Raw genomic sequence first — 65,669 nt, 5'->3', positions numbered from 1 at the left:
GAAAGGAGCACGTTGTCAGGGAGTTGTGCTATGTGAATGGAAATTGGATTGACTATCGTATGTTCTTGTTACAGGAAATGACTAAATAGTTTTATTAATAAGACTTACTTCATCCAAATCAAAATGTGAACAACATCTAAATTGTCAAGGTCGACAAATTCCATCAGTTGCTTCGGGTCCAGTATGGCTATATCAACTGCACCCATAATTTTCTCTTCAATGTTAATCATGACTACATCCCCTCTACGTGACCTATTTACAGCCAGGTTGTGCAAAGCCTTCAGCGAAGTAGTTTTCATATTTTTCTTATATTCACACGATTCATAATAAGAATCATAAGGAGGCTTGACTGCAACAACTTTCGTAGCTGGCTTATATTGTATGTCCTGTGGTTTTGTTTTTGGGGAAGACGAAGTCCTTTCGGTGACCTTGTCCGTTGACGTAGTAGTAATTGCTTTAGCTGCCATCATGGCTTTGCTTAACTTCTGCAAATATAAAGATTAAAGTACTTAAGATATGTTAATATTCGTACTCTAATATATTTAAAGAACAAGTAATAATTAACATCTGTATATAGCTGCCTCGGGGATGACAACATTGATGAGGTTGTCAGGCCATTGCACATAAGAGCTTATGGCTACTTTCAAATAAGAGACCTCCTCATTAGGAAATGGTACTTTTACTTCCCCATAATCGTCTTTATATAATTGGGACACTTCCACTTTCCTGCATTTGTCACGAAGGGGTATACCATGAACCTTAACTTGATGAAGCCGGTCGTAATTGAACACGTATCCCCTGGCAACAACAACTTTCTGTTTCCCCTGTAAATAGAACAGACGACAAACCACCTTGCAATCGCCCTTCACGTTAGCTTTAATCAATTAGTACACATACATTCACTACCTTTAATAAATTTCATAAGTAAAAAACGTGTATGATATGAAAAATTATAAACTAGCAGCTATTACCTTTTTCGGTGTTGAGAAGAACATCTGATCATCAACTACCTCCACCTCATTCTGTGTCACGGCCTTCCTGGCTTCCTCTTCCTCTTCAACTGCCTGATATCGATCCTCGACTCCCACCTCAGTCTCCTTTGCCATTTCCTTCTCCCATGCCATGTCATCCTTGGCTTCCTTCTGTACATTAACACTTGTGCATATAACACGTATTGATTTTCCAAATCATATAACATACTGTATATAAGACATAAATATTATTTCCTCTTTTTCCTCCTCCTCCTCCCCCTCCTCCTCCTCCTCCTCCTCCTCCTCCTCCTCCTCCTCCTCCTCCTCCTCCTCCTCCTCCTCCTCCTCCTCCTCTGCTTCCTTTATGACTTATTGAACCATATCCAACTCTTTTTCTGATGGCTTTTCTCCAGTTTCCAACATTCTCAGCATCAACCTGGCTATTTTCTATAGCTGTGTAGTACAAATTAATGTCAGCATATTGTTGGAGTATGTGTCCTCAACAATAGTGCGATCACATATTTAAATCTCATATAAAAGAATACACAAGGGATGATTCAATATATTGTCAACTGATCAACATTAATCGGTAACGATTGGCTGAATGGAGTTTGACGTTACTGTCGTTTGACGGTGGTGATCAGTTGATCCCTTAAGGTCACACCTATAGGACAATTCCTTTAACTGATAAGTTAATTAATTGTATGTCGATACAGATTAATTAAATCCTTAAATTGAACAAGTTTTTATCAATGAGTGAGAGTAATATATCTTATTGTAATTTGATTAAATAAGATTAAATTTAGTAATTAATATGTTATATTACTAGAATTGGTTAATATTTATGAAATATTTGAGATAAGAGTAATTAATTAGTTATAATTACAGAATGTTGTAGATTATATTAACTAGATTTAATGTGACCCATTTTATATACATGTAATTGTGAATTACTTGTTAATTTGTTAAATGTAAGTTATTTAATATATAATGATATTTAATTTGTTAAATATGCATTATTATGCCTAATGACATGTTACATGTCACATGTCACACAAATTACAAAGATAAAATGGAGGTCCATTTTATGTGTAAAAACCGGTTTTATGGGGCATTGAGGGTAATGATTGTTGTTCTATTTCATGCAAATAAACACCATAATTCCCCTACATGTGTAGACCCTAGACTATTGTTTTGAGAAGACAAAAACCAATTGCATGACCCTATTTTAATATGAAAAACCGCCCACTCCCATATAATTAGAAGATGTTCTCATTTTATAAAATGATGATCTTTTATGCTTATCTCTCATTCATCTTTTTTCTCTCTTCCTTCTTTGATAAAATTAGTTTTATGCTTAGAATTTGTTCAAGAATACTATTGTAATATTAATATTTATATTAGATCTAAAATTTAAGGTTACTAATATACATTATCTAGTTAATAAGTATATTAGTGTTTCGGGTAAGTATTGGGTGCAATCAAGAGGAGGATTTCTACTTTGAAATCATGGAGGATCATCCATTATTATGAGATCAAGATCAAGTGTAAGAAGGAGTCCTACACTTGTGCCCATTTTCGTCCCACATATAATGTAAGAAACATGTTTTTCTTCTTATTTTGTATAAAATCTTCTTGCATGCAACTAGATCCACATGACATAAATTATGAGTAATTTATAAAATGAATTAGATGAGTCTAATAGGGGTATATGAACCTTTCACATATATAGTTATAAATTACGTTGGTTCAAATACAGTATGTATACGGTTACCTTCTTGGAATCATCACCACTCATCATCCTTCGAGTAGATTTCCCAAAATACTTAGTGATACCTACATGCGTCAATACCTCTCTCACATGACCTGGATGCTCTGCTTTGCCGATTGCCCTAGCAAGAATGTCATCACGTCCTTGAAGCTTCCATTTTCCTTCCCGTATCTCCTTCTCACAGATCCTCTACATACACATAAAACCATTAAGTAACTCACAATTATATAACTCCGACGACCAGTGGTAGGAGTGACATATTTATTCAAACTTACAATTTTCTCTTTGATATCATTATCATATTCAGTTTCTGTCTTTCCATTCTTAGGAGTGTGACCTTCCACCCAAGCGTCGTGACGACTGAATTTTCCAAGCTTTGCCTACAATTCTTTAATCATATTGATATCCTCTCAAAATATATATGATTACTATGAACATATATAACATCCGACTAAAACACCTAATAGTCTAATACTATAAGAATTATGTACTTATAAGTTTCGTCTTAATCAATCTATAACCACCCCGGGAGCCGTAAAAGATGGTCTTTTTCTTTGAAATGTTCGCCTTGTTCCTCTCACTCATAGCCTTCATCAAATAAATTATATCAAGAAACTTAAGCATGACCAAACACTAAACTAAGTATAATTCTTTACTTATTATTATTATGTTACCTTATGCTTATCAGACTGCCTATAAGCGATATAGCTATCCCAATGGTCCTGACTGACATACGAATACTTCTTTTTTGGTGGTTTCTTGTTCATCTCCCCGGTTTCCTTGTTGAACAAGTGGTTCTCAGTAATCTTTAACTTCCAAGATCTGAGAGCTTCCCCTGTCTTTTTTTTAGGTACTTATCATACTTTTTGGGGACACCGTAAGCTAACTGCATATATGATGAGCATAGTTGGTACAAGTGTTTCGGCTAATACACATATCAAGTAGTAACTTAATTTCAGCTAAAGCATTTATTATTGTATATCACTACGCCAAATAAGACCTTCAATAACGGTCAAATAATGCAATTACAGTTATTAAATAGAAACACGGAACCGTTATTGCAACGACTGTTGTTAAATATATACCACGGTTGTATACAAACATATGACCGTTATATAACATCAATAAAGGATCTATAATAACATTATCACAACTCAAGAACCGTTATAAAACTGTTGTTAAATATGTTTATGGCAACAGGTATACTTTTAAGAAACCGTTATTAAAAATTAATAACGGTTTCAAACCCATTATCCTAGTTTACTATTGACAATGGTTTAGTGGTTCCAAAACCGTTGTTAAATATTATATATGATAATGGTTCATTTCGTTATCTTATTTAATTAAATGTAAAAATTTAACAACGGTTTTATTGCGTGCAAAACCGTTGTTATATTTATCAATTGACAACGGTATTTAACCGTTATCTGTTTTTATTGATGAAACTTTGACAACGGTTCTTCTTAAATGAATTATTGTAAAAGTTTTGAACTCGACAACGGTTATCGTTCGTTATCTTATATTTTTGGCGGTTTGAATGAGAGGGATAAGATGTCAACGGTTATTTTTCTAAGTAAAACCGTTGTCAAATAATTGTTTGCAACAGGTTGTTTTTAACCGTTATCGTTTTTATTATTTATTTTTTGTTTTTAAAATGATTTTAGCTTATTCTAGCAGCTGCGGAAATGCTATTTTTTCAGCAGCGTTTGTAGCAGCTGCTGGAATGCTATTTTTCATTTGCTGCTGAAAAAAACATTTCAACAGCTGTGCACTGCAAAAATTCAATCTTGCATCAAAATATTACACCCCGTGATCAATTGAACCGAGTTTCAAAACAGTACAAACAGGATGATCAAAAGCCAAAACACAACTTCCTCAAAAAAACAAAAGAAGCCAATACACAATGGCTCTATATATACACACACGTACATAAACCCTGAGTAAACTATTGAGACTCCGCTAATGAAACAACATAACTGGCCCACATATTTCTCATCTGATTGATGTCCTCTGGCGAATATTCTGGGGCTTTGTTGAGTATTAGTGGAAACTATAATTCAAAATATACATAATTAAAATAGATATAATACATAAAAGTATACAGAATTGAACTCAATTTACGAATGAAATAGTTTTTAAATCACACTAACCCGTATCAGAATGGTAGAAAGTTTTCCGTTGATAACCTCCCACATGGACTGACAAACGTAAAAGGCGTATTGTTTGTCGTCTGGTACTTTAGGAGAACTATTATATAAATCATACAAATCAGCTGAATTAGATAATCAACCTCTCGCATAAACATTAATTAAATGATACGAATTATTCTTAAGAATACACTTACTAGTGGTGTGATGAAATTGGGAATAGTGTTCCTTTCATATTTCCCCAAGTGGACATAATCTTTTTTTTGCTTCAAAAAACCTAATTCATAAATATACACACATGCCATTATTATTTGCACACACACACACACACACACACACACATATATATATATATATATATATATATATATATATATATATATATATATATATATATATATATATATATATATATAATTGTAAACTTACTCAGTTATCATCCTTACACAACTGTCAGAGGGTTTGCCTTCACGAGAGTCAATCCAGTACACTGTTTTTGTTTCCACTTGGATTGCCAGTAGCACCCAATACTTCCTATTCAATTTTGGACATTGAACTGTTAGTTCATTTACACGAATTTAAGTATGTTAATAATAAATTTATAGAACCGTGATTCACTATAATAATCACATACTATTTATACATATTCTCATTGTAGGGGGCAAGCCATAGTTTTTTGGTTGACATCAACCGACCAGCGATACTATTGATTTCTTCTTCGTATGAAATTCTGTGCATAGAGAACGCCTTAGGACTCAAGAATCCGTAGGTGTGAATTGGGACCTTCCACTCAGCGAACTGATTATTGAGGTACCTATTACGCCACATGGAACGAAGAATGTTATTGTAATTGATAATTTAAACTAACATCATTATTCGTAAATGAATATGACTAAATAGTTTTATTAATAAAACTTACTTCATCCAAATCAAAAGGTGAACAACATCTAAATTGTCAAGGTCGACAAATTCCATCAGTTGCTTCGGGTCCAGTACGGCTATATCAACTGCGCCCATAATTTCCTCTTCAATGTTAATCATGACTACATCACCTCTAGGTGACCTCTTTACAGCGAGGTTGTGCAAAGCTTTTAACGAAGTAGTTTTCATTTTTTTTCTTATATTCACACGATTCATAATAAGAATCATAAGCAGGCTTGACTGCAACAACTTTCGTTGACGTAGTAGTAATTGCTTTAGCTGCCATTATGGCTTTGCTTAACTTCTGCAAATGTAAAGATTAAAGTACTTACGATATGTTAATATTCGTACCCTAATATATTAAGAGAACTAATAATAATTAACGTCTGCATATAGGTACCTCGGGGATGACAACATTGATGAGGTTGTCAGGACATTGCACATAAGAGTTTAGGTCTTCTTTCAAATAAGTGACTTCCTCATTAAGAAATGGTACTTTCACTTCCCCATACTCGTCTTTATATAATTGGGACACTTCCACTTTCATGCATTTCTCACGAAGGGGTATACCATGAACCGTAACTTGTTAAACCGGTCGTAATTGAACACGTATCCCCTGGCAACATCAACTTTCTATTTCCCCTGTAAATAAAACAGACGACAAGCCACCTAGCAATCGCCCTTCACATCAGCTTTAATCAATTAGCACACATACATTCACTACCTTTAATAAATTTCATAAGTAAAAAACGTGTATGATATGAATAATTATAAACTAGCAGCTATTACCTTTTTCGGTGTTGAGAAGAACAACTGATCATCAACTACCTCCACCTCATCCTGTGTCACGGCCTTCCTGGCTTCCTCTTCCTCTTCAACTGCCTGATATCGATCCTCGGCTCCCACCTCAGTCTCATTTGCCATTTCCTTTTCCTTGCCATGTCATCCTCGGTTTCCTTCTAGACATTAACATTTGTCCATATAACACGTACTGATTTTCTAAATCATATAACACACTGTATATAAGACATAAATATTATTACCTCTTTTTCCTCCTCCTCCTCTGCTTCCTTTATGACTTCTTGACTGATGGCTTTCCCCAATTTCCAACATTCTCAGCATCAACCTGGCTATTTTCTGTAGCTGTGTAGTAGAAATTAATATCAGCATATATAGTTATAAATTACGTTAGTTCAAATACAGTATTTATACGGTTACCTTCTTAGAATCATCACCACTAATCATCCTTCGAGTAGTTTTCCTAAAATACTTAGTGATACCAACATGTGTCGATACCCCTCTCACACGACCTGGATGCTCTGCTTTACCGATTGCCCTAGCAAGAATGTCATCACGTCCTTGAGGCTTACATTTTCCTTCTTGTACCTCTTTCTCACATATCCTCTACATACACTTAAAACCATTAAGCAACTCACAATTATATAACTCCGACCACTGATACGTGCATTTTACATAGTCCTTTCTGGCCTCTTATGCACGCATTTCTATGTATTTCTCGTAGTTTTATATTGCGAAATGCCCCGAATAGTCTACTTTGCTTTGCTTTACTTTAATTTGCAGGAATGGACCTAAAAGTAGCGGAATTGAGCCTGGAACTGTCCTTCTAGCTTGCATTTAGGAGATGAGCAAATTTGGAGCGGAATGCTACTGTCTTGAGACGCGTGAAGTCATTTCGGAAGCTAAATCAATGAGTCATGGCTGACTTTAGTGGCATTTCCTTCGATCGAGATGTTTTCCTCACCATAGTCCTCGATCGAAAGCATTTGGAGGATGAAAAGGCTCGATCGAATAGATTCTTTGTTCGATCGAGAGGGGTTATTTAGGAGTTCCTTGATCGAGTTGTTTGTTCACTTGATCGAGTGGTTTTTGCTGGATTTTGTTCGATCATGTACTTCCAAATCGCTCGATCGAATAGCTTGCTTTTAGACGCGTGATTTTATTTCGTGTTTTATTATCTTTGGTCGAATAAATATCTCCCCTATATAAGGAGAGACATAATTAGGTTTTGAAAAAACTTATTCATGGAGTATGAGACGTTACTTCCTCTTTTCCGGATCTAATTCTTTGTAACCTTTCTTCTCTCTTTTATTTAATTCTCTTTTGCTCATTTCTTCATCATGCTTGTTCCTGCCTTATTTCTCGTTCTTGTTTTATTTACTATTATGCTTAGCTAATCCCTTAATGCTAGGATTAAGGGAGCCATGGTAGTATAGCAACGTTGCGATAGTTGGTTTAGGAGATTTAATATGAGAATTGTTTCATTAACAATATAATTATAATCGTTTGGTTGAATGCATGCAACTTAATTAGTTAATCTGGTTATGTTCAGACCTAGATCGAGAGATTGGAATGAATAGACCTGTTATGAGCAATAGACTACACTAGTGAGGGTGAAAGCTAAGATAATTGTATTTTAGGGCGGATAGCAGACCGAAAGGACCTTTCCTTTACCCTTCTCACGTCAGACCGACTAACCTCATCTTTAGCTAATTTGTGCAATACCGTGGTGAACCGACATCCTAGCATACTTCTCTCTATCTGACTTCCCTCTTATTTCATCCCTTGCTTTTATTAGTTTAGTTTAAACAACTAATTAAACCCCCCACCTTGTGACCTTAGACAGACTGAAATTCGAGTAGATAGTGACTGCCTCCCTGTGGATACGATACCCGACTTACCTTTGCTGCATTATTAGAGCCAGTTGGTTTTATTTTTGATAAGGGTGCGACAGCCGTGTCAAATTTTGGCGTCATTGCCGGGGAGGCAACTAATTTATTTACTTGTTTATTTTTGTCTGTCTTTAGCCTTAAGGGATTTATTCCTTGAGGCAGTTCTTATCGTTTTCCTTAGTACTGTTTTGATCGGTCCTAAGGTCCTTCCTAGGCAGATCTAGGTAAAAGATCATCAAAGGGAAGGCTTGAGTACCTTTGATCTTCCACCTATGTTCCATCCTATGGCGCAAAAGGTGATGCACTGTGAGAGATGTGGTGCAACTGGGCACGATGCTGTTATTTTCTTGGCAGGGAACGACGAAGTCTATGCGTTTAGGCAGCGTAGACAAGCTAGTCATTCTTTTGCATATGTGCCACCACATCCGCTTCAGCAACGAGGCTATCAAAAGCCTCCATTCGTTGGGGCACCGCAATAACAAGCTCCTCCTGATAAACAGACAGAAGAGATTGCTGAATTGAAGTCTTTGGTGAAGGCACTTTCACTTCAATTGCAAGAAGATGATAGATTTATAGACACTCAAATCAATGAACTTGAGTCTCAAATAGCTCAGTTAGTTGCTGAGACGAACTTTAGGCACGCAGAGAAGGTATACGTTACCTACACCGAAAGCGGTCCTTCCTATGAAGGACTCGAGCTGCCTATCGACAATAATGATTTGTATGACTCGGAGTACGAAGATCTATCTAAAAACGAAGCATCATACGAAGACTTCTGCACTGAACAGCAACAATCACTCGATCGAACTAGTATGTGGAAGTGATCGATCGAATGGATTATACTGCTCGGTCGAACACTTTTCGCGTGGAAGATCTCGATCGAGCAGATTTGTTTGTTCAATCGAGTAATATTCAGGAGGAGAGTTCTCGATCGAGTCCTATCTTTGCTCGATCGACCATATTGGCCACGGAAAGCATTGCTATGTCATCTGGGTCTATTTTGGATGATGATTTTGAAGAAGACAATGGTTATGGTGAATCCCCCATTTGGAAAGCCGGGCTGGATGCTCTGGAGGCTTCAATATACGGGATAGAACCCACAAAGAAGGGGAATGAGAAGGTAGATGAGTCCGAGAATGTTCATAGCACGGTAGAGGTAATATATTCTTTTATCAATGATTCCGACGTTAGGAGCGACCGACCTGAGGTAATTAACGATAACTTTACGATCATTGCTATAACTAATAGTAAATTACCTGATATGACTTATGCTTTATATTTTAATACTCCACCCCCTCCGAGTTGGGCAAATCAGTTAATAATGTTTCACCATATTTGTCATCGAAAATCTGTTAGGCTGAGACGGAACTTTAGATTGCTCTTATATGCTCCTTTTCTATTTTGGTGCTACTTATGCTTTTATGTAGCACATGCGCAGATTTATGATCAGTTACTAAGAGCTTTGAGTTGCTTTGATTGTGCCTAACTCGAGCAACTGGATGAAGAAAAGAAGGTCGAGCTGGGACCTGTCTGAAACTAGCGTTGTCCGGGAGGCAACCCGGAGTTTAAATTTTTAGTTGATTTACATTTCAGTTTCTGTTGTGTGTGTAATAATTGGTTTTTAAACCATAGACTGTGAACGATTTAGGTTTGGTTTTTGGTCGTATTTGTGGTTGCTATTCGCGTCTTTTGCAGGTGTTTTACTAATGCCTAGGAGTTTGCGCAATAGGAAGCTCTCGATCAAACACTCCTCTTCTTCGATCGAGCAATCACAGAAGGAGATCATTCGATCGAGCTATTCCCCTTTCCTCGATCGACCACTTTTGCAGCCCATTGTACTCGATCGAGTACTAATTCTTCTCGATCGAGTACCATCGAGTACGCTTGTTTTGATTTACTTCTAATGACGTTGTAATGGAGCTGTTTACGACCTCCCATGTTGCGGGCTGGTTTGGGGAGGTCCCTACTGAGCACATTCTTGTGAGTTTTCCGCAGCTTCACTCTCTTCTTTTCTATTTGCATTCCCTTTCCCTATTTTTGGGTACAATGAGGGCATTGTACGGTTTGGTTTGGGGAGGTATGCATCCATATCCATGTCTGCATGATGCTGTTTTATTGTGTTTCAGTTTGCACTTTAATTATTTTCGCATGCATTGTTGTTTTTTATTCCTTATAAAATCTTATAAATTCAAAAACTTTTCATTTCACATTTGTTTTTCATTTAGGTTGAGTCGGAACGTTGAACTTTTATGCTACTTTGAGTCTTTTACCCTTGCCTTGCATAATCTTAACATTTTGTTGGCATGGTAATGTGCATAATCTACGAGTTTTCTGTTTAAACTTATCTGAACGAATATACTTGACTCTAATATTGGCAAATTACATATAAATTATAAGGTTTAGAGCTTGATAAACTGGTGACATTCATGACCATTTTCACATAGGATGTGAGTAGTACTCTCTATAAGGCATGTAACATCAATTTGCATATGTATGACACTCTTTTTTTAGTACCTGTATGCATTCAGTTTGCGGTGGTGACACCCGTGGAGAGGTAACTTACAACCCTTCCTTCATTATTACCCATTAACTTCACATTAGCCAAATTTGCTTTTTGACCCCTTCAACTACATCCAAATATAGCCTGCCCTATCAAGCTAGATGCATGGTTACTGTGGGTATGCTGTTATCCTTGTCAGATTTGGTTCACTTCAAAAGATTTGAAGTTGGTAGTGAATGAAGAAGAAGAAAAATGAAATGAAAAAGAAAAAAAAAAGAATCCGAAAGAACGAAAAAAAAGAGATGAAAAAAAATGAAAAATATGAAAAAATCGTTGGATTTACTCCCATGCTTATCATTACCTTTTATGGGGAGTTCTTTGTTGATGAGAGTGATGATTTGCCACAATGGCACTGTTCTATGTTTCGTATTGAGTAGTGGAGCGGAATATGTTGATTATTTGGTTATGGTTGTACTAGCTTGGCTTTACCTCCACTTATCCAAATATATTTTGCCCCTTCTTACCCAATTACCTCACCTCACATTTTTGTAAGTCTTCGGTGTCTGTCTCGAGTCCTGATTGGTTGGAATACATATGTACGGTTGGTAGAAATTGGTTTCTTGTTACCTCCATGCATGTTCTTATAGGTCGAATTAGGTGAGTGTCTTTACTTCTTTCTATCTCATACATTTATTCTCACTTTGTGCTTAATTTTGTGTGACGAACGACCCGTGAGAGTCCGATATACATGAGTTTTGCAAGATTGACAGTTCGGTAGTTTAAAATATTGATTTAACTCGTTTGCACTTACCCTTTGCTACTTTGTTAGTTGTTGCATTAAATTGGCTTGGGTGGACAATTTGTAGCTGATGAGTTGGTCCCGTTTTATTAGTTGTCCTTAGTTACATTTATAGTTTGCTTGGAGACAAGCAAAGGCTTGAGTTGGGAAGATTTGATACATGCATTTTACATAGTCCTTTATGGCCTCTTATGCACGCATTTCAATGTATTTCTCGTAGTTTTATATTGCGAAATGCCCCGAATAGTCTACTTTGGTTTGCTTTACTTTAATTTGCAGGAATGGACTTGAAAGTAGCGGAATTGAGCCTGGAACTGTCCTTTTAGCTTGCATTTAGGAGATGAGCGGATTTGAAGCGGAATGCTACTGTCTTGGAACGCGTGAAGTCATTTCAGAAGCTAAATCAACGAGTCATGGCTGACTTCAGTGGCATTTCCTTCGATCGAGACGTTTTGCTGACCATAGTCCTTGATCGAAAGCACTTGGAGGATGAAAAGGCTCACTCGAATATATTCTTTGTTCGATCAAGAGGGGCTATTTAGGAGTTCCTCGATAGAGTTGTTTGTTCACTCGATCGAGTGGTTTTTGCTGGATTTTGTTCGATCATGTACTTCCAAATCGCTCGATCGAATAGCTTGATTTTAGACGCTTGATTTTAATTCGTGTTTTATTATCTTAGGTCAAATAAATATCTCCTCTATATAAGGAGAGACAAAATTAGGTTTTGAAAAAACTTATTCATGGAGTATGAGACGTTACCTCCTCTTTTCCGGATCTAATTCTTTGTAACCTTTCTTCTCTCTTTTATTTTAATTCTCTTTTGCTCATTTCTTCATCATGCTTGTTCCTGCCTTATTTCTCGTTCTTGTTTTATTTACTATTATGCTTAGCTAATCCCTTAATGCTAGGATTAGGGGAGCCATGGTAGTATAGCAACGTTGCGATAGTTGGTTTAGGAGATTTAATGTGAGAATTGTTTCATTAACAATATAATTATAATCGTTTGGTTGAATGCATGCAACTTAATTAGTTAATCTGGTTAAGTTCAGACCTAGATCGAAAGATTGGAATGAATAGACCTGTTATGAGAAATAGACTACACTAGTGAGGGTGAAAGCTAAGCTAGTTGTATTTTAGGGCGGATAGCGGACCGAAAGGACCTTTCCTTTACCCTTCTCACATCAGACCGACTGATTCATCTTTAGCTAATTTGCGCAATACCGTGGTGAACCGACATCCTGGCATACTTCTCTTTATCTGACTTCCCTCTTATTTCATCCTTTGCTTTTATTAGTTTAGTTTAAACAATTCAAACCCCCTATCTTGTGACCTTAGACAGACTAAAATACGAGTAGATAGTGACTGCCTCCCTGTGAATACGATACCTGACTTACCTCTGCTGCATTAGTAGAGCCAGTTGGTTTTATTTTTGATAGGTTGCGACAGCCGTGTCAACCACCAGTGGTAAGAGTGACATATTTATTCAAACTTACAATTTTCTCTTTGATGTCCTTATCATATTCAGTTTCCGTCTTTTCATTCTTAGGAGTGTGACCTTCCACCCAAGCGTCGTGACGACTGAATTTTTTAATCTTTGCCTACAATTCATTCATCACATTGATATCCTCTCAAAATATGTTTGATTACTATGAACATATATAACATCCGACTAAAACACCTAATAGTCTAATACTATAAGAATAATGTACTTACAAGTTTCGTTTTAATCAATCTATAACCACCTCGGGAGCCGTAAAAGATGGTCTTTTTCTTTGAAAAGTTTGCCTTGTTCCTCTCACTCATAGCCTTCATCAAATAAATTGTATCAAGAAATGTAAGCATGACCAAACACTAAACTAAGTATACTTCTTTACTTATTATTATTAAGTTACCTCAAACTTGTCAGTTTGCCTATAAGCGATATAGCTATCCCAATGGTCCTGACTGACATACAGATACTTCTTTTTGTAGATCTATATACATACTAACATACTCATATATGTTAAAATTAATTTGTCATAAAATTAAAAGTGGATTTTATGCATGCAAACTTTAATAAAAGAAGATAAGAAAACATTTTCTCACCATAATAATTTCGGTCATATTGGGCACCAACAAGATCTCCTTCTTGTTAGTTCTTGAGCTTTCCAATAATGGATGAACATACAAAAATCCCAAAGTAGAGATTCTCCAATTAGTAGCACCAAAGACAATCCCTTAATCCCACAAACTAACATGTACTAGATGTTTATATTGTGGTTTACCTTAAATTTGATTACTAATACTCATATATTACTTTGATAAAATTAGTAATCTTACATGAACAATTTGGATTAAAATCTCATCTTTTTGATGAAGATTAAAGAGAGAGAAGAGAGAATATTCATGAACACTTGCATGTTAATTGAATGGTAGTGTAAGAATAAAAGAAAAAGAACCAACAACCCATAAAGAGAGGGAGTGTCACGGTTGGAATAGCCAACATTGGCATCAATTCTTTTCCTTTTACTCTTCTCAAAAATAGTAGGTGTGTAAGAGGTGTAAGACTAGTTGTAGGTAGGCATCATTATGTTTATTTTATCAATTAAAATAAAACAACCAAAACCCACTAACACACCCTCCATTTTCGGTCCATTACTTAAAATGGACTACCATTTTATTTTGTAAATTTGTCATTTGTCACACAATATGTCACATGTAGTATGATACATGTTATTAATTAATTTAATGCATATTTATCACATAAATATCATTTCATGAATTAATTAAATTACATACAACAAATTGACAAGTGATACTTGATCACATAAATAAAATGGGTCATATAGTTATAATTCACAAATTCTTGTAATTATAATTAACCATTCATTCTTATCTTTATTGTTTCTCAAACAATAAATAATTTTAGCAACAAAGCATTTTATTACTAAAATAAATCTTATTTAATCCCATTACAATAAGATATCAATATTCTCTCTCACGAATCGAATTGTTCAATTTTAAGGAATTAATTAATCTGTATCGGTATACAACTAATTAACCTTTTCAATTAAGGGAATCGTCCTTTAGGTGTGACCTCAAGGGATCAACTGATCACCACCGTCGCACGACAGTAATGTCAAACTCTAGCCGGCCAATCATTACTGATATGTGTGGACCAGTTGACTATATATGTAATGTATCATCCCTTTCGTATTCTTGAAATGAGATTTAATAATGATATTTAAATCATGTGATCGCATTATTGTTGAGGACACATTTCCCAACACTTTTTTGGTGGTTTCTTGTTCATCTCCCCGGTTTCCTTGTTGAACAAGTGATTCTCAGCAATCTTTAACTTCCAAGATCTAAGGACTTCCCCTGTCTTGTTTTTAGGTACTTATCATACTTTTTGGGGACAACGTAAGCTAACTGCATGTAACACCCTGGCCCAAACCGGGTCGGGAGAGGTTACTTATGATAGCTCACCAGGTTGTGTACATGGCCCACAGATCAACACAGGTCCTTTATAGCACATTTTGTCCTCACTTATGCGCATCCCGGAAACCTTCCCAGGAGGTCACCCATCCTAAGACTACTCCGAGCCAAGCACGCTTAACTTTGGAGTTCTTTCGCATGGATGACCATAAAAGAAAGTGCACTTTGTTGATATGAGTAGTACTTGCAATCCCTTTAAGCACTAATCATTAAAGCCTATCACTGGACCTCTTCAATTAACATGGGGTGTTACAATCACCCCGACTTGAAGAACGCAACGTCCTCGTTGCGCCTGTGAGCATAACCGCTAACCCAGAATCCTCCCCCGCTAGGTGGGTGATCACAATGGAGCGTATAACAACTGCCTCCAGGAGCGTATAACAACCGCCTCCCATCACCACACGGTCACAGGGTTGCTCTGATACCACTTGTAACACCCCGACCCAAACCGGGTCGGGAGCGGTTACTTATGATAGCTCACCAGTTGTGCACATGGCCCACAGATCAACACATGTCCTTTATAGTGGATTTTGTCCTCACTCATGCGCATCTCGGAAACCTTCCCAGGAGGTCACCCATCCTAAGACTACTCCCAGCCAAGCACGCTTAACTTTGGAGTTCTTTCGCATGGATGGCCATAAAAGAAAGTGCAATTTGTTGATATGAGTAGTACTTCCAATCCCTTTAAGCACTAATCATTTAAGCCTATCACTGGACCTCTTCAATTAACACAGGGTGTTACACTGCATATATGATGAGCATAGTTGGTACAAGTGTTTCGGCTAATACACATATCAAGTAGTAACTTAATTTCAGCTAAAGCATTTATTATTGTATATACATACCTTTATTATGTTTATTAGCATGGTGTTTCATATTTTACTCAGTTCACTGATACGCGGCGTACCGAGAGACACATACTGTCTTACACAACAACCAATCCCACTCGCAAAATACCCGACATTCTCACCATATGGCAGCCCCGTATCTTTATCCCATTGTAAAGGATTAGGTATCTTTGAATTTGTTGCTTCTAAGGAAACCCTGTGGCGCATTCGACCCGCAGTGTGTTGCAAATTATTCTTATCACCTGAGTCGCCGCCTGACGCATTTCCAACGTTTCTTTTCCGCTTTTCGACCATATCTAAAGCAGAAATTAATAAAAATAATAATAACAATGCATACTTATAATAACAAACAAATCTCTAAAGATGAGGTTTTATTACTTCTTTAAAGAGTAGAATCCGGATTGATCTGGCGGCGGCAATGGCGATGATGACGATGATTGCGACGGCGATGGGGTAGGCTGGTGGTTGAGGGGAAGCTCAGTGTTTGAGGATATTATGTGAGGGAGGGGAAGCTCAGAGTATATATGTTTGAATAATACAACACTTGCAAGACCTTGTTTAATGGAAAGTAATAAACACAGTATAAGAAAAACCGTTATATTTTGTTTTCAAACAGACAACGGTTTTGTTTGAAACCGTAATTGATTAGTACTATCTACAACGGATTAGAAATAACTGTTGTCTTAAATAATTTCATTTGTTTGATTTTCCCGCCAATAAATAAAGCATCATTTTTATATACATAACAACGGCCTGAACCGTTATAACTGTTCACGTCCAGAACAACGGTTTAGGTATAACCGTTTTATTTTATATTTCATTTTGTTTGATTTTACCGCCAAGAAATAAATCATCATTTTTATATAGATAACAACGGCCTGAACCGCTATAACTGTACACGTCCTGAACAACGGTTTAGGTATAACCGTTGTATTTAATAATTCATTTTGTTTGATTTTACCGCCAAGAAGTAAAGCATCATTTGGTACGATTTTTCCCTAACCCGCCTGCTGCAACAGCAGAAAAATTTACAACAACAATTTTATATATAACAGCAAGACAATAATTATACATGACGTAAGATATCTTGATTGGATTGCTGATATTTTCACGGCTGTCGGAAATGTTTTTTGGATTTGCTAATCTCTTAATTAACGCAAATACCTTCATCATGATCATCTCGTGTATATATGTTTGGAATGTTAACATTTTCAACATCATTACCAAATTGCGATATAGCATTGTGATCAAGTCCTTCAAATTTGACGTCTTCATCATCTGGAATTCGGCGAAGGCAATATAGAACAACTCCACTTCTTATCCATTGGATCGGTAACATAAAACACTTGTTTTTCTTGTGACGCTAATATAAAAGGATCGTCCTTGTTTCCAACCTTGTCAAAATTTACTAATGTGAATCCTAAATCGTCCTTTCTAACACCATTGTTATTGTCAACCCACTTGCACCGAAATAGAGGTATCTCAAAATCATGTAGTCTAAAACTAATATCTCTTGAATAACTCCATAATATTACACTGTACCCAAAATAGGATTTTTATCCTTTAAACTAGCAAAATATATTGCCTCAAAATCTACGCAAACTCCACTATTTTGTATTGTGCTCGCCTCATCTTGAATGCGGGTGTAGAAAGTGTACCCATTGGTCGCATATGTTAGTTATTTAGAACAAATAAGACTATATTAGTGATAATAAAATTACATACTAATTTTATTATGAGGTCTAAATCTACATGCATGCAAAGATAAATAACAAAAAATGGTATAAAACCATCTTAAGAGAAAATTTTCTTACATTGATTAAGGCAAATATGGGCACTACAAAGGTCTCCTACCTTTATAGTTCTTGAGCAATAAAATGTTAAGGAAGATCCTCCAAGAACAAGTACCCAAAGTTGAGTACCTCCTTTGATTAGCACCCAAGAATCAACCCAAAACACTACTAAAACTACTAACTAGGTAATTGAAGTAATAACCTTGTATTATGTAATATTATTACACTAATAATATTAGATAATGTATATTATTATTCGTGATTTTTATTTGAATATATGATCAACAAATTGATCAAGTTGTATGAAGAAAAGAAGTAAAAAAATGATCTTGTTTTTCCTCTTCTTCAAACCGGTCAAGGAGCTCTCTTTAGAGGGTTTTTTTTTCTCAAAAATCTTACCCATGCAAGCGTGTAATTAGGGGTATTTATAGAGCTCTCAAATGTAAACAATTGAGAGAAACATCACATGTGATCTTACCATGAAATCTTGAAAAAAAGTGGTCTTTAAAGACCTTAAGAAACCGGTCCAAATGGACCCTATTTGGTCCATTTTGATTTCCGAAATTTGTCCCACAAATGCTTATAAGTCTCATATTTAAATATCCTTTATAATATTAATTTGATTATTTAACACTTAAATAATACAAATTAATAATTATTGACCACTTAACATTTGGGTAATTATTAGACCATTTTATCAACATAAAATGTGTTTCATGATCCCTTATTAGCTAATTTTACAACCTCTTATAAATTAAAATAGCTAATTACCTTTACGTCAAAACTTATAAACATATCGTATAAATTAAATTAGTTAACTATTAGTTATTAAATTTCAATTAACATTTATTAATTAATTATCGAATAATTAAATAATAAATCCCCTTGGCCCGAGTTCATAACTCGTCTCAAATAATATATTCACTTGACTTATTAAAAGTCAATTAATACAAGGATTAATTTGTATCTCATACAAATAATTAGTTTTTTCCATTTGGGCATCAAGCCGCATTTTAGTCGAAAGAAACCAAGTACAGAGGGCTGGGCTACTAAAAATGTACCAAGCAACCTGCTGCCTTTTCCGGCTCTGCTTCCACTCCGCCCACTCCTATAGGTGTGACCTAAAGGGATCAGCTGATCACCGCCTTCACACGATAGTAATGTAAAACTCTAGTCAGCCAATCATTATCGATTAACGATGACCAGCTGACAAAATAAATAAATAAATCCCTAATATTCCTTTAACGAGATTTAATATATAAACGCGCTTATTTTGGAGGACACTTGTAACACCCCCATACTCCAAGTGCCTTACCAGGACCACTCAGGTATAAGGATGTCACCATCTCGGTTACCCGAGGCATGATATTCATAAGACAATAACGAAACAACTTTAAAAGTAAATAAAGTTTAAAGTGATTACATAGCAATTCCCAACTGATAAAAAGAAATACAAGATTTTCAGACGGTCTACTGCTAAAACTATCAAAGCTACAAAACACCGTCGACACGGAAAGACTTCTAATCGCCACGTGATGACTCATCCCGCTATCCCATACGCGTCATATCATACCTGCTCAATAACTGCTCACCACCCCCGAATGGATCACCACAGTTTTTAAAACATTTAAACGGGGTCAGTACTAATCACACAACTCAACATATATATCAACAATAAGATAAACAGACAGCTTAACCGTCACACACACTACCACACCAATTCCAACAATCTCAATCACCGATCGTCCACCGGACCACCACGCCGATGGGGGACCGCACGTACCCACCAAATCCCCGCTCCTCATAATGAGCGATAACCCTGTCCATTAATGTGCACATCCCTTCTGTGGCGGGTTCCACAGAAGGCGAAACTAGGGCGTGAAGCCACTCCCGCAAGTGACCCCACTCAGCCGAGGCCATGCCTCGCGAACCATCAACAACGATCACAACCACAATCACGATACAATTACTATATCAAACAACCAAACACAATACATCAACCAATATCCCATTATGGGACTAATACTGAGTAGGAAATCCTACCTGGAACAGCAACACAATCAGACGGTCTCAACAGCTGTATAAAAAAGCTTCTTCTACAAATCCTTCTCCTATCATACATACACATAATCACTACCAATCATTATCTACAACAAAAACCCCCAATCCCAAAATTAGGGTTTAACGAAACTTGACAAAATACTATAAAATTGGTATGTAGATCTTACCCTCGACGCAAGGATCACAAAGGTATAAAGAACGATGAAATCCGACCTCTCAAGCTCCGGGATTTGTCAACAACACGGATGAATGCGAAGAACGTAACTTGAATCTCCTTTTTAATGTTATTAGGTTTGTAAAAGTGTATTATGAAAGTGACGGAAAGATTTATATATTAATCCGTGTTATTAACAAAACCCGTCGAATTATCACCCGCTAACCGAGCTACTCGATCGAGTAGCTAAGGTACTCGATCGAGTGCCCCATTACTCGATCGAGTATCCTAGTTACTCGATCGAGTACCCAACAGGTCAGAAACTATTCTAAAACGCAACTCACCCTTACTCGACAGAGTAAGGCCTACTCGATAGAGTACCCAAAGACTCATAAATACGGACTATTACAGTCTTCCCTCATTAAAAAGAACTTCGTCCCCGAAGTTCAACCCATACTCAAAACAAACATACTAACTCGGTCAAGACGCAACAAAGCTACTAAGAACTCAAAACAAAACCCCAACTTACAGAACATGAAACCATGAACTCTTAACACCAACTCTACCAACTATTCCTACCTCCACACCTCGCTCACGATGTCGTATCAACTACATCATAAACTCTCCCGACACTAACTCCATACATAACCAACTACATAAACATCAAACGGAATGTTACATTCTACCACCCTTAAAAGGAACTTCGTCCTCGAAGTTTACTCACACTCATAACCTCATCATCCAACTGTCAACACTATCGAAGTATTCTCGCATTCCTAACATTGAGCTACTACAAGCACGTCCATGACCTTTTAACACTATCAACCACAACATATACAAATCCATACCTTATGCCACACCAACACTCTACTTCCAAATATACTACCATATGTACAACCATCAAAATCTCTTTTATCGCATCCTACTCCTCTTAAGATAAATGTTACGTCCTCGTAACTCACTGATACTAAATCCTAGATATATCTTTTCATTATCCTCATCACCACCGCATGTCAAAGATAACCACCTAGAACCTAAACACTCGCCATGCACATATCCAAGGCTCTCTTACTTAAACAACTCTCATACTTCACTTCACTCGTCACACCACCTAACCTATACCACAAAATCCTTAATTTAATCCAAAACTTCACTTGTTCCCTATTACCACAACATGACACACCTCTCTATATAAACTACATAAAACTCTTATCGTCAAAAGCATAACTCACGATCCACACTTGTTACGTACACTCACACTAGATCCTCAAGTTCCTTTCTTTCATTACCGCAAGACTCATACATAACTTAACACGACACTAATTACTCAACACCCTACACTCACTGTCTCAACCAAGGATTATGAACCACCTGCATATATCAGATCATGACTATGACTACTGATGCCTCAACTTAAAACAAGATCAAAAGTACTGTAACAACTTCTGACGACTGTGTCCCATCAACAGAATGTCACTATACCATGACAACAACGAAAACATATACAACTCTCTTCATATCATACTCTACTCTCATACCAAAACTGAACTGGTAAGAAACATCAATAAACAAGACAACTATCTATCTGCACCAACTGAAACTCGCAGGGAGCAACATCAAACAAAACAACAATCTATGTATAACTGGTATGTACTTTCGAAACTCGAATCATAAACATCCTACCTACTCCACCACATCCGGTGACGGCATCACAACACCGCCACCAACAGCCACACCGCAGTGCGAAAATACCCGCATCACAACACTAAATATCGTGCCCGGATCACCACCCGAGGCACCACAACCACATCGATAGTCATCACAACTTACACAATCCCATAAGTACTGGCTCAACATAACTTCTCGAACAAGAAAAACTTACTCAAATCATCTTTACTAAATCACAAGCAACATATTATATGAATTAAACAGATAATAACCTCGTGAATGTCATCCTCTTACCATATCACAGTTTGACATGTATCATGAATACATACAAGTATAGCCAGTCATGCCAGATCACTCAAATTATTACCTTTTTGAATATCATTAAATTAGATTAGCGTACTCAACATGCATTACAGAACATTCAAATAACAACTTTATGATAATCACACCATACCACGTCTTGTGAGGTCAAAACCTCACACAACCATTTATATATCACAGACCCGTAATCACATCCAACCAGTCAATCCTGATCACGTAAGTTACCACTGAACAAAGGTTACCTGTTGTCCGAGCTTAACTCGCATGCCCCTCATCACATTCTTCCATTCACATCACCAGCACCTTCTGCCATACATAACCATACAGCTAACACTCATTATGAGAAACCACCTCCTAAGACTATGTCTTATACTTCCTGACAACCATACTTTTATCAATTCAGTCTTTACAAAATCAGCCTCTTTAGAATTGTCACTTTTCTAATATACCCTCACCCTTAACTGTAACACCCCCATACCCCAAGTGCCTTACCAGGACCACTCAGGTATAAGGATGCTACCATCTCGGTTACCCGAGGCATGATAATCATAAGACAATGAAGAAACATACTTTATTAAACAAGTTAAGTGATTACATAACAAAACCAACTGTAAGCAAAATACAACTGCTCTCAAACTATAAACCAACTGAAAGGAACTGTCCTAACAAACACAGCGGAAGACTAAAGACTCTGATATGTGATGACTCCATCCCCAGCTAGATCCCACGCGTATCCAAGATATACCTGCCAAGCACTGCTCACCACCCCCGAATGGATCACCACAGTTTTTAAAACATTTAAACGGGGTCAGTACTAATCACACAATTCACCATATATATATACAATAAGATAAACAGACAGCTTAACCGTCACACACACACAACCAACCAACTCCAATCATCTCAATCACTGACTGTCCACTGGACCAGCCCTGCAAGTGGGGGACCGCAGCCGTACCCACCAAATCCCCGCTCCACATAGTGAGCGATAACCCTGTCCATTAATGTGCACATCCCCTTCCGTGGCGGGTTCCACGAAGGGCGAAACTAGGGCGTGAAGCCACTCCCGCAAGCGACCCCACTCAGCCGAGGACACGCCTCGAGAACCACAGACATCAATCACAATCACAATCACAACCGTCATAATACAATTACTATATCAAACAATCAATCTCAACACATCAACAACCATCCCGTTATGGGATTAATACTGAGTAGGAAATCCTACCTGGAAAGCAACACAATCATCAGACGATCTAGCAGCTGTCTCAAAACCTCTCCTTTACAAATCCTTCTCCTATCACATAATCACATAATCACAATCTAACCTTAACAAATCATAAAAACCCCCAATCCCAAAATTAGGGTTTAACGAAACTTGACGAAATACTATAAAATTGGTATGCAGATCTTACCCTCGACGCAAGGCTCACAAAGGTATAAAGAACGATGGAATCCGACCTCTCAAGCTCCGGGATTTGTCAACAGTGCGATTAGGATTAAGAACGTACTTGCCTTCTCTCTTAAACAGTAAATTAGGTTTTGCAAAAGTGATTTAGAAACAATGACGGAAGGTTATATATCTTAATCGCATAATTAACAAAACCCGAGAAAAATTCCCCGTAAACCGGCTACTCGATCGAGTACCCAAGGCTACTCGATCGAGTACCCCCTTACTCGATCGAGTACCCTAGTTACTCGATCGAGTACCCAACAGTCGAAACTATTTTATTTCGCAAAACTCCCTTACTCGACAGAGTAAGGCCTACTCGATAGAGTACCCCAAGACTCATAAATACGGAGTATTACAGTCTTCCCTCCTTAAAAAGAACTTCGTCCCCGAAGTTCAACCCATACATAAAAACAAACATACTAACTCGATCAAGACGCAACAACGTGACTAAGAACTCAAACAAAACTCCAACCCAAACATGAACTCGTAACACCAACTCCACTAACTATTCCTACCTCCACAACATGGCTCACAATATCGTATCAACTCCATTATATCTCTCTCAACACTAACTCCATACCCTACCAAAATACTCATAACATCAAACAGAATGTTACATTCTACCACCCTTAAAAGGAACTTCGTCCTCGAAGTTTACTCACACTCATAAACATCCTCATCCAACTGCCAAGACTATCGAACTCATAACCATCATCATCCAACTGTCAACACTATCCAAATATTCTCACACTCCTAAACATCGAACTACTACCAGTACGGTCATGACCTTTAACAAAATTAACCACAACACGAATCAACCTTTTATTCGACATCAAGACTCAAACTTCCAAATATATTACCATATGCACACCCATCAAAATCTCTTTTATCACATCCTACTCCTCTTAAGATAAATGTTACGTCCTCGTAACTCACTAATACTAAATCCTAGATACATCTCATTACCCTCTTTACCACCACATGTGCAAGATAACCGTTTATAAACCAAACACTCACCATTCTTATATTCAAGGCTCCCATACATAAACATTTCTCATTCCTCAACTCATTTGGCATAGCACCTAACCTATACCATAAACTCGTAGCAAAGTCACCATACTAACTCTCCATTATTACTGCAAAACAACATACCCCTCTATGTAAAGCACCTACCTCCCAAACGCATAACTCGCGATCCCCACTCGTTACGTACACTCACACTAGATCCTCAAGTTCTTTCATTCATTACCGCAAGACTCATACATAACTTAACACGACACTTATTATTCAACACCCTACACTCACTGTCTCAACAAAGGATTATGAACCACCTGCATATATCAGATCATTACCACACATGTTCTACGAATCACTTGCCATTATCATGTCCACTAAAGCCTTATTTAGAACAAGATCAAAATTACTGTAACAACCTCTCACAACCGTGTTCCATTAACAGAATATCACTATACCATGACAACAACGAAGACATATACAACTCTATTCCATATCATACTCTACCCTCATTCTCAAACTTAACCTGATAAAGAAAACACCAATGATCAAGACGACTGTCTATCTGTCCAAACTGAAACTCACAGGAAACAACAACAAACGAAACAACAATCTATGTATAATTGGTATGTACTTTCGAAACTCGAATCATAATCATCCCGCCTACTCCATCACAACCGGTGACGGCATCACAACACCGCCACCAACAGCCACACCGCAGTGCGAAAATACCCGCATCACAACACTAAATATCGTGCTCGGATCACCACCCGAGGCACCACAACCGCATCGATAGACATCACAACATACACAATCCCATAAGTACTGACTCAACATAACTTCTTGAACAAGAAAAACTTACTCAAATCAACTTTGCTAAATCACAAAGCAACATATTATATGAATTAAACAGATAATAACCTCATGAATATCATCCCCTTACCGCATCATCACTAATCAACATATATCATGAATACATACAAGTATAACCAAATCATGCCGATCAATCAAATTATTACCCTTTTGAATATCATTCAATTAAATTACCGTGTTCAACATATATTGCGAACATTCGAGATAACAACATTATAACTATCACACCATACCACTTCGGTGAGGTCGAACCTCACACAAACATTTATATATAACATAGACCCATAATCACATCCAACCAATCAATCCTGATCACGTAAGTTACCACTCAACAAAGGTTACCTGTCACCCGAGCTTAACTCACATGCCCCTCATCACATTCTTCCATTCGCATACCCAACACCTTCTCGCCATACATAACCATACAAATAACACTCATTATGAGAAATGACCTCCCAAGACTATGTCTTATACTTCCTCACAACCATACTTATCAATGCAGTCTCTACCAAAATCAGCCTCTTTAGAATTACCATCTATCTAACATACCGTCACCCTTAACCACTAGTCATAAACCATAACACTACCACTTTGTCCTGGACATCAAACCTCTTCACTCATCTCTAAACATCACGATTTCTTTCCTATCTTTGGTTAACATCCCAAACAACGAACATCAAACCCATCAACAAAATTACCTCAACATTATTCCCAATACTATCTTATTTGTATTGTCATCCAACTCTCCACCAAATATCTCGTATCGTTCCAATACTCCACCAACTTCTTACTCCCTTAGTTCCTCGAAACTCATTATCAATCATGTTGTCCTGAAACTCCTATATAACCATTAGCTAACATCCTCGTGATACTATCACCCATTTCGATGATTCCTTACTTTTATATCACATAACTCCGGTGAACATTTTCCTCAGCTCACTTTTATCCTTCCTTTCTCTTTACACTCAATAATACCAATTAATAGTTCAACTCCTTATTCCTTCTACCTAACTCTTTAGTAAACCAGTTACCCCCTTTTTTTTTTGTTGCTCCAAAACTCAATTTCCCTCATTTCATATTAATACCATCTCACTCTTTCTTACCATCAATCTTTTCTTATCCTGCTCTTTCTCACACTTAACATAAATCAGTCCAGACCACCTCATGCTATTACTCACCCTGATCTCTCATGACTTACTTGCTCAAGGAAGTCACACATTAGTTTCGTTTCTTAATGAACCAAATCTCCCAAACTCACTCACTATCTGCAAATCTACGTCGCGACATGCCTCTATTAAGTTCGCTATATACCACTCTTCTCAATTCCTCTAAAACGACCTTTCATTACATATATTCTTACTCAACTCTATTTCTAACCATCTCCCTCCATAATTCGTTATACATCTCCGGTTGCTACTATCCACATCCTTTCTTTCAATCTTTTCATTCTCACGTTCCTTAAACTTGCATCACTCTTTGCCCACATTCACTTATTCTTACATTACTCAACACACAATCATATCACTCATCCCGTCTCACAAAACATGCTCTATGCCTCAATTAATCCATACCAATCTCCCTTTTCTTTTTCCACTATCTATCACAACACATAGAACTCATGTCCTCCCACCGAACTCCTACTCACCACAGGTGCCACTCACTACACCATAAGATTGGGTAACTTACGCATCAGGATCAATATACATATAAAACGGTGCATAAAGAAGCAAAATATTACCTTTGAATTAAACATAATATGCAACAAATGTCAAAAGATAAGCATATGACCCAAAACAGGGGTCACTAGATCGAGTACAGGCCACTCGATCGAGTAAGGGACTTACTCGATCGAGTAGGTGAAGATCAGAAGCACGCAAAACAAATTACCAGGGACACTCGATCGAGTAACTGACGTACTCGATCGAGTACCCCCCTACTCGATCGAGTACCAAGGCTAATCGATCGAGTACCTACGCATTTCTCAGCACTGTCCAGTTTTCGTAAAACAGTCATAACTCACTCATTACTTGGTCGTTTTGGGCGTGTGACCTATCGTTAGAATCGTAAAAGGACAAGCTATCACCTCCAATTGGAATCACATCAAAATCATTTATGCATCTCAAGTTATAACAGTTTAAAGACAACTTTTCTGTAATCAAACGACATAACTATTTGATTTTTACTTCCAAATAGCTTAAACAACAACCAAGCAAACAAAACCAGTCCAAAACTCATAAAACCAGTATTCATAATCATATGTTACTATTTTCAAAAGCCAAGCAACAACATTCATCATGCGCATAATTTATCTAACTTGCCAATTATGACTTACCCACATGTTTTTATTCTATCACTTTTCCGTAAACAAAATCACAAATACATGACATCAAGTCCCCTATTCACATGTTACTAGCATAACAACATTATAAAATAACTTTCATTATATAACATGCTTAATCGGAACCATGTTACCATACCACGATGATTCATCTTTTTCCACTAATTCATCCATCATACCACATATTTATCCACCATATTCGTTCAACATATTCACCCAGCACATGTTCAATTCACACTCCCAACCTTCTGTACTTTTACTCAACACAACAACAACAACATGTATACTTACACATCGCTTTATATATATATATATATAGACAAAACACTTTTCCTTACATAATTATAACATGTCAAATTACATGTATCAATAATTATACTTTCATGCTTTACAATCAACCAACATACAATTCACGTCATTATCATCTTTCATCCATCAATTCATACAATATACTACTACATAGATACACACAGCACACAATAAGCACATAACGATCCCGACACATATCCCATGGTGACCGGTTCAAAATTGTAGGGCGAGTTCGCGACTTTAGGACGTCTCCCAAGTCTTTGCATTAGCTCCTACAACCTTTACCCCGGGTTCATTTTAATTGACTCCCTAGATTCATTAGATTCATTGGTTACAGGTTTCAGGATCGTCGCTCTGATACCATTTGTAACACCCCCATACTCCAAGTGCCTTACCAGGACCACTCAGGTATAAGGATGCTACCATCTCGGTTACCCGAGGCATGATAATCATAAGACAATGAAGAAACATACTTTATTAAACAAGTTAAGTGATTACATAACAAAACCAACTGTAAGCAAAATACAACTGCTCTCAAACTATAAACCAACTGAAAGGAACTGTCCTAACAAACACAAATGGAAGACTAAAGACTCGATATGTGATGACTCCATCCCCAGACTAGATCCCACGCGTATCCAAGATATACCGCCAAGCACTCTCACCACCCCGAATGGATCACCACAGTTTTAAAACATTTAAACGGGGTCAGTACTAATCACACAATTCACCATATATATATACAATAAGATAAACAGACAGCTTAACCGTCACACACACACAACCAACCAACTCCAATCATCTCAATCACTGACTGTCCACTGAACCAGCTCTGCCAGTGGGGGACCGCAGCCGTACCCACCAAATCCCCGCTCCACATAGTGAGCGATAACCCTGTCCATTAATGTGCACATCCCCTTCCGTGGCGGGTTCCACGAAGGGCGAAACTAGGGCGTGAAGCCACTCCCGCAAGCGACCCCACTCAGCCGAGGACACGCCTCGAGAACCACAGACATCAATCACAATCACAATCACAACCGTCATAATACAATTACTATATCAAACAATCAATCTCAACACATCAATAACCATCCCGTTATGGGACTAATACTGAGTAGGAAATCCTACCTGGAAAGCAACACAATCATCAGACGATCTAGCAGCTGTCTCAAAACCTCTCCTTTACAAATCCTTCTCCTATCACATAATCACATAATCACAATCTAACCTTAACAAATCATAAAAACCCCCAATCCCAAAATTAGGGTTTAACGAAACTTGACGAAATACTATAAAATTGGTATGCAGATCTTACCCTCGACGCAAGGATCACAAAGGTATAAAGAACGATGGAATCCGACCTCTCAAGCTCCGAGATTTGTCAACAATGCGATTAGGATTAAGAACGTACTTGCCTTCTCTCTTAAACAGTAAATTAGGTTTTGCAAAAGTGATTTAGAAACAATGCCGGAAGGTTATATATCTTAATCGCATAATTAACAAAACCCGAGAAAAACTCCCCGTAAACCGGCTACTCGATCGAGTACCCAAGGCTACTCGATCGAGTACCCCCTTACTCGATCGAGTACCCTAGTTACTCGATCGAGTACCCAACAGGTCAGAAACTATTTTATTTCGCAAAACTCCCTTACTCGACAGAGTAAGGCCTACTCGATAGAGTACCCCAAGACTCATAAATACGGAGTATTACATTAACCACTAGTCAAAGACCATAACACTACCACTGTCCGGACATCAAACCTCTTCACTCATCTCTAAACATCATGATTTCTTTTCTATCTTTGGTTAACATCCCAAACAACGAACATCGAATCCATGAACAAAATTACCTCAACATTCTTCCCAATATTTTCCTTAATTGAATCATCATCCATTTCTCCACCAAAATCTCATATCATGCAGATATTCTACTAACTTCTTACTTTCCTTAATTTCTCGAAACTCATTATTAATCATGTTGTCCTGAAGCTCCCATATAACCATTAACTAACATCCTCATGATAATATCACACATTTCGATGATTCCTTACCTTTATATCACATAACTCCGGTGAAAATTTTCCTTAGCTTACTTTTTACTCTCCTCATGCTTTTCTTTTTACACTCGACTAAAGCAATGGACCATTCAACTCCTTATTACTTCTTCCTAACTTTTTAGTGCTCCGATCACCTTCTCATTGCTCCAAAATTCCAATCCCATTATTTCTTATCGATATTATCTCACTCTTCCTTACCATGTGTCCCCTCTCATCACTCCACTCACTCACACTTGTCGTTAATTTGTCCATAAAAATCAACATTTAAAGTTTAAACAATTACATCTCTAGAAATCATTTTTTTTTTTTACCGTTAATTGCCCAAGGAAATCACACATTAGTTTTGTCTCTCGATAACACAAATTTCCAAACTCAGTCACTACCTGCAAATCCACGTCGCGACATGTCTCCATTAAGTTCACTATAAACCACGCTTCTCAATTCCTCTAAAACGACCTTTCATTACATATATTCTTACTCAACACTATTTCTAACCATCTCCTTCCATAATTCGTTATACATCTCAGGTTGCTACTATCCACATCCTTTCTTTCAATCCTTTCATTCTCACGTTCCTTAGACTCACATCATCCCTTGTCCATATTCACTTACTTTTACATTACTCAACATACAAACATATCACTCATCTCATCTCACAAAACATGCTCTATGTCTCTATAAACCATATCAATCTTCCTTTTCTTTTTCCACTATCTATCACAACACATATAACTCATGTCCTCCAACCGAACTCCTACTCACTACAGGTGCCACTCACTACACCATAAGATTGGGTAACTTACGCATCAGGATCAACATACATGTAAAACGGTGCATAAAGAAGCAAATTAATACCTTTAAATTAAACATAATATGCAACGAATGTTAAAAGATAAGCATATGACCCAAAACAGGGGTCACTAGATCGAGTACAGGCCACTCGATCGAGTAAGGGACTTACTCGATCGAGTAGGTGAAGATCAGAAGCACGTAAAACAAATCACCAGGGCTACTCGATCGAGTAACTAACGTACTCGATCGAGTTCCCCTTACTCGATCGAGTACCAAGGCTACTCGATCGAGTACCCCAATTCTCAAGATCATCCGAGTTTTTCGTAAAACAGTCATAACTCACTCATTACTTGGTCGTTTTGGGCGTGTGACCTATCGTTAGAATCGTAAAAGGACACGCTATCACCTCCAATTAGAATCACATCAAAATCATTTATGCATCTCAAGTTATAACAGTTTAAAGACAACTTTGCTGTAATCAAACGACATAACTATTTGATTTTTACTTCCAAATAGCTTAAACAACAACCAAGCAAACAAAACCAGTCCAAAACTCATAAAACCAGTATTCATAATCATATGTTACTATTTTCAAAAGCCAAGCAACAACATTCATCATGCGCATAATTTATCTAACTTGCCAATTATGACTTACCCACATGTTTTTATTCTATCACTTTTCCGTAAACAAAATCACAAATACATGACATCAAGTCCCCTATTCACATGTTACTAGCATAACAACATTATAAAATAACTTTCATTATATAACATGCTTAATCGGAACCATGTTACCATACCACGATGATTCATCTTTTTCCACTAATTCATCCATCATACCACATATTTATCCACCATATTCGTTCAACATATTCACCCAGCACATGTTCAATTCACACTCCCAACCTTCTGTACTTTTACTCAACACAACAACAACAACATGTATACTTACACATCGCTTTATATATATATATATAGACAAAACACTTTTCCTTACATAATTATAACATGTCAAATTACATGTATCAATAATTATACTTTCATGCTTTACAATCAACCAACATACAATTCACGTCATTATCATCTTTCATCCATCAATTCATACAACATACTACTACATAGATACACACAGCACACAATAAGCACATAACGATCCCGACACATATCCTATGGTGACCGGTTCAAAATTGTAGGGCGAGTTCGCGACTTTAGGACGTCTCCCAAGTCTTTGCATTAGCTCCTACAACCTTTACCCCGGGTTCATTTTAATTAACTCCCTAGATTCATTAGATTCATTGGTTACAGGTTTCAGGATCGTCGCTCTGATACCATTTGTAACACCCCCATACCCCAAGTGCCTTACCAGGACCACTCAGGTATAAGGATGCTACCATCTCGGTTACCCGAGGCATGATAATCATAAGACAATGAAGAAACATACTTTATTAAACAAGTTAAGTGATTATATAACAAAACCAACTCGTAAGCAAAATACAACTCGCTCTCAAACTATAAACCAACCGAAAAGGAAATGTCCTAACAAACACAAATGGAAGACTAAAGACTCGATATGTGATGACTCCATCCCCACTAGATCCCACGCGTATCCAAGATATACCGCTAAGCACTTTGCTCACCACCCCGAATGGATCACCACAGTTTTAAAACATTTAAACGGGGTCAGTACTAATCACACAATTCACCATATATATATACAATAAGATAAACAGACGACTTAACCGTCACACACACACAACCAACCAACTCCAATCATCTCAATCACCGATCCCCTCCACCGGACCACCACCGATGGGGACCGCAGCCGTACCCACCAAATCCCCGCTCCACATAGTGAGCGATAACCCTGTCCATTAATGTGCACATCCCCTTCCGTGGCGGGTTCCACGAAGGGCGAAACTAGGGCGTGAAGCCACTCCCGCAAGCGACCCCACTCAGCCGAGGACACGCCTCGAGAACCACAGACATCAATCACAATCACAATCACAACCGTCATAATACAATTACTATATCAAACAATCAATCTCAACACATCAATAACCATCCCGTTATGGGACTAATACTGAGTAGGAAATCCTACCTGGAAAGCAACACAATCATCAGACGATCTAGCAGCTGTCTCAAAACCTCTCCTTTACAAATCCTTCTCCTATCACATAATCACAATCTAACCTTAACAAATCATAAAAACCCCCAATCCCAAAATTAGGGTTTAACGAAACTTGACGAAATACTATAAAATTGGTATGCAGATCTTACCCTCGACGCAAGGATCACAAAGGTATAAAGAACGATGGAATCCGACCTCTCAAGCTCCGGGATTTGTCAACAATGCGATTAGGATTAAGAACGTACTTGCCTTCTCTCTTAAACAGTAAATTAGGTTTTGCAAAAGTGATTTAGAAACAATGACGGAAGGTTATATATCTTAATCGCATAATTAACAAAACCCGAGAAAAACTCCCCGTAAACCGGCTACTCGATCGAGTACCCAAGGCTACTCGATCGAGTACCCCCTTACTCGATCGAGTACCCTAGTTACTCGATCGAGTACCCAACAGGTCAGAAACTATTTTATTTCGCAAAACTCCCTTACTCGACAGAGTAAGGCCTACTCGATAGAGTACCCCAAGACTCATAAATACGGAGTATTACATTAACCACTAGTCAAAGACCATAACACTACCACTGTCCGGACATCAAACCTCTTCACTCATCTCTAAACATCATGATTTCTTTTCTATCTTTGGTTAACATCCCAAACAACGAACATTGAATCCATGAACAAAATTACCTCAACATTCTTCCCAATATTTTCCTTAATTGAATCATCATCCATTTCTCCACCAAAATCTCATATCATGCAGATATTCTACTAACTTCTTACTTTCCTTAATTTCTCGAAACTCATTATTAATCATGTTGTCCTGAAGCTCCCATATAACCATTAACTAACATCCTCATGATAATATCACACATTTCGATGATTCCTTACCTTTATATCACATAACTCCGGTGAAAATTTTCCTTAGCTTACTTTTTAATCTCCTCATGCTTTTCTTTTTACACTCGACTAAAGCAATTGACCATTCAACTCCTTATTACTTCTTCCTAACTTTTTAGTGCTCCGATCACCTTCTCATTGCTCCAAAATTCCAATCCCATTATTTCTTATCGATATTATCTCACTCTTCCTTACCATGTGTCCCCTCTCATCACTCCACTCACTCACACTTGTCGTTAATTTGTCCATAAAAATCAACATTTAAAGTTTAAACAATTACATCTCTAGAAATCATTTTTTTTTTATTTTTTTTTTTTACCGTTAATTGCCTAAGGAAATCACACATTAGTTTTGTCTCTCGATAACACAAATTTCCAAACTCAGTCACTACCTGCAAATCCACGTCGCGACATGTCTCCATTAAGTTCACTATAAACCACGCTTCTCAATTCCTCTAAAACGACCTTTCATTACATATATTCTTACTCAACACTATTTCTAACCATCTCCTTCCATAATTCGTTATACATCTCAGGTTGCTACTATCCACATCCTTTCTTTCAATCCTTTCATTCTCACGTTCCTTAGACTCACATCATCCCTTGTCCATATTCACTTACTTTTACATTACTCAACATACAAACATATCACTCATCTCATCTCACAAAACATGCTCTATGTCTCTATAAACCATATCAATCTTCCTTTTCTTTTTCCACTATCTATCACAACACATATAACTCATGTCCTCCAACCGAACTCCTACTCACTACAGGTGCCACTCACTACACCATAAGATTGGGTAACTTACGCATCAGGATCAACATACATGTAAAACGGTGCATAAAGAAGCAAATTAATACCTTTAAATTAAACATAATATGCAACGAATGTTAAAAGATAAGCATATGACCCAAAACAGGGGTCACTAGATCGAGTACAGGCCACTCGATCGAGTAAGGGACTTACTCGATCGAGTAGGTGAAGATCAGAAGCACGTAAAACAAATCACCAGGGCTACTCGATCGAGTAACTAACGTATCGATCGAGTTCCCCTTACTCGATCGAGTACCAAGGCTACTCGATCGAGTACCCCAATTCTCAGCACTGTCCAGTTTTCGTAAAACAGTCATAACTCACTCATTACTTGGTCGTTTTGGGTGTGTGACCTATTGTTAGAATCGTAAAAGGACAAGCTATCACCTCCAATTGGAATCACATCAAAATCATTTATCCATCTCAAGTTATAACAGTTTAAAGACAACCTCTTTATAAACGAAAAACACAACTATTGATTTTTACTTCCCAAACGACTTAAACAACAACAAGGTAGACAAAACGACTCAGTACTCATAAAACCAGTATTGCTAATCTCATGTTACCATCTTCAAAAATCAAGCAACAACATCCATCATGCACATATATTATTTAACTCATTAGTCATGTACTAACCGCATACTTTAAATTTTATAACTTTTCGTAACACAAAACATTCTCATACATTACAAATCCTATTTCCATGTTACTAATACAACAACATTACAAATACACTTCGTCACCTAAACATATTCATAATCACAAAATTCATATTCTCATGCAATTGCTACTCCATCTTTTCCAATCAATTCATCCATTTCCAACACATTACTCATCATTCTCATACACTTTTCTAACAATTCTAACCAACATTGTAAACCAACTATAACGCAACATGCTTTCAATCAACAACATACGAAATCACATCATCACCATCTTTTCTACACATTCCCCACTCTCAACATACATACATCCACTGATTCATGCCACACATCACTACATAGGTACACAATACACAAGGTAAACACATAGCGATCCCGACTCATATCCCATAGTGACCGGTTCAAAATTGTAGGGCGAGTTCGCGACTTTAGGACGTCTCCCAAGCCTTTGCATTAGCTCCTACAACTTTTACCCCGGGTTCATTTTAATTGACTCCCTATATTTATTGGATTAATTGGTTACAGGTTTCAGGATCGTCGCTCTGATACCATTTGTAACACCCCCATACTCCAAGTGCCTTACCAGGACCACTCAGGTATAAGGATGTCACCATCTCGGTTACCCGAGGCATGATATTCATAAGACAATAACGAAACAACTTTAAAAGTAAATAAAGTTTAAAGTGATTACATAGCAATTCCCAACTGATAAAAAGAAATACAAGATTTTCGGACGGTCTCTCGCTAAAACTATCAAAGCTACAAAACACCGTCGACACAAATGGAAGACTTCTAACCGCCACGTGATGACTCATCCCAGCTATCCCATACGCGTCATATCATACCTGCTCAATAACTCGCTCACCACCCCGAATGGATCACCACAGCTTTTAAAACATTTAAACGGGTCGAGACTAATCACACAACTCAACATATATATCAACAATAAGATAAACAGACAGCTTAACTGTCACACACACAACCACACCAATTCCAACAATCTCAATCACCGACTGTCCACTGGACCAGCCCTGCCAGTGGGGGACCGCAGCCGTACCCACCAAATCCCCGCTCCTCATAATGAGCGATAACCCTGTCCATTAATGTGCACATCCCTTCTGTGGCGGGTTCCATAGAAGGCGAAACTAGGGCGTGAAGCCACTCCCGCAAGTGACCCCACTCAGCCGAGGCCATGCCTCGCGAACCATCAACAACGATCACAACCACAATCACGATACAATTACTATATCAAACAACCAAACACAATACATCAACCAATATCCCATTATGGGACTAATACTGAGTAGGAAATCCTACCTGGAACAGCAACACAATCAGACGGTCTCAACAGCTGTATAAAAAAGCTTTTTCTACAAATCCTTCTCCTATCATACATACACATAATCACTACCAATCATTATCTACAACAAAAACCCCCAATCCCAAAATTAGGGTTTAACGAAACTTGACAAAATACTATAAAATTGGTATGTAGATCTTACCCTCGACGCAAGGATCACAAAGGTATAAATAACGATGGAATCCGACCTCTCAAGCTCCGGGATTTGTCAACAAAACGGATGAATGCGAAGAACGTAACTTGAATCTCCTTTTTAATGTTATTAGGTTTGTAAAAGTGTATTATGAAAGTGACGGAAAGATTTATATATTAATCTGTGTTATTAACAAAACCCGTCGAATTATCACCCGCTAACCGAGCTACTCGATCGAGTAGCTAAGGTACTCGATCGAGTGCCCCTTACTTCGATCGAGTATCCTAGTTACTCGATCGAGTACCCAACAGGTCAGAAACTATTCTAAAACGCAACTCACCCTTACTCGACAGAGTAAGGCCTACTCGATAGAGTACCCAAAGACTCATAAATACGGAGTATTACAACACTACTCCAACAATCTCCCACTTGTCCGACACAAGTGTGCGTTACCAATTCTCTTGTCCAATAATATCTCCCACTCAATGCAAGATGTCTTTCAGGTCGTTCTTGCACGTGATCATATCATAAAGTGGTTTCCTCGATCAGGAGAATGACTGTCTGACCGGATAATCTACTATAAATCTCATCCGAGGGTGGCCACGCATTTCCACTCACCTCTCCTCGAGTGGCCTTGAGATAAAATATGACTTAAATGGACAATCCCGTTGACCTATTTTCTTTGTTCGATACAGATCACAATGACCCAGTAAATGCCCATCGGCCTCCTTTTACGGCGCGAAATAGAACAAAAAGCTAAGCCACCGGAAAACCATACCAACTCAGACAATTAGTCACCAGTCTAAAGAATTGACTCGTAGGAATAAATAGAAATCCTCGCCACGACCCATCAACAAAAGGACTCTATAAACGGTCATTGTCCGACAAATTGTCTCACAATCTGCCGATGTAATCGACCAGCCATCACTATGACCATATGACAGTCGAACTTGTTATCTATCGCCTTACAATCTAGTCACTCCGAGACGTCACCTCATTAAGTAACTAGGGACAAAATACAATGTTAATCCAGTTCACTTTAATAGGGTTCGACATTGTCACTACAACCTATTTGGATAAAAACAAAGTATTTTAAATTCAGATATGAAACTAAATACAACGATAAATGTAATTATCATATATGAAATAATAAATACAATATCTTAATTATTACATATCATATAATTTACAACAGTTCTGGCATTCGTCTCAATCCCATCGAAACTACATGACTATCGTGTTTAGCTTGAGACAATGGCTTGGTTAAAGGATCAGCGATGTTGTCAGCTGTCCCAACCTTACAGACTGTAATTTATTTCCTTTCAATTAAATCTCTAATTACATGAAATTTCCTAAGTACGTATCTAGACTTGTTACTAGACTTGGACTCTTTTTCTTGAAAAATTGCCCCACTGTTATCACAATATAAAGTGATAGGATCCACGGCGGTCGGAACAACTTTCAGTCCCTCTAAGAATTGCCTAATCCAAACAGCTTGCTTTGCAGCTTCAGAGGTGGCAATGTACTCAGCTTCCGTTGGAGAATCAGCAGTCACAGACTCCTTAAAACTTCTCCAGCAAACCGCCCCTCCGTTCAACAAAAAGACAAAACCAGCCTGGGATTTTAAATCATCCCTATCGGTTTGGAAACTGGCATCCGTATAACCTCTTATACGTAATTCTGATTCTCCTCGAAACACTAAGAATGAATCCTTAGTCCTTCTTAAGTACTTTAGAATATTCTTGACGGCTATCCAGTGACTCTCACCTGGAGTTTTCTGCTAACGACTCGTCATACTCAAAGCATACGAGACGTCAGGATGAGAACACATCATAGCATACATGATCGATCCAACAGCGGAAGCATAGGAAATCGATTTCATGCATTCAATATCCTTAGGCTCAGTAGGACACTATGACTTACTCAAAGTAATCCCACTGCCTATAGGTAAAAAACCTCTCTTGGAGTTTTTCATATTGAATCGGTCAAGAATCTTATCGATATAGGCTTCTTGATTCAAAGCTAATATCCTTTTGGATATATCCCTATAGATCGGATACCCAATATGCGCCGAGCTTCTCCCAAATCTTTCATTTGGAAGTGATTTCCTAACCACTTCTTGACAGAAGCAAGCATATCAACATCATTCCCAATGAGTAATATATCGTCCACATAAAGAAGTAAGAAAACAACTTTACTCCCACTAAACTTCATGTATAAACAAGGTTCCTCAACACTTCGACAAAAACCATTCTGTTTAATAACATGATCGAAAATATGATTCCAACTCCTTGACGCTTGCTTAAGACCATAAATGGATCTCTTAAGTTTGCATACTTTGTTAGGATTTTTAGGATTCACAAAACTGTCAGGTTGTGTCATGAACACTTCCTCTTCCAGAAACCTATTCAGGAAAGCGGTTTTGACATCCATTTGCCATATCCTATAATCATGAAATACAGCAATCGCTAACATTATCCGAACAGATCTAAGCATAACAACTGGTGCAAAAGTTTCATCATAGTGTAAACCATGAACTTGGGTGAAACCTTTTGCCACCAATCTAGCTTTGTAGACATCTTTATGTCCATCCATGCCGATTTTAATCTTAAATATCCACTTACACTGAAGAGGTCAAACATCCTATACCTGATTTTCGTACATGGAATCCATTTCGGATTGCATGGCCTCGAGCCATAGCTTAGAGTCAGAACTAGTAATAACTGCTTTGTAGGTTTTAGGTTCATCACTTTCCAAAAGTAAAACCTCATAGTCACCATCTTCCTCAATAACACCAAGGTATCTATCAGGCTGGCGACTAACCCTCTCTGACCTCCTAGGTTCAGGAGAAACAATAACCGATTCAGACGTAGAAAGAACATCTTCCTGTACTGTCACATCAGTTTGTGGCTCTTGAACTTCATCAAGTTCAAATTTTCTCCCACTCTGTCTTCTAGAAATAAACTCTTTTTCTAGAAAGACAGGTTTACGAGCCACAAATACTTTATTCTCGCTACTATTGTAGAAGTAATATCCACAAGTTTCCTTAGGGTAGCCTACAAAAATACATTTTTCAGAACGGTGCAAGCTTATCTTCAGACTTGCTCTTGACATAAGCATTACAACCCCATACTTTCATGTATCGCAGATTCGGGGCTTTCCCTTCCCGTATCAGATATGGAGTTTTGTCAGTTGCTTTAGTGTGACTTTGATTAAGTGAGCGTATAGCAGAAGAAATGGCAAAACCCCAAAATGACTTAGGTAACTTAGTTTGACTCATCATTGATCGGACCATATCTAATAAAGTTTGATTCCTCCTTTCAGCCATACCATTTAACTGTGGTGTGCCAGGAGGAGTTAACTAGGATACAATACCACAGTCTTTAAGGTGATCTCTAAAGTCATTGCTTAAATACTCCCCACCAGGATCTGATCGTAATGTTTTAATCTTCTTATTTAATTGGTTTTCTATTTCATTCTAAAACTCTTTGAACTTATCAAAAGATTCACTTTTATACCTCATTAAGTAGATATACCCATATCTACTCATGTTATCGGTAAAAGTAATGAAATAGTCATAATTACCTCTAGCAGTGACTGTCATTGGACCACATACATCGGTGTGTATTAAACTCAATAACTCAGTAGCTCGAGATCCTTTTCCTAGAAAAGGTGAACGAGTCATCTTGCCAAGAAGACAAGATTCACATGTACCAAATGATTCGAAATCAAAAGGTTTAATTATACCAGTCGACACTAGTCTTTTAATGCGCTTCTCGTTAATGTGTCCTAATCGACAATGCCATAAATAAGATTGATCGGGATCACCGGTTTTGAGTCTTTTATTAACTAAATGATAAACATCGTTGCAAGTGTCTAGAATATAAATACCATTGATTGAAATAGCTTTGCTATATATAATCCCATTAAGGGAGAAAGTACATCGTTTGTCTTTAATTACAAAAGAAAAACCTTCTGTGTCTAACACAGATACTGATATTATATTCCTAGACAACGTCGGTACAAAATAACAATTATTAAGAAACAACTGCGATCCCGAAGCTAAATTAAGTACATAAGTTCCTACTGAGACGGCGGCTACTTTAGACCCGTTACCCATTCGGAGATCAACATCACCCTTGTTTAGCTTTCTTATGCTTTTTAGGCCCTGTAAATGATTGCACAAGTGACCTAAAAAGCATAAAAAAGCATAACCTAAAAAGCATGACCTAAAAAGCATAAAAAAGCTAAACAAGGGTGATGTTGATCTCCGAATAGGTAATGGGTCTAAAGTAGCCGTCGTCTCAGTAGGAAATTATGTACTTAATTTAGCTTCAGGATTGCAGTTGTTTCTTAATAATTGTTATTTTGTACCGACGTTGTCTAGGAATATAATATCAGTATCTGTGTTAGACACAGAAGGTTTTTCTTTTGTAACTAAAGACAAACGTTGTACTTTTTCCCTAAATGGGATTGTATATAGCGAAGCTATTTCAATCAATGGTATTTATATTCTAGACACTTGCAACGATGTTTATCATTTAGATAATAAAAGACTCAAAACCGGTGATCCCGATCAATTTATTTATGGCATTTTCGATTAGGACACATTAATGAGAAGCGCATTAAAAGACTAGTGTCGACTGGTATAATTAAACCTTTTGATTTCGAATCATTTGGTACATGCGAATCTTGTCTTCTTGGCAAGATGACTCGCTCACCTTTTCTAGGAAAAAGATCTAGAGCTAGTGAGTTGTTGGGTTTAATACACACGGATGTATGTGGTCCAATGACAGTCACTACTAGAGGTAGTTATGACAATTTCATTACTTTTACTGATGACATGAGTAGATATGGGTATATCTACTTAATGAGGTATAAAATTGAAGCTTTTGATAAGTTCAAAGAGTTTCAGAATGAAGTAGAAAACCAATTAAATAAGAAGATTAAACAATATGATCAGATCGTGGTGGGGAGTATTTAAGCAATGACTTTAGAGATCACCTTAAAGACTGTGGTATTGTATTCCAGTTAACTCCTCCTGGCACACCACAGTTAAATGGTGTGGCTGAAAGGAGGAATCGAACTTTATTAGATATGGTCCGATCAATGATGAGTCAAACTGAGTCACCTAAGTCATTTTGGGGTTTTGCCATTTCATCTGCTATACGCTCACTTAATCAAAGTCCCACTAAAGCAACTGACAAAACTCCATATGAGATATGGAAAGGGAAAGTCCTAAATCTGCGATACATGAAAGTATAGGGTTGTGATGCTTATGTCAAGAACAAGTCTGACGATCAGCTTGCACCTCGTTCTGAAAAATGTATTTTTGTAGGCTACCCTAAGGAAACTTGTGGATATTACTTCTACAATAGTAGCGAGAACAAACTGTTTGTGGCTCGTGAAGCTGTCTTTCTAGAAAAAGAGTTTATTTCTAAAAGACAGAGTGGAAGAAAAATTGAACTTGATGAAGTTCAAGAGCCACAAACTGATGTGACAGTACAAGAAGATATTCCTTCTGCGTCTGAATCGGTTATTGTTCTTTATGAACCTATGAGGTCAGAAAGGGTTAGTCGCCAGCCTGATAGATACCTTGGTGTTATTGAGGAAGATGGTGACTATGAGGTTTTACTTTTGGAAAGTGATGAACCTAAAACCTACAAAGCAGCTATTAGTAGTTCTGACTCTAAGCTATGGCTCGAGGCCATGCAATCCGAAATGGATTCCATGTACGAAAATCAGGTATGGGACCTGGTTGACTTACCTAAAGATGTTCTACCTCTTCAGTGTAAGTGGATATTTAAGATTAAAATCAGCATGGATGGACATAAAGATGTCTACAAAGCTAGATTGGTGGCAAAAGGTTTCACCCAAGTTCATGGTTTACACTATGATGAAACTCTTCCACCAGTTGCTATGCTTAGATCTGTTTGGATAATGTTAGCGATTGTTGCATTTCATGATTATGAGATATGGCAAATGGATGTCAAAACCGCTTTCCTGAACGGGTTTCTGGAAGAGGAAGTGTTCATGACACAACCTGAGGGTTTTGTGGATCCTAAAAATCCTAACAAAGTATGCAAACTTAAGAGATCCATTTATGGTCTTAAGCAAGCGTCAAGGAGTTGGAATCATAGTTTTGATCATGTTATTAAACAGAATGGTTTTTGTCGAAGTGTTGAGGAACCATGTTTATACATGAAGTTTAGTGGAAGTAAAGTTGGTTTCTTACTTCTTTTTGTGGACGACATATTACTCATTGGGAATGATATAGATATGCTTGCTTCTGTCAAGAAGTGGTTAGGAAATCACTTCCAAATGAAAGATTGGGGAGTTGTTCAGCGCATCTTGAGTATCCGGATCTATAGGGATAGATCCAAAAGGATATTAGCTTTAAGTCAAGAAGCCTATATCGATAAGATTCTTGACAGATTGAATATGGAAAACTCCAAGAGAGGTTTTTTACCTATAGGCAGTGGGATTACTTTGAGTAAGTCACAGTGTCATACTGAGCCGAAGGATATTGAACGCATGAAATCGATTCCCTATGCTTCTGCTGTTGGATCGATCATGTATGCTATGATGTGTTCTCGTCCTGACGTCTCGAATGCTTTGATTATGACGAGTCGTTATCAGAAAACTCCAGGTGAGAGTCACTGGATCGCCGTCAAGAATATTCTATAGTACTTGAGAAAGACTAAGGATTCATTCTTAGTGTTTGGAGGAGAATCTGAATTACGTATAAGAGGTTATACGGATGCCAGTTTCCAAACCGATAGGGATGATTTGAAATCCCAGGCTGGTTTTGTCTTTTTGTTGAACGGAGGTGCGGTTTACTGGAGAAGTTTTAAGGAGTCTCAGATCGCGATTCTACAACTAAGCCGAGTACATTGCCGCCTCTGAAGCTGCAAAGGAAGCTGTTTGGATTAGGCAATTCTTAGAGGGACTGAAAGTAGTTCCGACCGCCTTGGATCCTATCACTTTATATTGTGATAACAGTGGGGCAATTTTTCAAGAAAAAGAGTCCAAGTCTAGTAACAAGTTTAGACACGTACTTAGGAAATTTCATGTAATTAGAGATTTAATTGAAAGGAAAGAAATTACAGTCTGTAAGGTTGGGACAACTGACAACATCGCTGATCCTTTAACCAAGCCATTGTCTCAAGCTAAACACGATAGTCATATAGTTTCGATGGGATTGAGACGAATGCCAGAACTGTTGTAAATTATATGATATGTAATAGTTAAGAGATTGTATTTATTATTTCATATATGATGATTACATTTATCGTTGTATTTAGTTTTATATCTGAATTTAAAATACTTTGTTTTAATCCAAATTGGTTGTAGTGACAATGTCGAACCCTAGTAAAGTGAACTGGATTAACATTGTATTTTATCCCTAGTTACTTAATGAGGTGACATCTCGGAGTGACTAGATTGTATGGCGATAGATGACAAGTTTGAATGTCATATGGTCATAGTGATGGCTGGTCGATTACATAGGCAGATTGTGAGACAATTTGTCGGACAGTGACCGTTTAGAGTCCTTTTGTTGCTGGGTTGTGGCGAGGATTTCTATTTATTCCTACGAGTCAATTCTTTAGACTGGTGACTATTTGTCTGAGTTGGTATGGTATTCCGATGGCTTAGGTTTTTGTTCTAGGTCGCGCCGTAAAAGGAGGCCGATGGGCATTTACTGGGTCATTGTGATCTGTATCGAACAAAGAAAATAGGTCAACAGGATTGTCCATTTAAGTCATATTTTATCTCAAGGCCACTCGAGGAGAGGTGACTGGAAATGCGTGGCCACGCTCGGATGAGATCTATAGTAGATTATCCGGTCAGGCAGTCATTCTCCTGATCAAGGAAACCACTTTATGATATGATCACGTGCAAGAACGACGTGAAAGACATCGTGCATTTGAGTGGGAGATATTATTGGACAAGAAATTTGGTAACGCACACTTGTGTCGGACAAGTGGGAGATTGTTGGAGTAGTGTCCTCCACAATAAGTGCGTTTACATATTAAATCTCGTTAATGGAATATCAGGGATTTATTTATTTATTTTGTCAGTTGGTCATCGATAATTATTGACTGACTAGAGTTTGACATTACTGTCGTGTGACGGCAGTGATCAGTCGATCCCTTTAGGTCACACCTATAGGATGATGCCCAAATGGAAAAAACTAATTATTTGTATGAGATACAAATTAATCCTTGTATTAATTGACTTTTAATAAGTCAAGTGAATATATTATTTGATGACGAGTTATGAACTCGGGCCAAGAGGATTTATTATTTAATTATTCGATAATTAATTAATAAATGTTAATTGAAATTTAATAAGTAATAGTTAATTAATTAAATTTATACGATATGTGTATAAGTTTTAAGGTAAAGGTAATTAGCTATTTTAATTTACAAGAGTTGTAAAATTAACTAATAAGGGATCATGAGACACATTTTATGTTGATAAAATGGTCTAATAATTACCTAAATGTTAAGTGCTCATTAATTGTTAATTTGTATTATTTAAGTGTTAAATAATCAAATTAATATTATATAGGATATTTAAATATAAGACTTATAAGCATTTGTGGGATAAATATCGGAAATCAAAATGGACCAAATAGGGTCCATTTGGACCGGTTTCTTAAGGTCTTTAAAGACCACTTTTTGTCAACAAATTAGGGTAAGATAACATGTGATGTTCCTCTCAATTGTTTACATTTGAGAGCTCTATAAATACCCCTCATTACACACTTACATGGGTAAGATTTTTGAGGAAAAAAAACCTTCTAAAATGAGCTCCTTGACCGGTTTGAAGAAGGGGAAAAACAAGATCATTTTTTTACTTCTTTTCTTCATAAAACTTGTTCAATTTGTTGATCATATATTCAAATAAAAATCACAAATTATAATATACATTATCTAATATTATTAGTGTAATAATATTACATAATACAAGGTTATTACTTCAATTACCTAGTTAGTAATTTTAGTAGTGTTTTGGGTTGATTCTTGGGTGCTAATAAAAGGAGGTACTCAACTTTGGGTACTTGTTCTTGGAGGATCTTCCTTAACATTTTATAGCTCAAGAACTACAAAGGTAGGAGACCTTTGTAGTGCCCATATTTGCCTTAATCAATGTAAGAAAATTTTCTCTTAAGATGCTCTGATACCACTTGTTAGTTATTTAGACCAAATAAGACTATCTTAGTGATAATAAAATTACATACTAATTTTATTATGAGGTCTAAATCAACATGCATGCAAAGATATAAATAACAAAAAATGGTATAAAACCATCTTAAGAGAAAATTTCCTTACATTGATTAAGGCAAATATGGGCACTACAAAGGTCTCCTACATTTGTAGTTGTTGAGCTATAAAATGTTAAGGGAGATCCTCCAAGAACAAGTACCCAAAGTTGAGTACCTCCTTTGATTAGAACCTAAGAATCAACCCAAAACACTACTAAAATTAATAACTAGGTAATTGAAGTAATAACCTTGTATTATGTAATATTATTACACTAATAATATTAGATAATGTATATTATAATTTGTGATTTTTATTTGACTATATGATCAACAAATTGATCAAGTTTTATGAAGAAAAGAAGTAAAATGACTAACAAGTGGTATCAGAGCATCTTAAGAGAAAATTTCCTTACATTGATTAAGGCAAATATGGGCACTACAAAGGTCTCCTACTTTTGTAGTTCTTGAGCTATAAAATGTTAAGGAAGATCCTCCAAGAACAAGTACCCAAAGTTGAGTACCTCCTTTGATTAGCACCCAAGAATCAACTCAAAACACTACTAAAATTACTAACTAGGTAATTGAAGTAATAACCTTGTATTATGTAATATTATTACACTAATAATATTAGATAATGTATATTATAATTTGTGATTTTTATTTGAATATATGATCAACAAATTGATCAAGTTTTATGAAGAAAAGAAGTAAAAAAATGATCTTGTTTTTCCTCTTCTTCAAACCGGTTAAGGAACTTTCTTTAGAGGGTTTTTTTTCTCAAAAATCTTACCCATGCAAGTGTGTTATGAGGGGTATTTATAGAGCTCTCAAATGTAAACAATTGAGAGGAACATCACATGTGATCTTACGATAAAATCTTGACAAAAAGTGGTCTTTAAAGACCTTAAGAAACCGGTCCAAATGGACCCTATTTGGTCCATTTTGATTTTCGACATTTGTCCCACAAATGCTTAAAAGTCTTATATTTAAATATCCTATATAATATTAATTTGATTATTTAACACTTAAATAATACAAATTAACAATTAATGACCAATTAACATTTGGGTAATTATTAGACCATTTTATCAACATAAAATGTGTCTCATGATCCCTTAGTAGCTAATTTACAAACTCTTGTAAATTAAAATAGCTAATTACCTTTACCTCAAAACTTATACACATATCGTATAAATTTAATTAATTAACTATTAATTATTCTGCAATTTGTAGAAACTTCCTGTGGTCTGGTTCTTCTGAGTATTAGAAAACTCCCTCTATCAGTTAGGACACTTGTTGTCTTCCAAAAGAGGAAGGTGGATTGGGTATTAAAGATGCTAAATGTTGGAACAAAGCTCTTCTTGGGAAATATGCTTGGTGGGTAACTTCTAAAAAAGACCATTTGTGGGTTAAGTGGGTGAATCATGTCTACATAAAGGGGACTGATTGGTCTACTTATACTCCTCCTTCTGACTGCAGCTGGCCATGGAGGAAAATTATTCACATAATGCAAGTTTTTCACCAAGCATACACTGATTCTAAATGGCTGAATGCTGATGTGCCCTACACAGTTCAATCTGGTTATCATTGGCTCAGAATCAAAGCACCAAAAGTTGAGTGGAGGCATATTTGTTGGAACCAGCTGAATGTTCCTAAATACTCTTTCATTTTCTGGTCTTTTATGCACTCTCGTCTTCTGACTAAGGATAGGTTGGTCAGAATGGGGATTACCAATGATCCCTTGTGTGATATCTGTAGGCTCCATCCTGAAGACCATCATCATTTGTTCTATGCTTGTGAGTATGCTCTTGCCTGTAGTAGAATGCTTCAGAATGCTATGAAGATCTCCCTTCCTGGATCTGGTCTAGTTCAATGGTTTTCACGAGCTAGAAGGTCAAAATTTCAACGCAGATATATTGGGGCTTGCTATGTTGGTATGTTCTATTATATCTGGAGGATTAGGAATGAAGCTCGAATTGATCACTGTATTAGGGCTCCTGCACAGGTGGTCAAGCTCATTATCTCAGAAGTGCAATCCCGGTTTACTAGAAGGAACTGCAACAAACTGAAGTCTAGTGATATTGCCTGGTTGAATAGCATTCGCTAGTTTGCTGAATGCCTTTCTGGTTTTTGCAGTTTGTGTTAATGTTGATGTAATAGTGTGGTTGATGCAAAGTTGTACATAACTCTATTCTTTGATTTATATTACTTAACCTTTCCCAAAAAAAAAAACTATTAATTATTAAATTCCAATTAACATTTATTAATTAATTATCGAATAATTAAATAATAAATCCTCTTGGCCCGAGTTCATAACTCGTCATCAAATAATATATTCACTTGACTTATTAAAAGTCAATTAATACAAGGATTAATTTGTATCTCATACAAATAATTAGTTTTTTTCCATTTGGGCATCATCCTATAAGTGTGACCTAAAGGGATCAGCTGATAACCGCCGTGACACGACAGTAATGTCAAACTCTAGTCAGCAAATCATTACCAATTAACGATGACCAGCTGACAAAATAAATAAATAAATCCCTGATATTCCTTTAATGAGATTTAATATGTAAACGCACTTATTGTGGAGGACACTAGTCCAACAGCATACCCGCTATAAAAAGTTGCACGAGCATCAGGACCGAAAGCAAGATGTCGTAGGCTGGTTGAGCAATCATCAATTGGGTTGTCATCATCGTAAATAGTATCCTTAAACCAGTCACTAAGTTGCTTGTAATGCTCATTTGAATAACACCTTTCATTCTTATGAGGGTGTTTTCCCTTAAGGTAACTCTGGTGTTCCATACTGTAAGGCTAGACATGATCATCGTTAAAAAGAACGTATGTATGAGCTCTATGTCACACGTCAGATGTCATATCCTTGGAAACACGACCCCTTACACCTTTTTCATTCATCCAGTCACTATGATGATTCATAGGAGCTCCAATTAACTCATCCAAGGAGAGGTACGCGTAACAATACGAAAGAGCTTCATCAATAATTGCTCGCTCAGCAATACACCCCTCTGGACGATACCTATTAGATGTGTAATCCTTGTAAACTTTCATCAATCGTTCGAATGGGTACTGATATCTCAAATACATTGGCCCGAGATGTAAAACCTCCTGGACTAGATGGACAGTCAAATGAACCATGATAGTGAAAAATGAGGGAGGAAAATACATTTCAAACTGACAAAGACTGGTGACGAGGATGTCCTACAAAGTTTCCGCTTCATCGGAATCAGTGACTTTACTGTTGATTGATCTGAAGAAATAGCATAATCTAATTATAGCATGTCGAACCTTTGGAGGTAGAATGGAACGAACGGCCACAAGTAGTAGTTGTTGCATCAATGTATGACAGTCATGTGACTTTATACCTATAAGTTTTAGGTTCTGCAACGAAATAAGGCATCTAATATTAGACGAATAGCCCTCTGGCACCTTAATGTCATGCAAGCATTCGCAAAACCCCCTTTTCCTCCTTTTTTGAAAGAGTATGAGCTGTAGGCGGTAAAAAAGTCCGATTTCCTTTTGTTTTAGTTGCCAGCTCGGGCCTAATACCCATCTCAACCATATCATCCCTAGCTCCCTTGTTGTATTTTGTCCTACCCGGAACATTCAGTAGAGTATTGATTATATTATCACAAACGTTCTTTTCAATGTGCATAAAATCTAGGCAATGTCTAACCGGGAGGTCACGCTAGTACGAAAGTTCGGTAAAAAATATGGGTTTTTTTATAACCACGAGTAGACAACTTAGCTCCCTTCTTCCCATACGTTATCTCAATATCTTTCACTTTCTCATACACTTCATGACCATTCAAAATTTGAGGACTCCCACGTTGCTCAGGACACCCATTAAACGCCTTGTGAAGCTTACGATAATGATGATCAAGGCATAACCATCGACGATTTCCCCTGTACACATGCTTGCGAGAATGCTTCAAATATTCTGATTCAACATCCCCCCCCCCACATAATGGGCAAGCCTCTTTCCCATGTACAATATGTCCAGAAAGATCGTCGTACGCCAAAAAGTTAGTTATTGTACACAATAACATAGCTCTCAGATTGAAACTTTCCTTCTGATAACCATCAAACACTGGTATCCCTCTTTCCCACAGAATCTTCATATCATTTAGAAGTGGTTACAAATATACATCTATGTCATTTCCAGGTTGTCGAGGGCCATATATCAACAAAGATAACATCATATACTTCCGTTTCATGCAAACCCATGGGGACAAATTATAGATGGCCAACAAAACTGGCCAAGTACTGTGTTGGGTACTCATGTTTCTATGAGGGTTCATTCCATCTGTGAAGAGCGCTAGACGCAAGTTCCTTGCTTCTTTGGCGAAGTCGGGATATTTAGCGTCAAACTCTTTCCACTGTTGACCATCCGCTGGGTGTCTTAACTTTCCATCTTCAATCCTTCCACTATTATGCCAAATCAACATTCTTGCATCTTCTTCATTCAAATAAATCCTTATAAATCTTGGTATTATTGGAAAATACCACAACACCTTAGCTGGGATCTCCTGAGTCTTATAACGCCATACAAAGCAGCGCGGACAATATTATAATTTCTCATAATCTTTACGGTACAATATGCAGTCATTGGGATAAGCATGTATTTTCTCATATTTCATGCCCAATTCTCTAATCATTTTTTTAGCCTCATATGTCCGACTCGGAAGAACATTACCGTCAGGAAGCATGTCACATAGCAAAGCTAGAAGATCCGTAAAACTCTTGTCAATCCACCCATTTGCCCCCTTCAAGTTATATAACTTTACCACCGCGGACAATTTGGTATACTTCTTACAATCAGTAAATAAAGGCATTTCAGATTGACTCAACTTCTCAATTAAATCATCAACATTTATTTCCCTATCACCCGTAGCTTCAAAATCATCGAATCCATCATCTTCAGTAGACTTCTCACCTAAAACAACTTCAGGTGTAGGTGAATGATTGTTTACACACACATCATATGCCCCATCCCCTATATCTAAACCAGCAGCTTCAGGTGTATGATTATTCACCTCTACATCAGATTCCCCATCCTCATCCTCTAATTCTCCATGAAAAATCCAACGCCTATAATCTCTACTGAAACGATTTTTTTCTAAGTGTATTTTGACATCTGGGATAGGCAAAACCCTAATATTATCACATCTATTACAAGGGCAGGGGATTGATGAGTGGAGATGAAAATTTTCACTAACGAAATTGTAAAATTCAGCAATTCCATCATTATACATGGGATCACCAATTTCACCATCAATCATCCAAGTACGACTCATATATAAGCCAGTATCTATGAAAATGAGATTACCTTTTTTAAGCTATAAAGATTAATGACGGCGACGACGGCAAAGATGACTTGTTCACCATTAGTCATTCTATTATTAATACCTTTGAAATTTCATTTATTTTTAGAGTTGCATAATCTAAGACGGCTCTTATAAGAACCATTGTAATTGTGCATGCATGCATGAGGTGAATAATGGTCAAACAACCAATAATAATAGGGCATGCATTGGTAAACTAAAATCACAAACTTTTCAGTTTTCAGAGTGGATCTGTTTTTACAACGGTTTTAAGAAACACCATTGTTAATTGGTGTAATATGATAACGGTTTTAAAATAACCGTTGTTGATTTATGTAATATGATAACGGCTTATTAAAGAATCGTTATCATTTTGTCTTAGTATTATTATAACGATTCCAATTCTTATTATCTTATTATGCCGTTTCCATTCTTTTTTATTATTATAAGTAGAAAGTTAGTCATTATAATATTTTATTTGGTGGATTGCTTTTGCGTGTAAGGACTTAATTAAAACGTAACAAATAACATAAATAATTAAACTTTAATTCAAATAACCACCATAATCAAAATACAACTCATAATGTCAGATAATATTTAAATACTTAATTAGAATCTGATGAAGTATTAGGATAGTCTTCATGCCTAATTTCGGCATAGATTAAGTCGTAGATCGACTCTTCATCATCAACGGGCAGCGCAGGTGGAATGACCTCTTTCTCCCATGACATAGGCACGGTGGCAAGAATGTGATGCCTCCTGTAATGTCTCAGCAGAAGATGATCAACATGTGTCGTAACCCATAGATAAGGGCCCTTTTGTCTAGCATCCGAATAGAAGTCCTCTTTCCCCGTATCTTCCCCCGCAAATCTCGCCCCTAATTTTCTTGCCTGACGAAAACTATCATGGCAGTTGGCTTCGTCAAACTCGATAAAAGTGAAGCCTGCAAAACCTTGCTTGTTTGTAGACACATGGCACACTTTTTTAACCGCAGTGAAACCAGAGTCATGAAGCATTTGCGTCAACCATCCAAAATTAGGGTTTAAACCCTTTCCATTCCCTTCATAACGAACGGGGAGATTATGGAGAATGCAAGTAAAAGGCTGTGCGTAACGAGAACGTGATTGTAGCTCCGATACACCAGCCATATTTATTTTAGAGAGAAATTAAAGAGTAAATGTTTAATAATTTAGATTTTGACCTAAAACATTATGAAGACATATTTATAGAATTATTTTGGGCCAATTGAATATTATTGATCAAATTGAATATTTATTAAAGTTCTGATAAAGTTTTGCATGCAGTGGTCAAACTGAGAAATCTAGTCAAATAGTGACAATGGTTGAATTGAAAAACCGTTCTTTCATAATTGAAAATGATAACGGTTACAAGAAACCCGTATCTATAACATAACAACGGGTACCACAAACCGTTGCTGGTGCTAATTTAGTAACGGTTTTTGAAATGTCGTTTTCTTAAACTGGTAACGGTTGTCCAACAACCGTTGATAAGAGAGATTTTATAACGAGCTTTTGGAAACAGTTAAACGTTTTTGATAACGGTTTGTTAAGTAGCCGTTGTCATATTATAATAACAACGATTTTCGTGGGAAACCGTTATTCTCATTATCGCATTCTAGGTTTCCGCCAATATTTGGAAAACGGTAATCTAAGTGTCATTATTAAATGCATTAAACCGTTGTGATATGCTCCTTTTTTATTGCCAGATTTGGCGTAGTGATTAGAGCTTCTATGTAATACTACGATTTTCTATGTCTGTGGGTACTCTATCGAGTGGGGCTTTTACTCTGTCGAGTAAGTATGTTTTTACGCAAAACAGTAGCTGACCTGATGGGTACTCGATCGAGTACGTGTGAGACTCGATCGAGTAAGGGGCACTCGATCAAGTAAGTGACTTACTCGATCGAGTAAGTGCGTATTACGGGTTGTTTAGCCGAGTTTTGTTAATAATGCGAGATTAGTATAAAAGGCTTCTGTCACTTTGCTTAATCACTTTTTAACCTTATATAAAACCTTTCAAAGAAAAGAAAAGAGTTACGTAGTTCGCATTCATCGCATTTTTAGCAAATCCCAAGGCTAGGATCGTCGGATTGTCTTGTTCTTTACGTCGTTGTGATCGTTGTGTCGAGGGTAAGCTTCTCGTATAATTTTTATAATGGTTTAGTAAGTTTGTTTAAAACCCTAATTGGGTAGACTTGGGGGTTTTGGGTATATTATGATGATTAGGTGGAAATTATGTGATTATGTGTTATAGGAGGAGGATTCGTAGAATAAAGGTTTTGATTAGCTGCTTGACGATCATGTGATTGCTATTCCAGGTAGGGTTTCCCTACTCAGTATTGTTTACATGGCATTGTTGGTAATCGATTGTTGTTGATTGTTGTTGTATATCATATTGGTATTGGATTTGGAATTGGTGATTGTTGATAGTATAATATGGTTGTTGTATATCGTCTGTGGTTTGCAATGTGTGTCTTACGCTGAGTGGAGTCACTTGCGAGAGTGGCTTCACACCCTTGATTCGCCTTCTGTGGAACCCGCCACAGAAGGGATGTGCACATTTAGGAACTTGGTTTTATCGCTCGGATGAGATGAGCGGGGCTTAGGTGGGAACGGCTGCGGCCCCCCACTGGCGGTGTGGAATACTTGTTGCGATGAGTATTCTGGCAGGACTACACACTTTAGTGTGTAGTCAGGTGTGTGATGGTATGTTGGAGATTGGGTTGTTTGATTGGATTATTGTATTGCTTTTGTTGCAGCTGTGTTGTTTGTGTAAACAGCACTGACCCCGTTTAATTGTTTTAAAAACTGCGGTGATCCATTCGGGGATGGTGAGCAGTTATTGAGCAGGTATGAATTAATGCGCATGGGATAGCTGGGTTGAGTCATCATGAGCTGCTTAGAAGTGTTCCGCTGTGTCAAAACATTCTTTTATAGTATTTCAGTTGGTTTGATAGTTTGAGAAATATTTGTATTTACTTTATCAGTTTGGGATTTGGTTTTGTAATCAGTTTAACTCATTTACTTAATTAAGTATGTTTCTTTATTGTCCATTTGATATACATTGCCTCGGATAACCGAGATGGTAGCATTCCCATGCCTTAAGTGGTCCTGGTAAGGCACTTGGAGTATGGGGGTTTCACAAAGTGGTATCAGAGCGACAATTTTGGAACCTGTAACTAATGAACCCAATGAACTTAGGGAGTCAAAATAAAATGAACATGGGTAGGAGTTGTTAGGAGCTAATACAAAGACTTGGGAGACGTCCTAAAGTCGCGATATCACCCTACAACTTTGAACCTGTCACTATGGGGCGTGTCATGGGATCGTTATGTGTTTATCTCATATGTTACATGGTTATGTGGAAATGTTTTGTGTGAATCGGTGGATGAATGCATATGGAGGATAGGAGGCGTTGTGGTGAAAAGTGATGATAAAATGAGTATGTATGTTGAATGAATAATGTAATTGCATGATAGATGATTTTTAACGTGGCTTGTTAGAAATATGTGAAGAAAGTTATCGTTTGTTGTGTATGAAGAGTCTATCACACCCGAAATACTCGAGAGGAGGGGGGGGGGGGGTGAATTGAGTATTTAAAGATTTATGCCTACTTTTTATGTTATATCAAAGTAATTAATTACTTAAAGTTTATTGATTAAACTTTAACTAATTAACTAAGTGATTATGAACGTAATGAAATGAACGAAAAGAAAAACTGCAAGGACACACGATATTTGAAGTGGTTCAGCTTCTCACATCGAAGCCTACGTCCACTATTCTCGATTAATAATTTTAGTACCTCTCTCCGGATTACAAAATTATCAACCCAACTCGTATAAATAACTCTAGTTATAACTCAATTGAATATTAGTAGATATTCGGTTTTGACTATCTTAAGTTATTAAGAAAGCACTTGATTGTCTTCTAAGTGTTCACATAATTGAACGAGTAAGAAACAATATGAAGTACTATTATCTTGTAACATAACCTTAAGAATAATAAGCAATTTAAGAGCACGACTTTTCGCAAGGATTTGCAAATGCAAAACAGTAAAAACTAACTGATTAAAATTAAACTCAAAATTGTTTGCAAGAGATTTTAATATTTTGAAAAGCTTATTTCAAATGAAGAATGATCATGTGTATTTATAGTAGAAGAGAGGAATAGGGTTTTGCACGATACCCTAGAAGTGCCGTGAGGTAGGTAGTTTATTTCGCAAGAAATAAATATCTATCTCTTTCCTAATTTAATCCAAGATAATTTAGTTTAAGTAAATAAGATAAAAGTAAATTTTATTTTTTTTCCATAACTATATCTTTAATATTTTCAGATAAGTAAACAAATTAAATCAAGTATATATTTAAGATATGAGAATATCTTAAAAAAATATAAGCTAGATTTAATTTGATAGATTACTTGTACTAAAGGACTTGTGAAACCTAACTACTCAAAGCCAACGGCCGAAACCCTAGGCCCATGTCCATCTAGACGAAAATCCTTCTACTTGGATTAGGGTTAGGTTAAATAAACTAGAAAACCCTAGGTAGCATGACGACCCATAAGTTGTTTTACTAACCAATCGAGAAATGCAAGTTATTCATTATAACAACCCATATTTCATCTCTATGATATACACACATGATTTTGAAATATATTTGAAGAATTTTATCTTTTGAAAATTATTTTAAAACTATTAAAATCGTGCCATAAAATTGTTACTTAAAGTTATAGTAGAAACAGCTATAACATTAAGCTTGGTAAATAAAGTTATAGGTGAAATAGTTATAACTTTACTTTCCCAATATTTAATCTTAAGATACTGTTACTAGACGAAGACCTAAACTAGCTAATCTTCCTGGAGATCTTCAGAATAGAGTCTTCTCTTTATCTTGATCATAAGCTCTTCATCTTGAGCTTGTTAAAGACTTGAACGAGCCTTTTGCTTGAGTGATTGTCAAACTTGAAACTTGTTACAGTTACTATGACGCTTTAGGAATCTCCAATGTTATAGCTCAAGCTGCTATAACATTACTTGAATGATGCTTCACAAATCTTCAATGTTATAGCTAAGGATGCTATAACATTATTTGCTAAACTTGTAACCTAAGTCAATCTTACGAAGACTAAACAAACGATTACGAGAAAGAGTATATATAATATAAAGCGCATACTTGTCATTATCAAAACTTAATCATATAACTATATGGTCCAACAAATTCCCCCTTTTTGATGATGAGAAGTCTCTTATGATTTGTGACTAAGTGTAAGTTCCCCCTCAACATAATACTACAAAAGTCATAGTCAACCGAACGCAAGATCAATCACTTATATACAAAGTATAGCATCTAAGGACCTTAAAAGATTAAAGGTTCTGACAAGAAGCAAGCAACTAGAATAATATAGATCGAGACACGTATTAATCATGCAAAGAAATATTATAAAACGAGAAAGTAATCTACGATAAGCATGCGAAGTATAAAATAAGTCTACTACAAACCAAAGTAGCCTAATTGCCAATGGGCCGAATGAAATACCAAGTTATAAAGCCTAATGGGCCGAATAAAAGAGTAAGCCAAAATAGGCCGAATTAGACAATTATCCTAAAACTTAAAGTCTACTAAAAAGAAAGGCAAGGAAAGGATGGTGGCGGGTTTAAGGATAGTCGCGTTTCACGACATTGGGGTTCACATAACTGGGACGGGTCCTAAACTCAAGAGAGCCAAGACGATCAAAGCATGAGCGGACATGGTTAGCTTGTGCCATGAGGCACGTCTCGAAATTAAGCACCTTGAAGGACAAGACTTTAGTAGCCTCGTAAATAACCCGCATATCCTCATGCATAGCCTTCCCTTCGCGCCATATCGCTCCTCCTTGACTAGCTAAATTAGACAATGACCCGGAATAACGGACACACTCCTTAGCCGCCCTAGCCGCATCCTTAGCCATAGTATCAACCCGAGCTTCCAACCCATGCAAATAAGACAACACCTCGGCATGCTCCGAACCCTTCGAACCCGAAGCCCCATTCTTATCTTGACCCAAACCCGAGACCAACTCCGCAAACAACTTATTTTGAGCATCTAATTTTTCACAAATACTCGCCATAAACGAGTCCAATTTTTGCTCCACAATCGACACCACATCCGACGACTTCTCCACCACATTACCCTTTGCCAAAAACACTAAATCGGGCCCAATTGCTCCAATTTTCATAAGCTTAAGATGAGTGTCACACATCTCATCTTTGACCATTACACCATGTTGGAATATGTGTCCTCCGACAATAATGCGATCACAACTGTTGATCATAATGATCACATGTTTAAATCTCATTTTAAGAATACATGTGGGATGTAATATTTTACAGTCAACTGGTCCACACATATCGGTAATGATTGGCTGACTAAAGTTTGACATTACTGTCGTGCGACGGTGGTGATCAGTTGATCCCCTTAGGTCATACTTATAGGGAAATACTCTTAATTGATTATTTAATTAATCGTATGCCGATACGAGTTAATTAAATTGCTTAAAATTGACGGATGATTTTGTGAGTAAAGTTAACGTGTCTTATTGTAATTCGATTAAATTAGATACGGTCTAAGTAATCAAATTGTTTTATTACTTGGATAAAATTATTGTTTACGAAACAATTGAAATTCAAATTGAATGAATAATTTATTATAAATACAAGACGTTGTGATTTATAATTGATAAACCGTTTTGGTACAAGTAATTACGAATTACTAGTCGATTTTGTATATGACATATTTTATGAGTATGTTGATTTTTAATATGTTAAAAATACATTACAATTTCATATGTCAAGTAACATGTCACATATGTCACAATTGACAAATGACAAAATAAAATGGACCTCCCATTTTATATATGTGTCGAAAATTGGAGGGGATTATGGTTGAAATTGTGTTAATTGTTTTAAATGAGAAAAACACAATGATTAAACCTTAGTTGTAGCCATGCAAACCTAGTTGATCTTGATAAGAACACAAGCTCATGCATTGGCCCCTTTATCCTCCCACCCCACCGGTTTTTAGAAGAAAAGATAGAGGGTTTTTCCTCTATCATTTTTATTCACTACTTCAACATATATTTTCTAGTGTTAGAAAATATTATTCTCTCTACAACTTATGAAACATTTTTAGAGAAATAAAAACCTCACAAATCTCTCCTCTCTTGACCGAAAATTACAAGAGAACAAATAATATTTTGTGTCAAATTTTAAGTAAGGCTTATATTATTACTAGTTCATAATAATATTAGTTATTAAGGGTTTTCCTTGGGTATATGCTATTGGGAGAGGTTCTAATTTGAACCTTGTTCATCCATTGTTGGAAAGCTCAAGAACTAACAAGAAGGAGATGTTGTTGGCGCCCAAAAATCCGAAACCTCAATGTAAGAAGTGACGGTTTCTTCTCTATTTTGTTTTATGTTTGCATGCATAAGATCTTGTATTTATTTTATGACTAAATAAATTATTTCATATATGAATATGTAAACTAATGAGATTTTTGAATCCCAACAAGCGGTATCAAGAGCCTTAGGTTGTTTGCATGCAAATCGGTTTATGGTTATTCCGAGTTATAAGATTAACATACAAAACTAATTAATTTGGATTTATGAAGATAAACCTAAAAATAACTTTGAATGTTAAAAGTTTCTGGTCCTAAGTGATTTTTAGGACATTTTGGTTTATTTATGGATTTTATTGTTCATTTTATATATTATTGACATAAAAATGTGATTTTTATGATAAAAATGTCATTTTTGGACGAAAAATAGCTAAACTTCGACTTTTTCAGTGGTTTTTGGATATGTTTTCACATATATTATCTAATGATGGCTTGTAAATTTTCATGTTAAAATAAGTTGTTTTGCTCGAAATATGAATTTTATAAGTTAAAATCGTATTTAAATGGGTAAATAGGTTAATATGAGTTATATTTCGAATCTGGTCATGGAAATTTAGTATGTTGTCACATGCAATTTTACAAGATGTGTGTAAAATATTCGGCTATAATGAATTCTTTTTGCATGATTTATGAATTTTTGATGAAAAATCGCATAAATAGTGACTATAATTAGTAATAATGCTAAAACATACTTCATGACTAAGGGAAAAATGTCACATGTTACATTTTATTATATATTTCAGATATAAAAGTGAAACGTTGATGAAAATAATTTTTCTCATATTTTATGGTCATATTTGTTAAAACTGATAAACCGCAACATTGTTTTTCTCGATAAATTTTCGAAATTTTTAACCTAAGTTTTGAATATTATGAGTGTCATGGTATTTTTCCAGAATGTTCATAAGTTTAAATTTCAAATTTCGAAATTATTTGAAATTTTTATAATTTAATTTGAAGTTTATAGCATAATTTTGTATTTTTGGTCCATAATGAACAATATTAAGAAATCAAGTTTAATTATTGTCAAAATGTTAGTGAAGACTAAGTTTTGAGTCCTAATATGGTTAGGGTAATTAACTTGTACATAAATATGAATTTATGTAATTATTATGATTTTAATAAGTTAAATCATGCAAATCCATGAAAACCGATAAATATACGATATTGGCTCATAAAAGGCGATTTAGCATAAAATTAAGCATGTTCATACATATTATAATGCTGCATTTTATTTATGATTGTCTTATTTTAATTTTATGTAATTTTTGAATTATGTAATTTTACTTAGTATGGCCTTAGTTTTAATTGGTATTACCCGAAATGTATGGGAATATCGATTCGGTTGTAATTATTGTGATCTCGTATCACCGTTTTGTAATTTAATAGATTTTTTTTTATTACAAATGTATAATAGGATATTATGTAATTCATTTTGTAATTTAATTATTCCGGAGTTCCTTGAAGACGGTGGCATTCGAGAAGGCGGTCCATCAAAGAAAGTGTTGCCTTGAAGTGCGTACCAAGACCGAAGTTCAAGGGACCAAAGGAGTTGGTTTCCGAATTTGTAATAGTTTATTAGATTTACTATTTTAGGAAAGTCATACTAGGATTTTATTTTTATGCTTTGCATTTAATTTATATGTTGCATGCATCGCTAAATCGCCATAACTAAACATGCATTTTACATCGAGTTTATCGACCGTGTCAATTACAATTATCATAGTTCACCGCTTTAGTTCACTTAAAACGTGATAGATAATAAATTGACATGACCTCTCGCTAAATTAAACAATTGAGACTTAGCCTTACCAAAAAGTAGAAACCATGAAAACCTATTTCGTGAGAGAGTGCGCTCGGCCAAACCGGGGTACAAACCTTGTTACGTAGGGGAAGTGGGTGATAAATGTCTATCCACCGGATTCATGTTGATGAGGGTTGTATCGCCAAAGCGTGCCCAAGTTAATGTGGATTTGGATCATGGACACATTTATTCGAAATTTGGGTTGAACTCAACAAAAGTATTCTCGACCATAGCCGGATGTGTTTTGGGCTAAAGATAAATATTAATGTAATTTTATCGACCAAGAGTTCTAAAAGTAGAATTAAAGAGTTAATTCACCGAGTTATATTGATGAGGGCTGTATCGCCAAAGCGTGCCCAAGTTGATATGAATTTGGGTCTTGGAATCATTTATCAAGTTGGGTAGAGGTCACTAAATAAATGTAATAAAACTTGTTTAAATTAAAATTTACGAGTATTATTATTATTTTAAAAACGACAAGTGTTTTATTCCTTCTATTTTGTTTTGTAGACCATTTTTATTTCTCATAACAAATGGCCGCACCAAACACCAACGCCATCACTCTCACTAATGTTTCATGGCTCCGATCCTTCATGGATCGTTGTAAACTTGAAAAGAATGGGTCAAATTTCTCCGATTGGGATGCCCAACTAAAATTAGCCGCTCAAGGTGACGACAAGCTTCGTTACCTCATTGAGGCCTCTCCACCCGAACCTAATTCTAGGTCGAGTGCTGCCACTAGGGAAGCATATGAGTCTTACCACAAAGAGTCCGCCGCTATGAAAATTGTGTTGATTTTTGCTATGGAGGCGGATCTCCAAAGGAGAGCCTTTAAAATGGGCACCGCTTATGAAATCTATTCCAAACTTGTGACAATGTTCTCACAAGCACTGAGGATCGTCCAATATGAGGCGGCCTCGGCATTCTTTGATCTCGATTTCAAGGAGGGCCAAAAGGTTAGCCCTCACGTGCTCAAATTGTTGGAGCTAGTCGAGACATTGAAAATTCAAAAGGTTGAAATCCCCAAGGAGCTCATTGTTGATAGGATTCTTCACTCCTTATCCAAAGTCAAAGCATATGTACAATTCTGGGTGAATTTCAATATGCAAGACAAGGACGTGTCTCTTGAAGAGTTGCACAAGTTACTTGTGCAAGCCGAAAGAGACATGGGGCTAAATGTTAACCCACCTAAGGATGTGCTTAACATAAGCACTAAGAGCAAGGGGAAGTTCAAGAAGAATGGGAAAAAGGGTAAGAGGCAAGCTCCCATGTCCACCAAGGCTAGGACTTTTGAAGCTAGCACTTCCAAAACCAAGAAGGGTCCTCTTGATAAATGCCATTATTGTAATGGTGTTGGACATTGGAAGAGGAATTGTTCCAAGTATCTTGGTGACATCAAAGCTGGAAAGATCACTCCAGTAGGTAAATGACTATCCTTTCTTTTATGTTTCTAATTCAACTATGGTATTTTGATACAAAGTTGTGATAATGTATCCCCTTTTTATTGTAAATAGGGCCTCCTCCAAGCAAAGACAAGGGAAAGAGAAGCAAGCTTAAGAAATCATGAAGGAGCTAAGAGTAGCTACCAATGAAGCTTGGCTTTTATTATTGTCTTTATTTTAATGTTATGAATTTTAGAACTATTTTGATTTCCGTGTTCGACATGGAAATGGTTGATCCTTTTAAACAATAGTTGTATTTTGGATTTTGGTGGCTAGGCTTGCAACTCAAGTCACCCCTTTTATCGTATTTGTTTGTTTTAAAAATTCGTCTTTATATGCTTGCACATAGAAACATATGATCATCTACTTAAAGTGATCCAATAGACAATTATAATGATAGGATTCATTATATGTCCACAAGCTTAAGGCTTGTGTATGATCAATTATAAAGTGATGTTGAGTTGATGAACTCTCCTAAAAGAATGTCAATTACCAAGTACACTCATCAAATCTAAAATCTATTACTCAATCTATGAGATAATCCTCCTTTTACTTCAAAATCATATTTGTGTCTCATAAGCTATCTTTGAATATCTAGTGTATTTATTCTAAAGATAGAGTGAGAGAAATATGAAGACACAAAGAATACAAAGAATAATTTGTATGCTTGAGTAAATGAGATCTACGAAAGAAAGAATGATTTATATACCAATATAGATAGTATACATGGGTCTCGAATAGATGAGATCTACATGACAAAAGAGACTAAGTGAAGTAATCAAAAGAATATGTTCTTGATAACTACACGAGGAGACCAAAAGAAAGTTTTTTGAAAGAAAATGACTAAAGAAAAGCCTCAACAAGAGATTTTGCTAGTTTATGACCTACATATGAATAAGACTTTCAATATTGATATTTACTTAAGAGCCTAAATGAAACAAAGTTGCATCCTTAAATATAAATGAGATTTATGATTAAAAGTTGCAAAGAAAGATATGCCGATGTCTACAAGAGCTAAGTTAATTGTTAACCACGCTAGTGTCATTTCTTAACCTCATTATGAAAATGAAATGGTTAAACCTCCTTCCGAAAAGGGTATTATGAGAAGGACGTGTATTAAATGGGATTTCACATTTAAGTGATGACATTGCTACGCATCATTATAAAAATGAATGATTTAGAGATTAAAATCTCTTTCCATAAGTTCAAGATTGAAACCTTTTCAAAATAGGTATTTTGAAAAGATATGTTGGGAACATATATGGTTTTATCTTAATAACTTGGCAAAGCAAAATTGATTTCAATTCTCGAAATGTTTCGATTAAGTAGTCAAATACAAAACATGTGGAATTGAGTGAGAGTTTGAAATTATCATGTGAAGACATGAAATTTAGTGGGAGCAATCATCTTATAAAATTTATAACTCATTACTCGTTGAGAATGACGAGCTAGTACTATCTTTCACAAAAAAGTATTTGAGTTTTCAATTCTGGATGAAAATGGACTAAGATGAATCCAATCACATCATGGGATGTTGGATTGGAATTGAGATATGCACATCAAATCAACGAGAAACGAAGGTTATTCATATCGATGAAAATGGAATTACCATAAGCAGTCATGGTCATTCATTGAACCTAAGAATGGTTGATCACATGATTAAACATTACTAATGTTTCCGCCATTAGAATAATCATGCACATGTCCTATAATGAATTATATGCTTAAGAGCATGATGAGTCATTGGTGAGCCATATAAGAATCATCATGAATCGAGGAGAACTAATGAGCTATTCTAGTGTTTGATAGAACACTCTGTTATGTGACAAGAAGTTGCACATATTAAAGTTCGAAAACGCGTAAGGATTTATGAAAATCCTAAGCTATTTAAGCTATAAGGAGAAATAAGAAGTTTGAAAAGATACTTGGTTATAGTAAGAAGTTACTCAAAACTAGTATTTTCAAATTTGCTAGGACTTATGAGAAGTGCTAGGCTAATCATCTTGACAATTGTTGCAAGATCCTACAAAACATATACCTGGTACATTATGAGTTGGAAGAACACTTGACAAGTGCAAGTTATGTCGTCCACCATAATTCGTTAGTTATGTGATAAACAACAAGAAAGTTCTCTCAAAGTAAAGAACCTAAACCTAGTTTGGGAAACTAGATATGTATTTGGTGAGATTCATGTTATGTAAGACAAACATGAATATAAAGGAAAATGCAATTCAAGAGTTTGAACACATGGACACATGGTGTGTTAAACTCATGTTGCAAACGACTAGTGTTTACACACTTACAATATACATCGTAAGGTGGTAATATGGTATTGACTACCCGAATGTGATGTCCACATTTGTCGTTTGAGTTAATATTAACTCATCTTATATTTTGTTACATCCAAACGGGTTGTAAAGACAATTGAACCCCGTTAAAGTGAACATGGATTAGCATTGTATTCGCCCATAGTCACTTACATGAGGTGACCTCTCGAAGTGACTAGAGTGTGATGCGATTGATGGCAAGTTCAAGTGCCATGGAGTCATGTGAGATGACTAGTCGATCACATAGGCAGACTGTTAAAAACACTTTGTCGGGCCTTATGACCACTTATAGAGTTTTGGCAAATTTATATAGCCTGGTCGTGGCGAGAGCTACTATAGTGTTCTAATGAATCGATTCTTTTGACTAAAGACTGTTCGCCTAAGATGGCACAGTTTCAGATTAACTTTGATTTATGTTACTACGACCTTCGTAAATCGGGTCAAATGGGCATATTTTGGGTTATGATGGATGTGGCTAGTCGAAGGGAATAGTGCGATAGGAATTGTCCACCCCTTGTCAGGGTTATAACAATATCTCAGGACCACTCGAGGAGTAATGAACTGGAAATGCGTGGCCACGCTCGGAAGGTATCTATGGTAGATAATTCTGGTCAATCAGTTATTCTCCAGATCGAGGAAACCACTCTCGATATGATCACTTGCAAGTACGACCTGAAAGACACCTTGCATTGAGTGGGAGATAGTAATAGGACAAGAGAATTGGTGATGCACACTTGTCGAGGACAAGTGGGAGATTGTTGGAATATGTGTCCTCCGACAATAATGCGATCACAACTGTTGATCATAATGATCACATGTTTAAATCTCATTTTAAGAATACATGTGGGATTTAATATTTTACAGTCAACTGGTCCACACATATCGGTAATAATTGGCTGACTAGAGTTTGACATTACTGTCGTGCGTCGGTGGTGATCAGTTGATCCCCTTAGGTCATACCTATAGGGAAATACTCTTAATTGATTATTTAATTAATCGTATACCGATACGAGTTAATTAAATTGCTTAAAATTGACGGATGATTTTGTGAGTAAAGTTAACGTGTCTTATTGT

The 65,669-nt window shown here is 36.6% G+C and overlaps 1 protein-coding gene across 1 annotated transcript; it reads left to right on the top strand.

Moving 5' to 3' along the window:
- Positions 1–9,482: 9,482 nt before the first annotated feature.
- On the top strand, positions 9,483–48,328 carry LOC141601571 (uncharacterized). Its single transcript, XM_074421866.1, has 2 exons — positions 9,483–9,707; positions 47,510–48,328. The coding sequence occupies exons 1-2, from the start codon at positions 9,483–9,485 to the stop codon at positions 48,326–48,328; spliced, it is 1,044 nt and encodes a 347-aa protein (XP_074277967.1).
- Positions 48,329–65,669: the final 17,341 nt, after the last annotated feature.

Source organism: Silene latifolia, chromosome 9 (genome assembly GCF_048544455.1).
Source record: "Silene latifolia isolate original U9 population chromosome 9, ASM4854445v1, whole genome shotgun sequence".
Classification (NCBI taxonomy): domain Eukaryota; kingdom Viridiplantae; phylum Streptophyta; class Magnoliopsida; order Caryophyllales; family Caryophyllaceae; genus Silene; species Silene latifolia.
Note: the sequence above shows the minus strand (reverse complement) of the source record. Positions and strands in the feature narration are given on the sequence as shown.

Bases quoted from the DNA above. Each gene is read 5' to 3' on its own strand.
- LOC141601571 (XM_074421866.1), top strand. From the start codon at position 9,483: ATGTCATCTGGGTCTATTTTGGATGATGATTTTGAAGAAGACAATGGT. The intron at 9,708-47,509 runs GTAATTAACGAT...TCTATCAGTTAG, and splicing joins TTAGGAGCGACCGACCTGAG to GACACTTGTTGTCTTCCAAA.